This window comes from Lithobates pipiens, unplaced genomic scaffold (assembly GCF_037356315.1).
Source record: "Lithobates pipiens isolate NorthernLeopardFrog02 unplaced genomic scaffold, aLitPip1_a1.2 Scaffold_1, whole genome shotgun sequence".
Lineage (NCBI taxonomy): Eukaryota > Metazoa > Chordata > Amphibia > Anura > Ranidae > Lithobates > Lithobates pipiens.
In genome coordinates, this window is record NW_027507685.1 from 176,409,013 (window position 1) to 176,481,101 (window position 72,089).

Here is a 72,089-nt window from a genome sequence, read left to right on the forward strand (position 1 = left end):
TAAACCCTTATGGTTTTTCACCTTAATGCATTCCTTTTGTGCTGCAGCTGTCCCCCAGACCCCTCCCCCCCTTTTCCTTACCTGACCAGATCGTTCCAGGGACAGGGACAAGCTCCAGCCGCTGTCTGCTGTCTCGGGTCCTCATTGAATAGATTGATAGAAGCAGGAGACATTGGCTTCTGCTGCTGTCAATCAAATCCATGAGAGCAGGAGGCGGGGTCGAGTCCTGCTGTCTATGTCAATGGACGCAACAGCAGAACTTGGGAGCGTGCCCACATGAGTGTCCCCATGGAAAGCGACTCTCTGTGGGGGCACTGGAGAAGAGAAGGAGCCAGAAGCACCATGGGGGGACCCCAGAAAAGGATCATCAGGGTCACTCTATGCAAAACCCTTGCACAGAAGTGGTAAGTATGACATGTTTGTTACAAAGCTTTAAAATCACTTTAAAAGGGGCAAATCTTAAATATGTTAAAGAGGTGAAGTTTACAAGATTTGGATAGTGATTGGATTTGGGGCTGAAAGGAGAGATCAGAGATTAGAATTTCACCTAGCACCCTGGCGTCAACGTAGAAAGTATTTCAGAGTCTGTATGGGGATCCCCTAGATGCAGGAAAAGCATTAACATGGAAAAAATACTGGCAGTAAGGTGACACATTGTGGAGCCACGCAGGACCCCCTCATCTGGCATGTGATATGTCATGCAGGTCCTGCATGGCTCTGAAATTTTGCACCTTAAAATTATGACGTAATTAGTTGAATAAATTCTTGGACATTAGCTAAAAGATCTGTTGATTGCTGCCAATACATACTATTGCTTATGATTTGCCCAACCTCTAGCCGGTAGTTTCTACCGCACCGACCTAATGTTTTGCCATCTCTAGGAACGTATGCAATGGGAATATTATCAGTATTCTTTCAAATTTTTCAGCCAGATTTTCTTTAGTTGCAATTAAAAACCACTTACTAAATAAGGCTGAGAGTATATACAGTATGTTTAAAGCACATTTATCATGATAAAAACGGGAGGGGGGGCATTTCTGACCACCTTCTAAAAATGTTCATTGCTTGACTGGTCTCAATCCTTTTTTAGTTACTGTCCACATAACTAGGCTGTGCTCACAGACATGAAGATCGACATATGGAAGCTACCTTTGCAGATTACTCACAAACCTGGAACACGACTGTATAACCTGAGATCTGACTTTTCAGACCTCATTGGCTGCATACTTGTTTCAGGTCAGTAACTCCCTAGGTAGTAAAATGAGAATGAGGATGACATTGTGGGGTCTACATCTTTAAATCAAGTCAGAAGTGACTGCTCTTACACACTCAGAGGTTCTTATTTGCAGGAGCCTACACCGATAATAACAACGATAGTTACTATATGGTAATATTGTAGTGATAGTGTGCTTGGGTTTGGGTGTTTCTTTTGGAAGCAGATCAGTCATTCACAGTAAAAGTACGTTACACCTCATTATTCCACCCTGAATAGTTTAATTATAGGTTTTCAGTTATAAAAATAATTCTTGTCAAGCTGCAGAGAATGATTAGTATAGAAAGCTACATCAGTTACGATAGAGGACTGTACTGTCTACTCGCCTGTCATCTCAAGTAAGTAAAACTAAAGTTTATTTTCCTCTGCTCACTTTCCTCTATCTTTGTTTGTTTTCTATGAGTCTTGACTCTTTTGCATTGTATAGTTACATACTGATGCTTTTCTTGCTTTCTCTCTCTCTCTCTCTCTCTCTCTATTTCTCTTTCTTTCTTTTTCTTTCTTTTTCTTTATTTCTTTTTCTTTCTTTCTGTAGTGCCGGCTCCAGAACAGCACGCGCTATGTGTTTTTCTCTATTTAGAATTCCTAAAGCCATAATTGGGTTTTAGGGTTTATTATACTAAATTATGGTTTCAGTACCAGTCTAGCTAGATTGCACTGGGTTCTGCTTGGCCACAGGTGTCGCTGTCACCAATGGCAAGTGTGAGAACACAGTCTAGCTGGGCGTATTAAGTGCCATTCTTTCTCGGAGCCAGTCCAGTGGGGGCGTGTCATCTTGCTGTGCATTCTGGGAGAGTGTATTTAAGGTACTGAGATCACGTGCTTCTGGGTTCCGGTCCAGAAGAGCTTTTTGTCTATTTGGTCCTGGTCTTCCTGACCAGCCCCCATGGCCCTCATGGCCTGGGGTGCGGATCCATCCAATTTCAAGTCTTGGGGCTGGCTAGCCCAAGGCAAAGTAACTGGGAGGAGGATTCAAAGGTGGCCCGGTGTCGTCTCATCTATGGAGAGGCCCAGCAACTGGAGAAGCAACCAGGGGAGGACTCTTCAGTAGAAGGCCACGCATAAGGCTGGCTTCTTAGAAGGAGCCTGGAGGCTCAGTTGAAGAACACCAAGTGAATCTACACTCATATGGTATCTCCAGACTGGCTGCAAGATATTGGTACCGTATGAAGGCTCTCTAAATTTATTTACATCCTTCAGTTACATCCAAGTCTGTGGCAGAGACTTTTATTCACAAGTGTTCTACATCCAAGTCTGTGGCAGAGACTTTGCTTTATTTAAACACTCTATCGGTTGCTAGGCCTAGTGAGAGGAGGTCTATCCGGTGGCTGTAAGAATACAGTTGTGAACGGTAATTCTCTGGATTTCTATAGTGAGAGACTTCCTGTCTATTGCAGTTCCAAAAGTACCTGAACGTCCTACTTAATCCTTTAGCCTTCTTTGAGAGACTGTTTTGTCTACTTGTTTTTGTCAAATAAATAAATAATAATATAAGATAAATAATATCCCAAAAAGTGTATCCAGTGTCAGTTTTCTGCAATTCTTTGGGCCATCTACCTCGGAAAACCCCTAGATGCACACAAGGCCAAAAAGGTAACGGTAAGCCCAATAAAATCAGCAGCTCCTTTGGGGGTCAGTGCTACCTTAAAAATGGGGTAATAAATAGCAAAATAAAAAGTTTAAAGATTAACCCCTCAATTAAAGATTCTTCCAATTTACCACTGAATGCCAAACATTGCATAGAATTGTACAATCATTTTGTGATTCATAGCGTTTATTTTTTTTACTAGTTATACGCGAAATCAACAAAACTCCTATATTTGGGTCTGTAGGGAAAAACCATTGTTAAAAAATATAAATTCCCAGCCAAAGCTACATTGTCACTATTGCTTCCCCTAAAAATTGTGGTGGTTTTGTAACACCACAAAGAGCTTTAAGGCCTTGTCCAAACTTGAACTTTAAAGGATTTGTGTATTAACTCCCTTATTACCAATTTTATTTTTGAATTAGTCAAGGAAGGGTGTTTTCATACCTACTACATGACGATAGCTTGTTTAGCAGCTCTCTTTGAAGCCAAACAAGACCCTCCTTAAATTATATGCAATTTGAAATCTGAATTTGAAAAATTAGATCACATTGAAACTCCAAAAGCCTGGGTCAAATGTGAGTGTAATCATTTAAAATATAAAGGGTAAGCACCCCACATAACAAGAATGCTTTTGCAATAACTTTGTATTAGCATATCAGCACAATTATACAATAGATACAAATACCCAAGTATATCACACCAATCATAATACAGAAAACACATTTGCTCCATTATTAATGCCAATCTATGACCAAAAAGAATACAGGCATGCCTCACTTTTGAGTACACAATGGGTTTTATTTACTAAAGCTGGAAAGTACAAAATCAGGCTCATTTTTGCATAGAAACCAATGAGCTTCTAACCCCAGCTTGTTCAATTAAGCTTTGGTAATAAAACCTGGAAGATCATTGGTTTCTATGCAGGAGTGAGCCGGATTTTGTACTTTCCAGCTTTAGTATATAATCCCCATTGTGTACTTAAAGTGGGGTATGCCTGTACATGTCTTTACATAGGTAAAGTGAATACCACTTAGTCATATAGTAGCTAATATTCAGAAATACTTTCAGAAAGTAAATATCCAGAATAGAAAAATTAGAAAAAAAGCAGAGCTAGACTCTGGTGAAAAGAGAGAGGATGAACCCAACATTTCAGGGGTGCAGAAACACCCTTTCTCAGAAACCTCCTAGTACATCCCCAAAACGTTAGTTTCTTCCTCCTTCTTTCCTTCTCACTATTCTGGGCACTGAATTCCTGTATGTATTTATGAACATTTGTTATATGACTATGTTTTGCTCAATTTACCTATATACATGCATATATTCTTTTTGGTTATAGATTGGACGTAAAGAAGAGTTTCAGTAAGTTTTTTTTTTTTTATTATTAAGAAGCAGCAACTACAAATGTTGTAGTTCCTGACTTTTATTATACAGACAAATACCAGCCCAGAGATCCAGCACTGTCATCACCTGGGCTGGTTCTTCATCAGTCTTCCGGTCCCCGGGGCTCCCATTTGGCTTGTGGGAAGCCTACTGTGACTTGTTGGTGTTTCACAGCCAGCTTCCCACTGTGCATGCATGAGAGATGCTGCACTTTTTAAATGGTCCCTCAGTCTCCTGGGACATGTGACCTGTCCCAGAAGGTTGTGGTTGAAGGAGGCAAAGGGGACAGGGGCACAAAGGGGGAACAGGTACCTGTCAGAAATAAGTACCCACTCCCAGGAAAAAAAAATCCAATACATGCAAAGGGGGAGAGGAGGACCAGCGGAACTTCACTTCTCAACAATGGAGCAAATACCTTTGCTGTACAAAGCTTGATGTGATATGACATGCTTGGATATTAAGCTTTAGGCTTTCTTTGGTCGCCAGTGAACATAGAAGCCATTCCTGACCCAGATATATGTTACTATTTCCTCTTTATTTTTAGAATATGAACTTGCATTAGCAATACATCAAATTATATAAAAAAGGCATTGGCATAACAGTAATCATGTTAACAGATAAATATGATGCGATTACAATCCTGTAGTAACTAAATTAACTATAGAAACAAACACTGAATAATTTATTGCTGCAGTAGGCTAGCGTACAAATTACAAATATACATGGAATTCACAAATATACATGAAATTCCTATAAACCGTAGGACACGGGCTTCAACCTGTCTAGAAGATGTATTGAAAAAATGTTTTCAAGTAGTCTTTCTTACAGTTTGATACATAAATTGGGTGTTTACAACCTTACATATACTGGGTCAAATCCACAAGCAGGTTTTGCTCTACTGATCATATACAAATCAGAAAAAGTGCAGCATTTGCTTAATGCTGAATAGAAATGTATTTCGAAAGGTAGCAATACTTTGGTATATACAAGATCAAGGGTTTTGGGCATCCCTGCCCATTCACAAGTTTGTGTGCGTATGTATGTGAATATGGTCCTATGTTTATATTTATTTTTATTACCTATTAAACCACACAGACAGCATGGAGCAGCATATAATTACAGAATCTTCTTTTATAGCTGTATATTTACTGGATCAACACCCTCTGGCTAACTATGGTAACATTTATGACAATGTTTTTCCTACTTGTTACTACTAATGAACCATGTGTACACTCCAAATTTCAAAATACTTTTTTTTTTAGAACATCTCTGGATATTACTCATCATGAGTATATTCAAATACAAATTCTATTTTTAAAGTATTTATACACTTCAGTGGACAGAATTCACTACAGTAGCTTTTGTTGCTTGCCTCTTTTCACAATAAAGATGTCCTCACCTGGACCTCATCTGCTTATTCTGCATATTGGATCAACTATTGCAGAAGCCTGATATTGTCTTTCTGGCTGGAGGTTTTTTTTTTTATTATTTAACACTTAGAAACGTAAATTTTAAGCAGTACTTTTGTCTTCTAAACTAATATAGTTCAACTTTTTTATTGTGCTTTTGCAGAAAACTGAAAATCCTATATCTTGCAACTGGAGTCCATTAGATATATAAATGTGTGTGATTTAGCTTGGCAGTAACCCAGCAAGGCTGAAATATCGGTTTTGGGTTGATTTAGCCTTTCAAATTCATTCAACAGTAAAGATTTAGGGGTCAATTCACTAAGAGGTAAATATTGCATGAATTTATGAGTTAAATTAACTCATGCGGTATTTATCTCAAAAGTAGTCAATTCACTAAAAAACATGTGTTAGTTACCAAATGTGATAAATAAATTTTTTGAGATATTTAGCATTTAAATTTTGTGTTATTTTAGGAGTTATTTTTTCACTTTTTTTGTTGCAGGCTAACACTGCACCAGAAGGCACTAAGCAATATTGTGAAATTATGAAAACATTCTAGGGTGATTTCATTTACAAAAACAATCTCCCTCTAATGACATTTTACAATATATTTTCATTCCTGAGCTCAGAGGAGAATTTTCTCACACTGATAAATTGTATACTTTTAATTTCCTGGCCAGTGCAGAGTTCTTCTAATTGTTAATTTGTACATTTCTAAAATACCGCCAGCAAACACCAGGTGAAAAATAACCACTGTGTGTGTTTTGTAGTCAATTGACTTTAATAAATTAATCTCATGTTTTTTTTTTCCCGTATTTATCTCACTATTTTAACAAATGCAAGATATTTACCTCACATTCAATATTTTACTTTGATGAATTTACTGTGTTATTATCTTATGCGACAATTCTGAAAAATTTGTCATGTGACAATTCATATCGCAAGCGGTAATCTTTAGTAAATTGACCCCTCGGAGTGAAAAAAATATGCACATGTACAGAGGCAAATGTGTCCAATGGTGATCTAATACTGATTCACATTTTTGGTCCTAATAGCCCTAGTACTAAATAAATCTTTTTACACAAATTCCTAAATACTGCTTTCATGAAATACAGGTGGTCCCTGAGTTACAAACACCTGCCTTACATACAACTCATATTTGCAAACGGAGGGAGAAAACAGGAAATGAGAAGAAAACTACCCCTAGGAAGGGAAATTCACTCCTGTAAGAGTTATCATGGGAAAATGTGTTCTGAAAGCTTTATTACCAATCCTTGTTTCCACAACAACCCAAAATGGTCAAAATTCATTTGTCACAGGGGCATAAAGTGAGGTGAAATCTTCTGATTAGGGGCAGAGCCAGCAAAACAAATATTACAGGGGTGTTAACCCATCCCCATGCTATCCAAAAAACATAAAAAATATTTTTTTGGCTGGAGTTACACTTAAAAATTATATAACTGTTTCAACTTACAAATTCAACTTAAGAGCAATCTATAGAACCTATCTTGTTTGTAACCCGGGGACTGCCTATATTCCTATTAAAAAGTTAACCATAAGCATGTCAACAATGCTGACAATTTGTAGCCACGTCTAACCATCATTTCATTATCTTAGCCAAAAAGAGAGTCAGCTAGACATAAGTAAATGAAAAAAAAGACTTTATCAATCAACGTGTTTAAGTTATTTTCTAACCCTCATAATCCCCGATTCTAGTACACTGACATCCTAAAAAACAGCCAAGCATTTTTAATCACTCTTTAGACTTATAATCCTTATTCACAAGTTAACTACTCCTTGATTTTTGGAGCTTAAGTTTCTCTGAAATACTTGTATTGCAAACAATATTAATCCAAATACTTGGGATCACATTGACTTGGTATATTTTTTTGCATGTGTCTGTTGGCTGTGACCTTTACCTTTTTTTAATTCTTCAGTTGAAAAAGTACAATACATTTCTATAAACAATAACAATAGTATATGTAATCCAAATTCATCAAAAAAATTAAATAAAAGGAGGAATTACTAGTTTGTTTCACAAACTAGTAATGTCTGTTGTAGTATGATAATATGCAAACATACCTGGTGTTAGCAAGAAAATGAGAAATATACAAAGCCCCTTCATTCTAAATCCAGGTCTTCTCTTCATTGTGTATTTTATCCAACTTGTTGTCTTTAGGACAACAGTACTCTGTATTTGATTAAACAAAATAACTTCTTTATATATCCTTTGATAGCACATAACCCCTTGATAAACAATGTTAGATGTGTCACTAGACAAACATTTCTGTGTTGGACAACCCTTTACATATCACATTTAGTAAATTGATCTTCTACTCCGTTGACAGGTGACTAGTGAGATATTTCAGCTATTATCAACCATATATAGATTGAAATAATTAAACCTAAACGTGACTCATTTCCTTAAACTCGTGGAATTTGCCAAGATAATCTGCTGTTCCATTACTATAATATAAAATATTTAATTTAATTAATTGTATTATGATTACTAATAATATAATTATCCTCCAGTCTTCCTGACATCCAAATAATAAACTTCAACTATTTCTATTTTTTTTTTTTTTTAATATATGCATTTGCATGTGCCCTATGTCTGCTTACTTAGCTAAAGCATTTTCTTTGTCAAGATAATATTCTGTTTCATTTTTATATTTATCATTATCCTTCAGTTTTACATGACATCTGCTTAATACACTTTAATAATTATTTTTCATTTTTTTAGGATATATACATTTGTCTGCTTACTTGCATAGCTAAAATATTTGGTTTTTAGAAAAATAAATAGCAAAGATCGGTAAACTAATAAAGCACATTTTTGTTTATTTTGGAAAACTCTAAAAATACAGAATTTGTTGTAAATTGTGAAATTCTCATCTAGGAAGTTTCTCACCTGCCCAAAGAGATAATATTTCTGTTCAGGGAATCTTGTAATTACTCCCCAGGCAGACACCATAGTCAGGCTGTTTACTACACTGTCAAACAGAACAGGAAGGAAAGACACAGAAATATTACAAATGAGAACAGAACCAGCTTTTAAAATATTACAAAAGTTGTAACCCTTAACCTTGCATTCCAATACAAAAATATATAAATAAATAAATAAATAAAAAACTTTGGATTAAGTTGGACTTTATTTTTATTTTATTTTTCACTTTTTGGTAGATACTGGGGAATTAAACCTCCTGCTGTGTCTCTTTTTTTTTTTTTTCAAATACATTTTTATTGAAGTTTTCAAAAATACAATTATATAAACCGTTAGACATTCAATCATAAATCTGTTTAATATTCGTTACATTCAGGAGGATCTGTTAATAAACTGTACGCTTTCATACAACTAGCGTTAATATAGAGAACTATGGTCTAGTAGCAAATGTTAACCATAAGCAGAAAATAACTGGGGTAAAGGAGAGAAGGGAGAGTGAGAAGGGTGTGGGAGAGGAGGAGTAGGGGTAGAGGAAAGGAGGAGTGGCGTGGGGGAGAGAGCATCTTTATAATGAAAATCCTATTGGGACTTCAAGTAATACGAGTCTTAAGCCGCGTACACACGGGCGGATTGTATGGCCTACTTAGTCCGTCATACAATCCGACGGACAGTCCGTCATACTTTCGAATGAGCGGACTTGACCACACACGGATGCACAAACAGTCCGTCGAAAGCTTGCGCGATGACGTTTACAGCACGTACGACGGGACTAGAAATAGGATGTCCAATACACAGCAATGCAACCTTCCGCCGTGTAACTCCTTTCTGAGCATGCGCCATTCTTAGTCCGTCGAACTAGCCTACTCACGAGCGAATTGTCCACTGAAAAGTATGACGGACAGTATTACGGAAATTCCGAAATACTTAGTACGCCAGACTGCACGCTGAAAAAGTCAGCTGAAGCCCACACACGAGCGGACTGTCCGCTGAAATGTGTTTAGACGGACTAAGTAGGCCAGACAGTCCGCCCGTGTGTACGCGGCTTTAGTGTTATCAGAAGGTTATTATTCTAGTTGTTTTGCATATCATTGTTTCCGTGGAAGCCAAAGAATTTGAATTTTGGAGTATGACGGTTTTCCACATGACTATGGATTCATACGTGTAGTGTGTGTGTGTGCCAGGGTGATTATCTCTGGCAGGGTTGGAATGTTTGACGACTTCCAGCATCTGGTGATGAGTAGTCTAGTTTCTAGGAGTATGTGTGTGAGTACAAGTCTATAGGGTGTTGGCATATGCTCTGAAATCATGTTTAGAACAGCCATTTGGGGGGTGAGGGTAATGTGATATTGAAAGACATCTTGTATTAGAGTTTCTACTTTTTTCCAAAGGTTAGTTAGGGTTGGGCATGTCCATAAAATGTGGAACAGGGTACCTGTGTGGTTACAATTTCTCCAGCAAAGTAGTAATGTGTTTGACTGGAATATGGCCAATCGATGTGGTGTTAGGTACCATCTTAGTGTTATCTTGCTCATTAATTCCCATAAGGATGTACAGCTTGTGGCTTTATATATTGATTTTAAGGCTTTTTCCCATTGCTGATCTGAAAAGGGTAACTGTAGATCTTCTTCCCAATTGGTGTATTGTTTAGATGTGTGGAAAACCAGTTTTTTCCTGTAAGGTAGAGTATATTAGTAAAATACCTTTTGTGTCTGTGTTGTTCAAGAAAAATAAGTTCCATAGTCTGGTAGGCAATGCTCCCTCCAAGTGGGTGTGTGCAGCTAGACATTTTTGGATTGTATGGAAGTTGAAAAAATCTGTGGTAGGTGTGCCGTAAGTCTTTTGAACTTGAGTAAACAATTTGAGTATTATCTTGTCTCTGAGGTCAGACGTGGTAAATGCCTGATCTAATATCCACTTGGGTAAGGTTAGGTTCGGTAATACTAGCTGAAGGGTGTATAGAGGTATCTGTAGTAGACGTTTGGTTGTAAGCATTGGCCGTTTGGTATTATGGAGTATTTTCCATGCCTTAAATGAGGCTTGGATGGTCGGGGAGCATAGGTGTAGGTGTGGTATGTTGGAGGTAGTCCAAAACAACCAGTTTTTAAGGTTGTCACTCGGCATGAGCTTGATGTTCGAGTCGAACATACGTTCGACTCGAACATCGGCTGTTTGGCTGTTTGGCAAATACCGAACGTTATGGGCCGTTCGCGCCAAATTCGTGTGGCGCTCACGGCCCACAATGCACTGCGCTATCGCAGTGCATTGCTGGCTCATGATTGGCCAAACATGCACTGTGACCCTGCATGCTTGGCCAATCACAGCACCGGGAGCGAGGAGAGCCATAATTGGCCACAGGCAGGATGCCTGTGGCCAATCATAGCTCAAGCTGTGTAGTACACGCCCCACACCATATAAGGCCACCAGCGCAGCGGTCTTGTGTAGTGTGTTGGCGCCTGTAGGAGTTAGTGGGTGTTCTCTGTGTACCATCAACACAGTATACACCATTCGTTATCAGCCGGTTTATCATTCTTGCTCTTCTGTAATTGAGCTTTTAGCAATCTGCAGGAGTTTGTGGGTGTTGTCTGCGTGCCCTGACCGCAGTATACACCATTATATCCACCTATATAGCTAGCTATATTGCTCTTCTGTAATAGAGCATTCAGTCAGTTGTAGGAGATTGTGCGTGTTGTCTGCGTGCCCTGACCGCACTATACACCATTATATCCACCTATATAGCTAGCTATATTGCTCTTCTGTAATAGAGCTTTCAGTCAGTTGTAGGAGAGTGTGTGTGTTGTCTGTGTGCCCTGACCGCACTATACAACATTATATCCACCTATATAGCTAGCTATATTGCTCTTCTGTAAAAGAGCTTTCAGTCAGTTGTAGGAGATTGTGCGTGTTGTCTGCGTGCGCCCTGACCGCAGTATACACCATTATATCCACCTATATAAGTAGCTATATTGCTCTTCTGTAATAGAGCTTTCAGTCAGTTGTAGGAGATTGTGCGTGTTGTCTGCGTGCCCTGACCGCAGTATACACCATTATATCCACCTATATAGCTAGCTATATTGCTCTTCTGTAATAGTGCTTTCAGTCAGTTGTAGGAGATTGTGCGTGTTGTCTGCATGTCCTGACTGCACTATACACCATTATATCCACCTATATAGCTAGCTATATTGCTCTTCTGTAATAGAGCTTTCAGTCAGCTGTAGGAGATTGTGGGTGTTGTCTGTGTGCCCTGACCGCAGTATACACCATTATCCACCTATATAGCTCTTCTCTAATTGAGCCATCTGCAAGAGTTAGTTGATGTTGTGTACCTCCAGCACAGCACAGTATACACCAGTATCTACCCTTTAATTCCTGTTCTATAATAAAGGTATCTGCAGGAGTTAGTGGGTGTTGTGTGCCTCCAGCACAATATACACTACCCAATTGCTGGTTTTCCCATCTCCCTTCAGGCCATTACCATGTCTGGAAAGCCAACAAGGAGAGGCAGACAGGCACGAGCAGATAAAAGAGGGCAAGCAGGTTCTGTGTCTAGAGACAACAGTGCTGGTCGTGGACGCGGTGCATCGTCATCATCAGCACGTGGCCATAGGACACGCTTGTCCTTATTTTCGGAGCTGGATGTGTTGAGCCACATCATGCCAAAGACTTGGCAGAGTGGATGACCAAGCCCTTTTCATCCTCCTCATCCTCTCTCACCCATGCTCAGGGTACTAGCAAAGTAGCTGCCAACGCATCATCTTCCCTCATCTCAATGTCATCATCAGTGACTCCTTCCCTAGACCAACCACGTCCTCCTGAGGAGTCCCCTGAACTCTTTGAGCACAGTGTTGGGTACATGCTCCAGGAGGATGCCCAGTGTTTTGTAGGCTCTGATGATGATACTCAGCTAGAGGAAGGCAGTAGCGTGAGCGCAGAGAGAGGGGATGCTCAAGAAGGACAGCAGTCTGGCAGTCATGTTCCACAAGCTGCAGCATACTGCCAGGTTTGCTCCAGCGATGAAGAGGGAGGGGATGATGAGGGAACTGACTTCACGTGGGTGCCTGGTAGGAGAGAGGAGGAGGAGGCACATGTCCAACGAGGCAGGATGCCCTTCGGGGGCCAGCTTAGGGGCAGCACACCGACTGAATCACACCGCAGAATTCCGCCTGTGCAGGGCGATACCTCAGCACGTTATTCTAAAAGTTCTTTGGTGTGGGCCTTTTTTGAGATGAGTGCATCAGATTGCACCACTGCTATTTGCAACATATCTCTCAAGCGTATCTCGCGTGGCCAAAACATCAGCCGCTTGGGCACCACATGCTTGACCAGACATATGTTGACCTGCCATGCAGCTCGTTGGCAAGCGTACCTCAAAGACCCACACCAAAGAACAAAGTGGACCTCTCCTTGCTCCTCATCAACTGGGATCTCCAACCCCACTAGACCTTCAGTCCTCTCTGAAACCTGCTCTGAGAGGAATGAAGGTGTAGAATTAGGTGTGTCACAGCCAAGTGCTTCCGGGCACTCTGCTAGCAGTACACCCACGTCCAATTATAGCAGGCAAATTTCCCTGCCCCAGCTGCTGGACTGTCGAAAGAAGTTCACTCCCAGCCATCCACATGCCCAGCGGTTGAATGCTAGCTTGGCTAAATTGCTAGCACTTCAACTGCTGACTTTTCAGTTGGTAGACTCGGCCCCCTTCCGTGAGTTTGTACAATGTGCGCTTCCTCAGTGGCAGGTCCCCAAACGCCACTTTTTCTCACGGAAGGCGATTCCGGCTCTCTACCGGCATGTGGAAGGCAATGTCCTTGCCTTGCTGGACAGGGTGGTCAGCGGTAAGGTGCATATTACTGCTGACCCATGGTCCAGAAGGCATGGACAGGGACATTACCTGTCTTTCACGGCCCATTGGGTCACTCTTTCGGCAGCTAGGAAGGATGTAGGACAAGGTGCAGTAGTGTTGGAGGTTGTTCTGCCACCACGCCTCCAAAATGCTACTACTGGTTGTGACACACCTCTCTCCTCCACCCCTTCCTCTTCTTCTTCCTCCATGGCCTCTTCCAGTGCTCTGTGCTCAGAACCAGCGGTGCACCATAGGCGTTCAAGGGGCTACGCAAGTACGCAGGCAAAACGATGCCATGCCATGCTTGCGCTGGTTTGTTTGGGGGACAAGAGCCACACTGGGGCAGATATTTTGTCAGCTCTGCAGGGGCAGGCCGAGAGGTGGTTGACGCCATGCCAGCTTAAGCCAGGAATGGTGGTTTGCGACAATGGCACCAACCTCCTCTCCGCCCTCCGACAGGGACAACTGACCCATGTGCCCTGTGTGGCTCACGTCCTTAACCTGGTGGTGCAGCGGTTCTTGGGCAGGTACCCAGGCTTACAGGATGTCCTGAAGCAGGCCAGGAAAGTCTGTGTGCATTTCCGCTGATCATTTAATGCCTGTGCTCGGCTGGCTGAGCTCCAAAAGGAGTTGAACCTGCCCAAGAACCGCCTTATATGTGACATGCCCACCAGGTGGAACTCAACGTTGGCCATGCTGCAGCGACTACACATGCAGCAGAGGGCCATCATTGAGTACCTGTGCGACTATGGCACCAGGACAGGGTCAGGGGAGCTCGGTTTTTTCTCACCACGCCAGTGGGGCATGATCAGGGATGCATGCACTGTCCTGTCACCGTTTGAGGAGGCCACAAGGATGGTGAGCAGTGACAGTGCATGCATCAGTGACACTGAACCTCTTGTCCACCTGTTGGAGAATACGCTGAGTGGAATAATGGACAGGGCACTTGAGGTGGAACAGAGGCAGGAAGAGGAGGACTTCCTTGCCTCTCAAGGCCCCCTTTGTCCAGACAGTGTTCCTGCTGTCCCACCGATCACACAGGAAGAGGACGAGGAGGAGGAGGAGGATGATTGTGTCAGCATGGAGGTGGAGGCTGGCACTCAGCATCAGCAGCAGCAGCAGTCTTGTAGGGATGATTTACAGTCCCAAGAAACCCATGGACTTGTACGTGGCTGGGAGGAGGTAGCTGCGGATCATGTTGTCCTTAGTGACCCAGAGGACGCCGGACCGAATGCCTCAGCTAATCTATGCTGCATGGCCTCCCTGATCCTGCAAAGCCTGCGGAAGGATCCTTGTATTCTTCGGATCAAGGAGAGGGACCATTACTGGCTGGCCACTCTCCTTAATCCACGGTACAAGGGTAAAATTGCCGACCTTATCTTGCCATCGCAGAGAGAGCAGAGGATGAGACATCTCCGGGAGGCCTTGCAGAAAGGTCTGTGCAACGCGTTCCCAGAGACTGGGAGGTTAGAAACTCCTGGTCCTGGACAACGTGTTGCTGAGGCATCGGTCAGAAGGAGCGGTGGAGAAGGTGGCCGTCTGACCTATGCGTTCAGACAATTTTTTAGTCCGCAGCCCAAGGTATGATCGGTTCCAGCAACCATCGCCAGCGTCTGATTTACATGGTGCAGGAATACCTGCACCACAACTAGAGTATATGGGAGAGGTTGCAGTGTCGTGGCACCAGCACCAGTGCCTAAGGCCCAATTTTTCAGCCCCTGTTTAACAGGGGCATTTACTTACAATTGTTGATGCAATGCTTTGCAGCAGGGCTCATTCCTTCACCACAACTAGAGTATATGGGAGAGGTTGCAGTGTCGTGGCACCAGCACCAGTGCCAGCAGCCCAATTTTTCTGCCCCTGTTTAACAGGGGCGTTTAATTACAATTTTTGATGCAATGCTTTGCAGCAGGGCTCATTCCTATACTACAACTAGAGTATATGGGAAAGGTTGCAGTGTCGTGGCACCAGCACCAGTGCCAGCAGCCCAATTTTTCAGCCCCTGTTTAACAGGGGCATGTAATTACAATTCTTGATATAATATTTCACAGCGGGGCACGTTCCTGTTCCCACAGTAATTGTGAGGATTTATAGTGTTGTGGCACCTGCACCAGCACCACAACCACCAAAGGCCCAATTTTTCTACCACTGTTCAACAATGACATGTAATTACAATTCTTGATATAATCGTTCACAGCAGGGCACTCCAGCGCCCACCAAGAGTCACTTTGAGGGCTTACAATGTTGTGGCAACACCAACACCTTGTTCCGCCATTTCTGGAGAGCATATAGGGCAGGCCCCTACTTTCAAACATCCAACTTAAAAACGTCTCCTACTTGCAAACGGAAGGAGACAACAGGAAGTGAGATAAAAAAAGACGGATGGCAAAACAAATTATACAGGGGTGATAACCCTTCTCCATGTTTTCCAAAAAGCTTAAAAATAGATTTTTTGACTGGAGCTACACTTTAAAAATGTACCAGTTCAAAATTACACACAGATTCTACTTAACACAACAAATCTACACAGTCCCTGTCTTGTTTGCACCGCCTGTATACGGCTATTCTGAGTATATAGGGCCTGGGGTCTTTCCTTTTTTTAATATGGGTACGGGGTTCCCCTTAATATCCGTATAAGACCCAAAGGGACTAGTAATGGGCAGGTGAGGCTACCCATGCCATTTTTCTCAATGATTTTCATCCATATTGCCGGAACCAGATATTACATTAAAAACGCAAGCAGTTTGAAATGACTTTTTTTCCGTTAAATGTCATTTTGTGCAGGGACTGTTCTAAACACGGGAAACACGTGGCACTTCACAAGCATACTATAGACACCCCCCAGGCACGATATTTAAAGGAATATTTCACTTTTTTTCACTTTAATCGTCATTAAAATCAGTGCCCCTGCCAAAACGGTCATTTTTAAAAACATTTTAGGCATTGACCCATGTCCCCTGGGGCAGGAGCCAGGTCCCCAAACCCTTTTTAGGACAGTATCTTGCATATTAGCCATTAAAATTAGCACTTTTTATTTTGAACTTTCGAGTCCCATAGACTTCAATGGGGTTCTAACGTTCGTACGAATTTGCGGTCCGTTCGAAAGTTCTGGTGCGAACCGAACCGGGGGGTGTTTGGCTCATCCCTAATCTTCACCCAAAGGGATGGTCCAGGTGAGAAGCTTGATTAGATCATTAGTATAGCCAGGCTTAAGGAGAGATGAAAGCTTGCAACAAACAAAGGAGACAAATCATTGCACAGAGCTCACTGATATAGAGCAGTAAAGATCTAAATTGTATCCACTCACATGATCGTTGTAACAAGTAGTGCTTATCAAACAACAGGAGATGGTCAGAAACCACCGTAGTTCATGCAGTACAAATTCTGCTTGTGCTTAGATGTGTCTATGACAGACTCCGCCTCCCTACATGTTACGTCACTGTCACATGACTTTATCAAAGAACCCTTGTTGGCACTGCAGTAGTTGGAAGAGCAACAGTAGTAGTTGGTGTAGTTCTTGAACGAGCTGGCAGTATTGTAGTAGTAGGAGGTTTAGTATTGGTTGGCACTGCAGTAGTAGTAGGAGCAACAGTAGTAGTTGGTGCTGTAGTAGTAGTAAAAGTTGGCATGGTTGTTGGGGCTTCAGTAGTACTTGTTGGGGACAAAGTAGTAGTTTGCTGGGTGGTAGTTGGCAGCATTGTTGTAGTAGGAGGTTCAGTACTGGTTGACACTGCAGTAGTAGGAGCAACAGTTGTCATTGGTGTTTCAGTGGTAGTAGGACCTGCAGAGGTAGTAACTGGTGCTGCAGTAGAGGTAGTAGTAGTAGCATCAGTAGTTGACAAGATTGTAATAGTAGGAGGTTCTAAAACCGGCCTCCACCCTCCCCTTGTCGCCGGCCCAACACACACCTGAAAAAAAAATACCGGCCTCCACCCTCCCCTTGTCGCTGGCCCAACACACACCTGAAAAAAAATATCAGCCTCCACCTTCACCTTGTCGCCGGCCCAACACACACCTGAAAAAAAATATAGGCCTCCACCCTCCCCTTGTCGCCAGCAAAAACACACACCTGAAAAAAAAATACTGGCCTCCACCCTCCCCTTGTCACCGGCCCAACAAACACCTGAAAAAAAAAATACCGGCCTCCACCCTCTCCCTGTCACCGGCCCAACAAACACCTGAAAAAAAATACTGGCCTCCACCCTCTCCTTGTTGCCGGCCCAACACACACCTGAAAAAAAAATAGCGGCCTCCACCCTCTCCTTGTAACCAAAAACTGGCCACTGCCCACACCTATAACTGGCCTTCACAGTGAGGAGCCCATGGAGGGCATATAAAGTAGGTGCCGCCGACATTGTGTTTCCAGCGCGACAGTATCACACTGGTTCCCCGCGACAGGCTTCTCTAACCAGCGCGATACCGTTGCGCTGGCTGCAATAGGAAAATGTCATTTTCCTATAGCAGCCAGAGCGAGGCGACAATGTCGCCTCACTCATGAAGCCTGCATGCCTTCTTGGGGCATGCCAGGCCCTTAGGTCTGGCAGGGATTTAAGGGGAATCCCCTTCGCTGAAAAAAACGGCATGGGGTCCCCCCAAAATCCATACCAGACCCCTATCCGAGCACGCAGCGCTGCCCATCAGGAAAAGGGGTGGGGGCGAGCGAGCGTCCCCTCCCTCCTGAGCCATACCAGGCTGCGTGCCCTCGCGCCCCCTCCATCCCAAAGCACCTTTTTTTTTTTTTTTTTTTTTTCTTTCTTTTTTTTTTTTTTTTTTTGCCACATCAGCGAATCGTCAAGGAGACTAGAATCAACTTTACGTTCATCGCTGTCTCTTATTTATTTTCACATCATTGTAGCAGGTTTCTTTACTCCCACTTTTTTTTTTTTTTGTAAGTTGGGATAAATCTCTTTTATAACTTTATTTCTTTATCGTTTAAAATATAACATATATTACGTCACCCCTCCTATTTTCTAATAATCTACCCTCTACCCAACTCGCCCCTCCCCCTCCCGCCCCGTGATGTCAGTAGTATTCCTCTTCTAAGCATCCTCCTCTAAATCCTATCTTTTTGGTCTTAGCTGTACTGCGTAGCTCCAGTTCTGTTTAAACTTTTTCCATCCTTTCCATTTTTTTGCAAATGCTATTCTTTCATCTTCATCATTCATGCCTATACTTTCACAATTAAATATTCCCTCCACCGCGTCTACCCATTCCCATATCGTTGGGCATTCAACCTCATACCATTTCCTGGGAATCAGTTTTTTTGCGGCATTTAGAAGATGTGGAATAATTGTATCCTGATATTGTTTAACTCCCCCCTCAGTCCCATGAAAAAGCACTAGCCAGGGGTCCAGTTTTATAGTTGTTTGGGTTATTTCCTTTATCCTTTGAAGGATCTCCTCCCAATATGTCTTAATTTTTGCGCAACCCCACCATATGTGTGTCATTGTTCCTATGGCTTTACACCCCCGCCAGCACTCCGCCGTTCTTCCTTGTTGGTATTTCACCATTTTATCTGGTGTGTTGTACCACCGCGAGATGAGTTTGTAATTCATCTCGGCGGTCTTGTTGTCTATTGCCGAGCTATGTGTTATTTTCAGTATTTTATTTATCATCTCTTGATTTATTTGTGACCCTAATTCGTGCTCCCATTTTTTTATGTAAGGCGGTATCTCCCTCTGGCTGGCCAATATCAACAGTTTGTATAGCCTTGATATTATACCTTTACTCTGAACTGCCTTACAGAGTTTCTCTAACCCCGTAAATTCATTTTCCACTCTAAGTGGCTGGGGCAATCTTTGTATAAAATGAGCCAGTTGGAGATATCGCCATCTATCATTCACCATAAATCCGGTGCGTACTAATTCTTCAAGTGAAATTAATTTCCCGTTTCTGATTATGTCATTTAATAGTGCCCCTTCTTTTTTTATCCAGTTCCCCGCTATCTCTCTTTTACCTGGGGGAAAATACTCATTCTCCCTTAAAACTATCATCGGTGAGTTATAGTGTCCATTTAATCTTTTATATGCCCCATCCCACGTCTTAAGTGCCATCCGTGTCAACTCATTTGTAGCTATATCCAGTGCCCTATATTTTGGGGGACTCCACACTATCTCCCCGAGTCGTGCCTTGCTATATATACATTCAAGATTCACCCACCTTTTTTCATACCTTTTCCCCCTTACCCATTCGACTATTCTAGACAATAAGATTGCTTGGTAATAGTGGTACAAATCCGGAACTGCCAGCCCCCCTTTCCTTTTCTCCTGTTTTAATACCCTGTGGGAGATCCTAGGTTTTTTATTATTCCATATATATTTGCTCATTAGCGAATTTAATCTTAAAAAATAACTGGAGGGTATATTGATTGGCAACATCTGAAATTTATATAATATTTTGGGGAGGATGAACATTTTAAATACATTTATTCGGCCAAGCCAGGAAATGGATCCATTAGCTACCTTCCTAAGTTCCGCTTTAATTTCATTTAATAATGGGATGTAATTCAAGTGGAACATCTTATCCAGCGTTCGTGCTAGTTTTATTCCTAAGTATTTCAGTTCTTTTGCCCACTTAAATCTACATTTTCCCTGAATTATTTGTTCTTCCTGTTTGCTAACGTTTATATTAAGGATTTCCGATTTTGTTTGATTTATCTTAAAATTTGATATTTTACCATATTCGTCAAGGGCCTCTATAACTTTTATTAATGAACTTTGGGGGTTGCTGATGTAAAATAGCACATCATCTGCATATGCAGCAAGTTTGTGCTCCTCCTGTCCCGCCATAATTCCCGTTATTTCTGGGTTATTTCTGATCGTCGAGAGTAGAGGTTCCAATGAGAGCACGAAAAGAAGGGGCGAGAGCGGACAGCCCTGTCTAGTTCCATTTTCCATCTCAAAGGGAGGGGAGGGCAACCCATTGATGTTTACAGTCGCAGTGGGATGTTGATACAAGGTTTTAATCCACTTGACCATCCTTGGGCCAATACCCATTTTTCCTATTGTCTGAAACATAAATCCCCAGTCCACCCTATCAAAAGCTTTTTGGGCATCTGTTGACAATAGTAAAGCCGGGGGTTCCGTCTTCTCCCTTTGAGATAGCAATAATAAGGTTCTAACCCCATTATCTTTTCCCTCGCGGCCGGGCACAAACCCCACCTGGTCAGGGTGTACCAGGAAGTTCATTACTGTCTTCATTCTATTTGCTAGTACCTTTGCAAATAGTTTAGTATCTACATTTAAGAGTGAGATTGGTCTATAACTGGCACACTTGGTCTTGTCTTTCCCTTCCTTTAATATGACAGTAATAGAAGCAAACAATGCCTCTCTACTTATATCATATTTTTCTCCAATTCCATTCATATACCGACAAAGTTCCGGTACCAGAATTTCCTTGAACCTTTTATAATAGTAGATTGTTAATCCGTCAGGTCCTGGGCTCTTCCCTAATGCTGACTCTGCCAGTGCGTTATTTATTTCAGAAACCGTTATGGGGCTTTCTAACTTCTCTTGATCTATTTCCCCTATCTGGGGGAGTCTCGCGTTATTAAGGTATCTGTCTATTTTGTTTATATCCCCCCCTTTTTCGGGCTTCTTATTTTTTATAGCGTATAATCTCGCATAGTATTTTTTGAATGTTTCTCCGACCTCCTTTGACGTATGCACCAAGTCCCCATGCTCTGTTTGAATTTTCTCTATATAGTTAATAGCTTTTTTCTTTTGGAGTCTATTAGCCAGGTATTTTGTGGGTTTGTTCCCGTCTTGGTAACTTATTTTCCTTAGTTGATTAAAGTATTTTTTTGTTTCTTGTTCTCTTAGCCCTTGTAGTTCTTCCCTTTTAGTTAGTAATTTTTGGTATACCTTCTTATCCGCGATCCCGAGTTTGTGTTGTTGTTCTATCTTGCGAATTTCCTCACTTAGTTTATTGGTTCTTTCAGCCCGTTCTTTTTTTTCTGTGTGCCTCTAGCGATCAGGATCCCACGGATATAAGCCTTGTGGGCATCCCAGAGGACTTGCCCCGAGATGCCCTCGGTATCGTTTATAGAAAAATACTTTACTAATTCTCTTCCTACTACTTCACCACCTTCTTTATCTCGGATTAATTCGTCATTTAACCGCCACCTGGTGGCTGGTTTACTATACCCAGGGATCTGTATCTTCATTTTTATTGGAGCGTGGTCTGATTGTGTTATTATTTCTATGCTTGTTTCCAAAACTGTTTCAAGGACTCGATGTTCCACCAGGATATAATCAATCCTGGAGTACGTCCCATGCACAGGAGAAAAGAACGTATAATCCACTTTTTTAGGATGTTGTGCTCTCCAAACATCAACTAGTTGATTCTTATTCAAATCTTGAATAATCTTTTTCAATTGGACCTTGCTCCCTCCCCGTGCATGGGACGTACTGTCCATTTCAGGGTTCAAACAGAAATTCAGGTCTCCCATCAACACCACATATCCACATTTGAATTCCTGTAATTTAGCTAAAGTTCTTCTCAAATATGTTATGGGGTTCTTATTTGGGGAGTAAATATTGGCCAATGTATAGGTTGTATTGCCCAGTTTTCCTTTCAAAAATAGATATCTTCCTTCTGGGTCTGTTTCTCTTCCCTCAACTAAAAAACTGGTATTTTTCCCGAACCCTATTGCAACTCCCCTCGCTCTGTTAGTAATCGTATCCCCATAATACCAGCTTGGATAGTCTTTAGAATGCAGCCTGATCTTAGACGTATGTGGAATGTGTGTCTCTTGCAAAAAGATCACATCCGCCTGATAGTGTGTCAGTTCCGCCAAAATTTTGTGCCTCTTTTTTGCAGTGTTGAGCCCCTTAACGTTGTAAGACATAAAATTTAAATCCTTTTTTTTGTTATCCATATCTTATCTTTTTGACTGGATTACTTTCTTTTTCCTGGAGGATTTTACTACTGACATGTCCCCTTACCCCCCTCATCCCCCTTAATCCCGCCCCACCACCCAATGTTCCGTGCTTGTCACATATATCCTTCCAGCATTCCACTGAGATCCTGTGCGGAGGAGGTATAATAGGAGGGGGGGAGAGCGGGGGTGAAGAGCGAGAGACAGAAGGTCCTCGTCGGCATTGCCTGTTCGCTTGGCCAGCTGGTGGACGGGTGCCGGAGAGGTCTCGAACGATGTTTTTAGCAATCAATACTTCAGTTCAGCGGGTCTGCCAAAGCCTCTCACCCTCCGGCTGTCCCGCACTTTCACTTCCGCACGCCCTCTCCGGCAGCCTCCTCAGAGCCCCTCCCCCTTGCAGAACGTCCCTACGTCATCCCCCCCGGCTGTTCGCCCGTTTTGGTCATCCCAAAGCACCTTGTCCCCATGTTGATGAGGACAAGGGCCTCTTCCCGACAACCCTGGCCGTTGGTTGTCGGGGTCTGCGTGCGAGGGGCTTATCGGAATCCGGGAGCCCCCTTTAATAAGGGGGCCCCCGGATCCCAGCCCCCCACCCTATGTGAATGAGTATGGGGTACAATGTACCCCTACCCATTCACCTGTGAATTTTTTTTACAAAAAAAACACACACAAGGGTTAAAATAGTTTATTGCACAGCCTTGGGGGTCTTCCGTCTTCGGGGGTCTTCTCGCCGGACTCCTCCGCTATCTTCTGCTAGCTCTTTTGCTAGCGAAGGAGCCTGGCTTTCTTCTTCGTCGCCGCCCTCTTCTTCCGACTTCGGGGGTCTTGTCCCCCTCTTCGGTTCTTCTTGCCGGGCCACCGCTTCTTCTTCCAGCTCTTTTACTAGCGGTGGCCCGGTCTTCTGTCGCCGCCATCTCCGCCGCCGCCGCCTTCCATTCTTCTTCTTCTTCTCCTTCTTCTCCTGGAGATGTTGACTGGACGCTCTCTCCGGCCGCAATGCCAGGGATGCGGTGCGTGGCGACTTATATAGGGACAAGGGGCGGGGTCATCGGTTGATGTCACATGGTGACCCCTCCCCCTTACGATGTCACAGTCCCGGAGGATGATGGGACTGTCACCATGTGACATCAACCCATGTGACATCAACCGATGACCCCACCCCTTGTCCCTATATAAGTTGCCGCGCACCGCGTCCCTGGCATTGCGGGCGGAGAGAGCGTCGAGTCAACATCTCCAAGAGAAGAAGAAGAAGAAGAAGAAGAACGGAAGGCAGCGGCAGTGGAAGACCGGGCCACCGCTAGTAAAAGAGCTGGAAGAAGAAGCGGTGGCCCGGCAAGAAAAACCGAAGAGGGGAACAAGACCACCGAAGTCGGAAGAAGAGGGTGGCAACGAAGAAGAAAGCCGGGCTCCTCCGCTAGCAAAAGAGCTAGCAGAATATAGCGGAGTCCGGCAAGAAGACCCCCGAAGACGGAAGACCCCCGGAGCTGTGCAATAAACTATTTTAACCCTTGTGTGTGTGTTTTTTGTACATTTTTTTCACAGGTGAATGGGTAGGGGTACATTGTACCCCATACTCATTCAAATAGGGTGGGGGGCCAGGATCCGATAAGCCCCCAGCCAGCAGACCCCGACAGCCAGGCTGCGTGCTCAGATAGGGGTCTGGTATGGATTTTGGGGGGGACCCCACGCCGTTTTTTTCGGCAAAGGGGATTCCCCTTAAAATCCCTGCCAGACCTAAGGCCCTGGTATGCCTCCCAAGGGGGAACCCATGCCGTTTTTTTTTACATTTGGCGTGGAGTTCTCCCTTAGGATTCATACCAAACAGTGCCTGGTATTGGCAGGAATCCAATTCGGATCCCCGCACCAGTGTCAACCCGGCCAGCGATGCTTGTCGCTTATCGGGAAAGGAAAAGAAACATTTTTCCTTTCCCAATGCGAGCCAGCTCAGCGCTAGCTCCCACGACGGAGCTTGTAGGGTGTCAATCTCGTCGCTAGAAGCAGCGAGATTGACACAATATCGGCGGCACCTACTGTACATATAAAACAAAGACAATTCCATAGCTCAACTCACCAACCAGTCTGCTAACCAACCAAATTAACCGTCTAACAGTCTGTTAAAAGCAGGGGTTTAGTTAACACACATTTGCAAACGCATGTGAAAGCTGCAAGTCCTTGTCACAGCACCCTGCGTTGCTTGCAGTCCTAACACTACACATTTATAAGTGTGTCCACAGTGGAAGCACATGCATGGAATGGATAGATGTGGGACAGGTGAGCCTGGAGACTGCCCAAGCCCCCTTAAAGGAACAGGAGCACACTGGACACCCAGCAAGAGCACAATGGCAGCAAAGGTGCCCAGTGTGTCCCTGGAACCTATATACAAACAGTAACAAAAAACTGGCCCCTGCCCACACCTATAACTGCCCTACACAGTGAGGAGCCCATGGAGGGCATACACATATAAAACAAAGAAAATTCCATAGCTCAACTCACCAACAAGTCTGCTGACCAACCAAATTAACCTGTCTAAACATCTGTTAAAAGCAGGGGTTTAGTTAGCATACATTTGCAAACGCATGTGAAAGCTGCAAGACCTCGTCATTGCACCCTGTGTTGCTTGCAGTCCTAAAATTACAAATGTAAGTGTCTCCACAGCGGAAGCACATGCATGGAATGGATAGATGTGGGACAGGTGAGTCTGGAGACTGCCAACCTTCTTTTGTTGCTGGCCCAACACACACCTGAAAAAAATACCAGCCTCCACCCTCCCCTTCTCGCCGACCCAACACACACCTGAAAAAAAAATACCTGCTTCCACCCTCCCCTTGTCGCCAGCCCAACACACACCTGAAAAAAAATACTGGCCTCCACCCTCCACTTGTCGCCGACCCAACAAACACCTGAAAGAAAAATAACGGCCTCCACCCTCCCCTTGTCGCCGGCCCAACACACCTGAAAGAATAATACCGGCCTCCACCCTCCCCTGTTGCTGGCCCAACATACACCTGAAAAAATAATACCTGCCTCCACACTCCCCTTGTCACCAGCAAAATACACACTTGAAAAAAAAATACCGGCCTCTCCCTTCCCCTTGTTCCAGCCCAACACACACCTGGAAAAAACAATACCGGCCCCCACCCTCCCCTTGTCGCCAGCAAAATACACACTTGAAAAAAAAATACCGGCCTCCACCCTCCCCTTGTTGCCGGACCAACACACACCTGGAAAAAAATACCGGCCTCCACCCTCCACTTGTCGCCGGCCCAACAAACACCTGAAAGAAAAATAATGGCCTCCACCCTCCCCTTGTCACCGGCCCAACACACCTGAAAAAATAATATCGGCCTCCACCCTCCCCTGTCACCGGCCCAACAAACACCTGAAAAAAAATACCGGCCTCCACCCTCCCCTTGTCGCTGGCCCAACACACACCTGAAAAAAAATACCGGCCTCCACCCTCCACTTGTCGCCGGCCCAACACACACCTGAAAAAAAATACCAGCCTCCACCCTCCCCTTGTCGCTGGCCCAACACACACCTGAAAAAAAAAAATACCGGTCTCCACCCTACCCTTGTCGTCGACCCAACACACACCTGAAAAAAAATACCGGCCTCCACCCTCCCCTTGTCGCCGGCCCAACACACACCTGAAAAAAAATACCGGCCTCCACCCTCCCCTTGTCGTTGGCCCAACACACACTAAAAAAAATACCGGCCTCCACCCTCCCCTTGTTGCCAGCCCAACACCTACCTGAAAAAAAATACCGGCCTCCAACCTCTCCTTGGTTGCCGGACCAATACACCTGAAAAAAATACTTGCCTCCACCCTCCCCTTGTCACCGGCCCAACACGCCTGAAAAAATAATACCGGCCTCCACCCTCCCCTGTTGCCGGCCCAACACACACCTGAAAAATAATACCTGCCTCCACTCTCCCCTTGTCGCCAGCAAAATACACACTGGAAAAAAAAATACTGGCCTCCACCCTCCCCTTTTTCCGGCCCAACACACACCTGGAAAAAAAAATACCAGCCCTCACTTTCCCCTTGTCGCCAGCAAAATACACACTTGAAAAAAAAATACCAGCCTCCACCCTCCCCTTGTTGCCGGTCCAACACACACCTGAAAAAAAATACCGGCCTCCACCCTCCACTTGTCGCCGGCCCAACAAACACCTGAAAGAAAAAGAATGGCCTCCACCCTCCCCTTGTCGCCGGCCCAACACACCTGAAAAAATAATACCGGCCTCCACCCTCCCCTGTCACCGGCCCAACACACACCTGAAAAAAAATACCTGCTTCCACCCTCCCCTTTTCGCCGGCCCAACACACACCTGAAAAGAAATACCGACCTCCACCCTCCCCTTGTTGCCGGCCCAACACACACCTGAAAAAAATACCGGCCTCCACCCTCCCCTTGTTGCTGGCCCAACACGCACCTGGAAAAAAAAATACCGGTCTCCACCCTCCCCTTGTCGTCGACCCAACACACACCTGAAAAAAAATACCGGCCTCCACCCTCCCCTTGTCGCTGGCCCAACACACACCTGAAAAAAAATACCGGCCTCCACCCTCCCCTTGTCGTTGGCCCAAAGCACACTAAAAAAATACCGGCCTCCACCCTCCCCTTGTTGCCGGCCCAACACATACCTGAAAAAAAAATACCGGCCTCCACCCTCCCCTTGGTTGCCGGACCAACACACCTGAAAAAAAATACTGGCCTCCACCCTCCCCTTGTCGCCGGCCCAGCACACACCTGAAAAAAAAATACCAGCCTCCACCCTCCCCTTGTCACTGGTCCAACACACACCTGAAGAAAAATACCACCCTCCACCCTCCCCTTGTTGCTGGCCCAACACACACCTGAAAAAAAAATACCGAACTCCACCCTCATCTTGTAACAAAAAACTGGCCACTGCCAACACCTATAACTGGCCTTAACAGTGAGTAGCCCATGGAGGGCATATACATATAGGGATTAGCTGAACACCCTCCCGGTTCTGTTCGCACCAGAACTTTTAAACGGACTGAAAATTTGTGTGAACTTTAGAACCCCATAGAAGTCTATGGGACTCGAACTTTCGAAATAAAAAGTGCTAATTTTAATGGCTAATAAGCAAGATATTGTCCTAAAAAGGGTTTGGGGATCTGCCCCAGGGGACATGGGTCAATGCCATCAATGGCAATTTTTTTTTTTTAACTACTGTTTTTTCGGGAGCACTGATTTTAATGACGATTAAAGTGAAAAAAAAGTGAAATATTCCTTCAAATATTGTGCCTGGGGGGCGTCTATAGTATGCCTGTGAAGTGGCACGTGTTTCCCATGTTTAGAACAGTCCCTGCATAAAATTACATTTAACGGAAAAAAAGTCATTAAAAACTGCTTGTCTGGTTCCGACAATACGGATGAAAATGATTGAGAAAAAAATGGCATGGGTAGCCCCCCTGCCCATTACCAGCCTCTTTGGGTCTTGTACTGGTATTAAGTGGAAGACTGTACCTAAATTAAAAAAAGGAAAGGCGTGGGGCCCCCAGGCCCTATATACTCAGAACAGCAGTATACAGGCGGTCCAAACAAGACAGGGACTGTGTAGGTTTGTTGTGTTAAGTAGAATCTGTTTGTAATTTTGAACTGGTACATTTTTAAAGTGCAGCTTCAGTCCAACAATCAATTTTTAAGCTTTTTGGAAAATAGAGAAGGGTTATCATCCCTGTATAATTTTTTGGGCTGTCCGTCTTTTTTCATCTCACTTCCTGTTGTGTCCTTCTGTTTGCAAGTAAGAGACGTTTGTAAGTTGGGTGTTTGAAAGTAGGGGCCTGCCCTCTATGCTCTGCAGAAATGTGGGCCTAAGGTGTTGGTGTTGCCACAACACTGTAAGCCCGCAAAGTGACTCTTGGTGGCCGCTTGAGCACCCTGCTGTGAATGATTATATCAAGAATTGTATTTACATGCCATTGTTGAACAGTGGTAAAAAAAAATGGGCCTTTGGTGGTTGTGGTGGATGGTGCTGGTGCCACAACACTATAAGTCCTCATAGTTACTCTCGGTGGGCGCAGGAATGGGCCCTGCTGTGAAATATTAAATCAAGAATTGTAATTACATGCCCCTGTTAAACAGGGGCTGAAATATTGGGCCTTAGGCACTGTTTGCTGGTGCCACAACACTGCAATCTCTCCCAGATACTCTAGTTGGAGTGCAGGAATGAGCCCTGCTGCAAAGCATTGCATCAAAAATTGTATTACATTCCCCTGTTAAACAGGGGCTGACAAATTGGGCCTTAGCCACTGGTGCTGATGCCACGACACTGCAACCTCTCCCAGATACTCTAGTTGGAGTGCAGGAATGAGCCCTGCTGCAAAGCATTGCATCAAAAATTGTATTACGTGCCCCTGTTAAACAGGGGCTGAAAAATTGGGCTGCTGGCACTGGCGCTGATGCCATGACACTGCAACCTCTCCCAGATACTCTAGTTGGAGTGCAGGAATGAGCCCTGCTGCAAAGCATTGCATCAAAAATTGTATTACATGCCCCTGTTAAACAATTAAAAATTGGGCTGGTGGCATCACCCAGAACCAAAAATGTTCTTCTAAGCTATCAGCAGGATCATTGAGGAGGAAGAGTATAGTCAGTCAACATAACAGGACAGTGACATCAGCATAGGCAGTCTTGAAGGAATGTGACATTTAAAAAAAAATATTCGGTTACAACAGCTTCAGGTGCTTGGTAGCTGGTGGAGATCCAAGACTGATTCATCTTCATGAAGGTCAGTCGATCAACCGAGTCGGTGGACAGGCACACCCTGTGATCGGTTACAAAGCCTCCAGCAGCATTGAAAGAATGCTGGATACAGGCCAGTAGCTCAATTGCATACTGTGCAAGCTCTGGCCAGTGATCCATCCTCAAGACCCAGTAAGCCAGAGGATTTTCAGTGGGAAAGGTGTCCAAGTCTGACCTTTCCCCTAGGTATTCCTGCATCATGTAAATCAGACGCTGGCGATGGTTGCTGGAACCGATCATACCTTGGGACTGCGGACTAAAAAATTGTCTGAACGCATCGGTCAGACGGCCACCTTCTCCACCGCTCTTTCTGTGACTGACCGAAGCCTCATCAAAATGTTGTCCAGGACCAAGAGTTTGTAACCTCCCAGCCTCTGGGAACGCGCTGCACAGACCTTTCTGCAAGGCATCCAGGAGATGTCTCATCCTCTGCTCCCTCTGCGATGGCAAGATAAGGTCCACAACCTTACCCTTGTACTGTGGATCAAGGAGAGTGGCCAGCCAGTTATGGTCCCTCTCCTTGATCCGAAGAATACGGGGATCCTTCCGCAGGCTTTGCAGGATGAGGAAGGCCATGCAGTGTAGGTTAGCTGAGGCATTCGGTTCGGATTCCTCTGGGTCACTAAGGACAACATGATCCGCAGCCACCTCCTCCCAGCCATGTACAAGTCCACGGTCTTCTTGGGTCTGTAAATCATCCCTAAAAGACTAGTGCTGCTGATGCTGAGTGCCAGGCTCCACCTCCATGCTGACACAATCCTCCTCCTCCTCTTCCTGTGTGATGGGTGGGACAGCAGGAACGCTGTCTAAATAAAGGGGGCCTTGAGAGGCAAGGAAGTCCTCCTCTTCCTGCCTCTGTTCAGCCTCAAGCGTTCTGTCCATTATTCCATGCAGTGTATGCTCCAACAGGTGGACAAGAAGTACAGTGTCACTGATGCATGCACTGTCACTGCTCACCATTCTCGTGGCCTCCTCAAATGGTGACAGGACAGGGCATGCATCCCTGATCGTGCCTCACTGGCGTGGTGAAAAAAAACAAGCTCCCCTGACCCTGTCCTGGTGCCGTAGTCACACAGGTACTCATTGATGACCCTCTGCTGCTTGTGCAGCTGCTGTAGCATGGCCAACGTTGAGTTCCACCTGGTGGGCATGTCACATATAAGGCGGTTCTTCGGCAGGTTCAACTCCTTTTGGAGCTCAGCCAGCCGAGCACTGGCATTATATGATCGGCGGAAATGCACACAGACTTTCCTGGCCTGCCTCAGGACATCCTGTAAGCCTGGGTACCTGCCCAAGAACTGCTGCACCACCAGGTTAAGGACGTGAGCCACACAGGGCACATTGGTCAGCGGAGAGGAGGTTGGTGCCATTGTCGCAAACCACCAATCACCTATCGGCTTGCCCCTGCAGAGCTGACAAAATATCTGCCCCAGTGTGGCTCCTGTCCCCAAAACAAACCAGCGCAAACACGGTCTGCGTACTTGCATAGCCCCTTGAACGTCTACGGAGCACCGCTGGTTCCGAGGACAAAGCACTGGAAGAGGCCATGGAGGAAGAAGAGGAAGGGGTGGAGGGGAAATGTGTGACACAACCAGTAATAGCATTTTGGAGGCGTGGTGGCGGAACAACCTCCAACACTACTGCACCTTGCCCTGCATCTTTCCCTGCTCCCAGAAGAGTGACCCAATGGGCCGTGAAAGATAGGCAACGTCCCTGTCCATGCCTGCTGGTCCATGAGTCAGCAGTAATATGCACCTTATCACTGACCGCCTTGTCCAGCGAGGCATGGACATTGCCTTCCACATGCCGGTAGAGAGACGGAATTGCCTTCCATGAGAAAAAGTGGTGTTTGGGAACCTGCCACCGAGGAACCGCACATTGCACAAACTCACAGAAGGGAGCCGAGTCTACCAACTGAAAAGGCAGCAGTTGAAGTGCTATAAATTTAGCCAAACTAGTATTCAATCGCTGGGCAGGTGGATGGCTGGGATTGAACCTCTTTTGACGGTCCAGCAGCTGGGGTGGGAAAATTTGCCTGCTATAATCTGCCCGCTGCAAGTTCTTGGCGGTGACATACCTAATTCTACACCTTCATTCCTCTCAGTGCAGGTTTCAGAGAGGAATGAAGGTCTAGTGGGGTTGGAGATCCCAGCTGATGAGGAGCAAGGAGAGCTTTGTTCTTTGTTGTGAGTCTTTAAGGTACACTTGCCAATGAGCTACATGGCAGGTAAACATATGTCTGGTCAAGCATATGGTGCCCAAGCGGCTGATTTTTTGGCCACGCGAGATACACTTGAGACATATGTTGCAAATAGCAGCGGTGTGATCTGATGCACTTGTCTCAAAAAAGGCCCACACCAAAGAACTTTTGGAATAATGCACAGAGGCAGCACCCTGCACAGGTGGAGCTCTGTGGTGTGATTCAGTCGGTGTGCTGCCCCAAAGCTTCCCCCCAGAGGGCATCCTGCCTCATTGGAGATGTGCCTCCTCCTCCTCCTCTCTCCTATCAGGCACCCACATGGAGTCAGTGACCACCAGTGAGCATTTGACTTTGGCCAGTTGTGGATTTCTATTCAGCAGATAGTCAAACAAAAGGAAGTTAATATTTCCTACTGCACAGGTACCATATATTTTATTTTACTTATTTGAAAGTGGAACTCGAGTCAAAACTTTTTTTCTAGTCTTGAAAGGAATGGGTATTGTCACCAGTAGGGAGAGTCACTTTCACCGTTGAGGGAGATTCTAAAGCAAATGTAGAATTAAAAATTAGCACCTCTTACTAGTAAAGGAATCATGTTGCTATGTTCATTGAACTATAATACTTTCCATGTAGTCACTGTAAAGGGAATGTATATTGGTTTTATCCATATTTTGCCTCTATATTTATTATGGTCTTTCTTAAGGTGGGTGACCCTTATAGTGGCCATTTAAAGTTCAATTCCAGTTATGACCCCTTTGATCTCCGAGTTAGTGCCCTGTTGAGACCCTGATCTCATTCCACTCCTATTTGTGGCTCTAAAATACAATTAAAGTTTGTTAAACCTCTACACTGTTTTGGTGATTCCAGGTGCTTCAAAGTAGAGTTCAGGATTTGTCATACAGGAAATAGTGTGGGCATGGGGTATTCAGGGAAGTCCCTTCCATTACTTTCCATTACTTTCCACCATGTAATTGAGGGATTTCTACACTTCATCCTATAAACAATGCTCTCGGTCGCTGTCAGATCTGTATAAAAACTTTACTCATATGTAGACTGATGACCTCCTGGGGGAAACCCAAGCTTTAAACTATTTTTATTCTTTCTTACAGTACCATGTTGGGCATTTATCTTGTTTGGTTTACTGGCTGCCAGAATGCTGCTGGGATTACTTCTCATGGTAAGTATTTAATTGACTACCTTTGGGAAAATTAGGTTTGATTAAGAATGTAGAGAAAAGTTCAACCTCATAGAAATATATAATTTTGTATTTGAGGGTTTCTTTGCTGTCCAAACAGCAGTCTGGAGACAGAAGAGCAACACCACTGTATTCCTTTACACTAAAACAGGAAGTCATGTCTCCTTATGACTGTGCTGTCTGGTTGAGGTTTATAAATGAGAAATGCAATCAAAGAAGAACACAGTGCTGTAAAGAGCTAGGAGGGTGCTGCTCACCCCAAGTAGATACAAGTAGAACTAGTTCCCCCACAAACGGGGTTTTTAGGCAGCAAGAGACAGTAATAGAAGCCAATAGAAGTAGTATAAAAGATGTTTTAATATTAATTGGTAAAAACAAACATGAGCTTCACCTGAACACTTGAATAACAGACAAAATCATGTATATAAAGTACATATAATGTCACATGGAAGTAAAATAACAGACACAGCTATGTTACACTGTATGGGTAGATAACAGTGAGAGCATAAAACTAACGCGTTTCAACCCCAAAGGGGGTCTTCTTCAGAGATGATGGTCTGTTAAAAGAAAAACAAGATTACACTGAATAAATGAATCCGGTGTTATACATGTTGGGGATATCCAATATTAATTTAAAATGGTTTACCCGATAATGTACTTCCAGGTAGGTAAGGTGGATTATAGTGCTTCGAATAAAATTCCCCCATAGGGCAATGTCTCAATTTCCTTTACACATCTGGAGTGGTACCTGGCCCGTATGTGTTGCCAAGATGCCAGAGGGAAGAGGAGGCAGCGTCACAAACCCACTGGCGTGACTCGCGGGAGGTCACACTATTACCTTACCCCCCAGAGAAGGAAACTCAGTGGGGGTAGGTGCGAGTGAGGGTACACCGGAGATATGGTGAGTCACACCTGCAGCAAAATCCCAACAACAGGCAAAAAATTAATTAGTTAAAAGTGAGGATTGTTTAACATTGGAAATATGGAGTGCACATATGATATGAGGTTGATAATATCATATCCTCATTATGCATACCAAAAGTTGTATGCATATATATATATATATATATATATATATATATGTGCACCCCCAATTATCCAAATATCCATATTGCGTGTTTACTAAAGCCAGGATAGAGAAAGAAAAGGGGGAAGGGGGGTCATGCCTGGGAGTCCAAGGAGCCTAGGAAAAAGGGGAACAAAGAAAAAGATAACCGGAAATGAGTGAGTGTGTAGAAGAGTGCTGCTGTGTGAGCCATAACACATAAGAGAAAGGGGATGGGGAAAAAAAGAGAAAAAACAAAAGAGAAGAGGAAAGAGGGAAATGAAAAAATGATGAGCAGTGGAAATAGTGAAAACGGTGTGAGTATGAGCACTCAAGCGGAGAAAGAAAGAATGCGCTAAGGAGTGGTAAAAAAGTGAAGAAAAATATAAGAATCATCCAACAAAAAGGATCACATGTGAAGGTGTGCAAAAACAAGATGCGCTGAAATGGGTGACAGTAGTGGGGGACGTGATGAGTAAAAGTATCGAGTGCATGATGGTATATGCATACAAGAAAAGTGTATATGTGTGGTACGTGAGAAAATACCGAACAGATATATTAGCCTCATTAGAACGGCCAGGCAAGTGGTGAGATTATTACCTGGATTGTAAGACCTAATGGGAGACTGTTCCAGAAGGTAAAGATGAGGGACGGCGACTTAGACGTTAGTCCACAAAGGGTAACTGGCGCAGTCCCTACAACGTATTGTCTGAAGTCCGATCTGTAAATTAATTAGATCAGTCCACATACTAAACAGCCAGTAAAAAGGCTTATTTTGGTGCAGTACGTCACCAAATATAGGTCAAATACAAAGGAAAAATAAATGCTCACCAAACAACAGGTACAGGTTTCTTTCCTCCTGGATGAATGTGCACCTCCTATGAAGGAAGGTTTGTATATAAAGCCTGGAGATTGGCTACAGGTGCATACGCCCACCAATCGACCGGCGTATCCCGAACGCATTGGCTGCCTAATTAGGATCAGCCTCGTGTGGCCGCCCCGGCGTCCTGGAAGGCCGGAGAGCGGCCCCGAAATGACGTCGCTTCCGTCGCAAACACTTGGCGTCACAGCGTCACGCACGTCCGCTCGAACGAACGGACACGCGCAAAGTATATGTCACGCACGTCCCCCCGAACGAGCGGACGTGCGTGAGGTGTGCGCCCGGAAGTGTCCGAGGATGCCGCCGGCAAGGGAATATGTGTCCACCATCCCTCAGCAAGGGGGGGGGGGAATCAATGGAGAGGCCTGTCCGTAAAGTACAGACAGAAACCACTCCTACCCTTGCCGGGGAGTCAGAACAGGGGACAGACCCAATTGCCCTCTCCCTACCCCTGGACTGTAAATAGGCAAAGGACCATTATAGATTTCGAGGGAAGAGAGACATGTTCTCAACGGAAGGAAAGATTATTATTTTGTAAAATTAAAATTAAGCGATGTCAAGAGCTAAGACTGGCCATGTACCTCCTGAGCACCCACCAAGGATCTTCGGGACTAATAAGGGGATGGGGAGTGTGGGAGTGAGGAGCATAAAGGAAGGGAAGGAGAGGGGAACCAAAAAAAAAAAAAATTTAATTAAAAATTGTTTTTATGAAGGGAAGGGGGAGAAGATCCAAAGGTGGGGGAAAAAGGGAAGGTAGATGGCAGGTCGGGGCATAGCATCACAAAAAGCCAAGTAGAATTCACCAATCAAGTTGTATAGTTATATAATACTCTACAGAGTTTAATAGCGTCTATTATCATGTAAATGTAGGTCTCTATCAAGAGCCTGAACAAAGCAAATATGCAAACTATAATAAAATATATATCTATTATAACACATGACAATTAGACACATGATTATTCTGGGTAATCACTAATGAAAGGATACATTGCATATACAAAACAATCCGAAATGGTCTATTGGCGGATACGAAAAAAGAGCTTGAGATGTGATAATGAAAGGAAAAGAGAGGAAAGGCCCGGGTAGGGGAGAGGAGAGGACCCCACTGCCGGGCACGGGAAGCTTTATTGTGTCCTTCCAGAGGAAAATCCTTTAAGGAAGGGAGCAAAGGAGGTCGATTCGTTCAGACCCGGGGCAGAGGTGGCATCCAAATTATGTATCCACCTCTGTTCCCGTTGCAATAAGATCTTGTTCCAATCCCCACCCCGGGCCGGTATGTGTATGCGATCTAGGGCCACAAATGTGAATTTCGGCATTCTGTAATTGTGTACTGTTACAACATGTCGACCAACTGGCAAATAGTAATTGCCGATTTCCATACTGTACACATGTTTGGATATACGACGGTGGAATTCCTGTTTAGTTTTGCCCACATAGTAATCCCCACATTCGCATTCCATAAGATATACTATTCCACGTGTTTGGCAGTTTACAAAATGAATGGGTCGAAAAATGCCACCGTTTGGTAGGCAAAAGGTCTTGTCCCGTCTAATATACTTACAGCATGAGCAGTGATTGCAAGGAAAAGAGCCAAAAACTGAACAGTGTTTGGATCTCTTTGCCTCAATCATATACTCACTTTGCACTAGTCTATCGTGCAGTGATGAGGCCCTCTTGAAGGAAATGGAGGGACGTGTGGTGACAAAACGTCCAATTTTGGGATCATCACTTAGGATGGGCCAATATTTCTGAATAATATTGTAAATGATGTTGTGTTGTTTGGTAAAGCGCATTGTGATCCTGGGTAAATTACCCATGGGGTCATCACGCGTCTTTTTGAAAAACAGGAGATCCTTGCGGGGTAGGGTTACCACCTTATTAAACGCCCTGCGTAGACAAGAGCGGCTGTACCCGCGTGCTAGGAATCTAATCTGAAGTTTGTAGGCTTCTTCTCTGAAGAGGCTATCATTCGAGCAGTTCCTGCGAAGACGCAGGTACTGCCCATATGGTATGGACTGTTTTAAAGCAATGGGATGGAAGCTGTCGGCATGTAGTACCGTATTGCCCGCTGTGCTCTTCCGCTCTTCCGGTACAGTGATGTGTAAATAGAGTTTTCTGGGGTGCGGCCTATGATGACATCCAAGAACGAAATGCTCTGAGTGTCATAAGTCATGGTAAATTTTAAATTGTACTTCTTTATATTAATACAAGATTCAAATTCCAACAGAGCCGTCTCTGATCCCTCCCAGATGATGAGGACATCATCGATGTACCGGCGCCACATGGCAATGTGACGCGTGTACCCGATAAGGCCCCCATCACCCAGGAGGGATTTTTCCCACTCCCCCAGGTACAGGTTAGCGTAAGCCGGGGCACAACAAGTACCCATGGCCACGCCCTGCACCTGGAGGTAGTGGGAATTGTTAAATAGAAAAAAATTGTGATGTAAAATGTAATTCAAACCATTCACGATGAATTCATTCACCTCACATGCATATTTCCCGCTGGTTTGAAGTAAGTTCCGTATGGCTTCAACCCCACAATTGTGTGGGATGGAGCCATAGAGAGCCTCCACATCGATGGCCACCAAAATAGACTTGTCAGTTAGGGTATAGTTCTCGATTGTCTGTAACAGGTGTGTCGTATCCTTCACATACGAAGGCATACACGTGACAAATGGTTGTAAGTATGAGTCAATGAGCGTGATCAATCTTTCGTCCTATGTACTATCTTCGGTCGAAAGTGATGTCCTGGCACGCGGCCTGACATTTTGCCCACAGGCAAACCTGGACCCCTTTGGGGCTATCACTGATATCCAACTGTTTGCACGCAGGCTCCTATTAAAAAGCCTGCATGCAAAAAATACCACTGACACTGACATTACCGACTGGTCAAGGTTTAGTATGAGGGAATTCAAGGCCCTAAGGGACTTAACACTTCTATATGAAGAAAATAACACAGTGGACCTTATAGACCAAATAGACTTGGAAGCGCTACTTGAAACTGCAGATGAACCCACATGCAGAATTCAGCATAATTTCATAATTTAGGTGAATGAATTCATTTACCCAAGATCCACAAATGTCAATCACGACCACCCGGTCGGCCGATTGTCTCGGGGAGAGGTGGAATAGCTGAAAATCTCAGCAAAGTCATTGACTCATACTTACAACCATTTGTCACGTGTATGCCTTCGTATGTGAAGGATACGACACACCTGTTACAGACAATCGAGAACTATACCCTAACTGACAAGTCTATTTTGGTGGCCATCGATGTGGAGGCTCTCTATGGCTCCATCCCACACAATTGTGGGGTTGAAGCCATACGGAACTTACTTCAAACCAGCGGGAAACATGCATGTGAGGTGAATGAATTCATCGTGAATGGTTTGAATTACATTTTACATCACAATTTTTTTCTATTTAACAATTCCCACTACCTCCAGGTGCAGGGCGTGGCCATGGGTACTTGTTGTGCCCCGGCTTACGCTAACCTGTACCTGGGGGAGTGGGAAAAATCCCTCCTGGGTGATGGGGGCCTTATCGGGTACACGCGTCACATTGCCATGTGGTGCCGGTACATCGATGATGTCCTCATCATCTGGGAGGGATCAGAGACGGCTCTGTTGGAATTTGAATCTTGTATTAATATAAAGAAGTACAATTTAAAATTTACCATGACTTATGACACTCAGAGCATTTCGTTCTTGGATGTCATCATAGGCCGCACCCCAGAAAACTCTATTTACACATCACTGTACCGGAAGAGCACAGCGGGCAATACGGTACTACATGCCGACAGCTTCCATCCCATTGCTTTAAAACAGTCCATACCATATGGGCAGTACCTGCGTCTTCGCAGGAACTGCTCGAATGATAGCCTCTTCAGAGAAGAAGCCTAAAAACTTCAGATTAGATTCCTACATAATTTGGATGCCACCTCTGCCCCGGGTCTGAACGAATCGACCTCCTTTGCTCCCTTCCTTAAAGGATTTTCCTCTGGAAGGACACAATAAAGCTTCCCGTGCCCGGCAGTGGGGTCCTCTCCTCTCCCCTACCCGGGCCTTTCCTCTCTTTTCCTTTCATTATCACATCTCAAGCTCTTTTTTCGTATCCGCTAATATAGACCATTTCGGATTGTTTTGTATATGCAATGTATCCTTTCATTAGTGATTACCCAGAATAATCATGTGTCTAATTGTCATGTGTTATAATAGATATATATTTTATTATAGTTTGCATATTTGCTTTGTTCAGGCTCTTGATAGAGACCTACATTTACATGATAATAGACGCTATTAAACTCTGTAGAGTATTATATAACTATACAACTTGATTGGTGAATTCTACTTGGCTTTTTGTGAGGCTATGCCCCGACCTGCCATCTACCTTCCCTTTTTCCCCCACCTTTGGATCTTCTCCCCCTTCCCTTCATAAAAACAATTTTTAATTTAATTTTTTTTTATTTATTTTTTTATTTTGGTTCCCCTCTCCTTCCCTTCCTTTATGCTCCTCACTCCCACACTCCCCATCCCCTTATTAGTCCCGAAGATCCTTGGTGGGTGCTCAGGAGGTACATGGCCAGTCTTAGCTCTTGACATCGCTTAATTTTTATTTTACAAAATAATAATCTTTCCTTCCGTTGAGAACATGTCTCTCTTCCCTCGAAATCTATAATGGTCCTTTGCCTATTTACAGTCCAGGGGTAGGGAGAGGGCAATTGGGTCTGCCCCCTGTTCTGACTCCCCGGCAAGGGTAGGAGTGGTTTCTGTCTGTACTTTACGGACAGGCCTCTCCATTGATTCCCCTTCCCCCCTTGCTGAGGGATGGTGGACACATATTCCCTTGCCGGCGGCATCCTCGGACACTTCCGGGCGCACACCTCACGCACGTCCGCTCGTTCGGGCGGACGTGCGTGACATATACTTCGCGCGCGTCCGTTCGTTCGAGCGGACGTGCGTGACGCCACATGTTTGCGACGGAAGCGACGTCATTTCGGGGCCGGTCTCCGGCCTTCCAGGACGCCGGGGCGGCCACACGAGGCTGATCCTAATTAGGCAGCCAATGCGTTCGGGATACGCCGGTCGATTGGTGGGCGTATGCACCTGTAGCCAATCTCCAGGCTTTATATACAAACCTTCCTTCATAGGAGGTGCACATTCATCCAGGAGGAAAGAAACCTGTACCTGTTGTTTGGTGAGCATTTATTTTTCCTTTGTATTTGACCTATATTTGGTGACGTACTGCACCAAAATAAGCCTTTTTACTGGCTGTTTAGTATGTGGACTGATCTAATTAATTTACAGATCGGACTTCAGACAATACGTTGTAGGGACTGCGCCAGTTACCCTTTGTGGACTAACGTCTAAGTCGCCGTCCCTCATCTTTACCTTCTGGAACAGTCTCCCATTAGGTCTTACAATCCAGGTAATAATCTCACCACTTGCCTGGCCGTTCTAATGAGGCTAATATATCTGTTCGGTATTTTCTCACATACCACACATATACACTTTTCTTGTATGCATATACCATCATGCACTCGATACTTTTACTCATCACGTCCCCCACTACTGTCACCCATTTCAGCGCATCTTGTTTTTGCACACCTTCACATGTGATCCTTTTTGTTGGATGATTCTTATATTTTTCTTCACTTTTTTACCACTACTTAGCGCATTCTTTCTTTCTCCGCTTGAGTGCTCACACTCACACCGTTTTCACTATTTCCACTGCTCATCATTTTTTCATTTCCCTCTTTCCTCTTCTCTTTTGTTTTTTCTCTTTTTTTCCCCATCCCCTTTCTCTTATGTGTAATGGCTCACACAGCAGCACTCTTCTACACACTCACTCATTTCCGGTTATCTTTTTCTTTGTTCCCCTTTTTCCTAGGCTCCTTGGACTCTCAGGCATGACCCCCCTTCCCCCTTTTCTTTCTCTATCCTGGCTTTAGTAAACACGCGATATGGATATTTGGATAATTGGGGGTGCACATATATATATATATATATGCATACAACTTTTGGTATGCATAATGAGGATATGATATTATCAACCTCATATCATATGTGCACTCCATGTTTCCAATGTTAAACAATCCTTGCTTTTAACTAATTAATTTTTTGCCTGTTGTTGGGATTTTGCTGCAGGTGTGACTCACCATATCTCCGGTGTACCCTCACTCGCACCTACCCCCACTGAGTTTCCTTCTCTGGGGGGTAAGGTAATAGTGTGACCTCCCGCGAGTCACGCCAGTGGGTTTGTGACGCTGCCTCCTCTTCCCTCTGGCATCTTGGCAACACATACGGACCAGGTACCACTCCAGATGTGTAAAGGAAATTGAGACATTGCCCTATGGGGGAATTTTATTCGAAGCACTATAATCCACCTTACCTACCTGGAAGTACATTATCGGGTAAACCATTTTAAATTAATATTGGATATCCCCAACATGTATAACACCGGATTCATTTATTCAGTGTAATCTTGTTTTTCTTTTAACAGACCATCATCTCTGAAGAAGACCCCCTTTGGGGTTGAAACGCGTTAGTTTTATGCTCTCACTGTTATCTACCCATACAGTGTAACATAGCTGTGTCTGTTATTTTACTTCCATGTGACATTATATGTACTTTATATACATGATTTTGTCTGTTATTCAAGTGTTCAGGTGAAGCTCATGTTTGTTTTTACCAATTAATATTAAAACATCTTTTATACTACTTCTATTGGCTTCTATTACTGTCTCTTGCTGCCTAAAAACCCCGTTTGTGGGGGAACTAGTTCTACTTATAAATGAGAAATGTGGCTGGATAGAATTACAAATCCTTTTGTCATATTCATATATTCTATATGTAATTCATCTGTGTAATTAGTAGCTTGTGCTTGGAGGTCAGATTTAAAGCAAACCTGTGCTTGACCCAATGCCCCAACTAGGTCTTCCTTTTAGACTGCATACACACCATCCATTCCTATGAGTATACTATATTAATAGTGGCCTTAAGCAGACTAATGCACTAAAGTACTTTACTTGCAATGCCTATTTGTCTTTAAGAAATCTACCCCTTTGTTATTTGTTAGCAGCTTTCTTTGTTTTCAGCTTAAGCTGCCTCTCTATCTGTAGTGGAAGAAACACAAAAGTGTAGGGCAGTGATTCTCAGCCAGGGTTCCTCCAGAGGTTGCTAGGGGTTCCTTCAGCATTGGGCCATTTCTGCCTCTCAGATAAGTTCCCACCGACACCATTGATCTTTTTAGCTATCTGTAAGGAGGTAATTCTTCTCAATAACCACTTGTAAAGATCAGTCTTCCCACTGACCATCACACTAATGTATCATGAGTTGTATATTTCAAATTTTTAGCAGGGGTTCTCCGAGACTGAAGAACTATTTCAAGGGTTCCCCTGTGTTGAAAAGGTTGAAAAAGGCTGGTGTAGGGCCTTATATATAAACTAAATGTAAACTCATACTTTTGAAATTACTACAAGCAAATTTGTTATGCGTGTGGAATATTTAGAGGGTAGTCCAGTCAAAACTATTTTAGCAGCTGGTAGATGCTGAAGAATTAAACCACTTGACAAATTCTGATGTCTCTCGGGGACATTATGAGGAGTTCCCGGTATGCCTGTTGGCATGTATTTTTTTCCTTGCTTGCTTATTTACTTTATATTATGGTGAATGCACCAGGGGGTAATAAAGATGTAAATATAGGTGGGAACACACAAATATCCCAGGTAGATAGGTACAAAGTATATAATTAGGAAGGAAGGTAGGCCTCACTGTTGAATCATCTAGACATATAAAAATATAAAGATTCACTCAACCCACAAGACTTTACTTAAAGTGTTTATTAACCAAAAAAAAATGGATCCTGTTCCCTTAACCACTTAAGTACCGCCGCATACACATATACTGTGACAGGGCAGCCCTTAATCACAAAATCACGTACCTGTACTTGATTTCTTTCTAGGGCTCTGGCTGTGATTGGACACAGCGGGAGCCAATCAACGGGTTCGGCTGCCGCGATGGCTGCCGGATCCACTGGAGTGGCAGAACGGCGGCCTGCCTATGTAAACAAGGTAGGCCGCCATTTTGTGAGGGAGGAAAATAGAGATCTCGTGTTTTTGCTAAGCAGAAACATGGATCTCTGTTTTGCTCCAGTCACAGAAACCCCCCCCCCCCCCAGGTAAAAAGTACTCCCTAGGAGCACATTTGACCCTTTGATCGCCACTGATGTTAACTCCTTTCCTGCCAGTGGCATTTATACAGTGACAGTGCATTTTTTTCACCGATCACTGTATTGGTGTCACTGGTGCCCAAAAAGTGTCACTCAGTGTCAGATTTGTCTGCCGCAAATGTTGCAGTCCCTCAAAAAATCGCTGATCGACGCCATTACTAGTAAAAGCAATTAAAAAATCTCTATAAATCTATCCCATAGTTTGTAGACGCTATCTTTTAACTAACTTTTGCACAAACCAATCAATATATGCTTATTGGGATTTTTTTTTACCAAAAACATATAGCAGAACACATATTGGCCTAAATTGATGAAGAAATTAGATTTTTTTTTACATTTTCTTGGATATGTATTATAGCAGAAAGTAAAAAATTTAATTTTTTTCAAAAATATCGGCCTTTTTTTCTGTATAGCGCAAAAAATAAAAAACGCAGAGGCGATCAAATACCACCAAATGAAAGCTCTACTTGTGGAAAAAAAGGACATCGACAATGGGTACAGCATCACACGAGCGCACAATTGCCAGTTAAAGCAACACAGTGCAGTATCGCACAAAATGGCCTGCTCAGGAAGGGGGCTGAATTGGTTAAAGCATGTTATACAGCACAGTGCTTGTGCTGTGTAATTTGGCCCTCTCTATTTCAAAAACATTATTTTTGAAGTCTTGGGTTTGACTATACCCATTAAACACCCCTGTTGATTTATTTTTCCTTTTGATGTTAATCAGCCGCGCAACATAGCTTTTCGCTCATTTCTAAGTCTTTACATATTATTCTTTATATGTATTTTCTGTATCTATATTTGTTTTTTATTCAAATATTTATGCTTATTCTTTAATTTTTGTATATATATTTTTTGCATTTTTATTTTTATTTATTTTTATTTTTATATTTATTTTTATATTTTTATTTTTATATTTTTATTTTTATTTTTATTTATATTAACTTTTATTTGTATTTTATTTTATTATTATTTTATTAAATTTTTATTTACATTTGTAATTATTATTAATTATTATTCATATTTATTTTTATTTTATTAATTTATTATTATTTTCAATTTTATTAATATTTACTTCTGTTATTCCCATTATTATTTTTAGCTCATTATCTTCATATATAATTATTTATATAATTTTCTTTGTTTGTACTATCATTTTTTTTCATCTATTCTATTTCTAATATACATCTTCTTTCCTCATCCCCTATTTTGTTCCATACATTTTTTTAGCATAAAAATATTTTTTTTCACTTTATATTAAATTTTATTACTATTTAATTGCCCAGCATTTATATTTCTTTTTTTCATCCTTCTTTTGTTTCCTTCATTTCTTTTTCTCTTTTTTTCTCTTTTTCTCATTTTTTCTTTTGGTTTCTCTCTTCTCTTTCCTCCTCTCTTTGTGAGGGTGAAGGTTGCCTGGTCGTGACATCTGCATTGTTGCAAGTTTTAGTGTAATATATACAGGCCGTCCTATTCCTATTTAAAATGCGGAAGTGTGAAGTCCAAGCCTCTGTTTCACATTGAGGCTTGGACTTTGGAACGCCAGACTGGAAGTGAAGAGCGCCACGCCTCGTTCTCAAAGCAAGGCTCGACTAACAATGACTGATTGGCCATAGGCGCGCCGAGAATGAGGCTTGGATATCGCCAATAACCACAGAGTATCGGACGCTTGTACTCACTGAAAAACCTTTTTTATACTTTTTTTTAAGTTAAGAAACTATAATACAGGGAATTAGAATGCATGGAAGAATATTTAAAAGTGTAATTCAATGTTTAAACACACCATCTACACGAGATATACACTTCCGGTTTACAACCGGAAGTGATGTCAGACGGAAGTGTTTATGGCGTTCCAAATGACTTGGGGGGTCACCATTCCTTTATAAGTGATTCTGGGAGAGGGGGTCCACACCCCAGATGATGACTCCGTAGTCGAAACGCGTTGGGTGGACTCTTCTGCAGACATCGCTGATCTTTCTGTTCATATACATGCTGTTTTGATACCTTCTAAATTTTAGTTTTTTTATGCCCATTTATTCAAGTATTTTTTCGAGACAATATTGCACTATATTGGGTTTTTGTTTTTATGGTTTTATGTACGAGACTATTACCTCATCTCTCGTCGGATATTAATGAATTTTTCGCCTGTGGATGTGGCGGTGCAAGCTGAGTTTGTGGATTATCTAGATCTACTGGGTTGAATTCCAGATATAAGCCTACATGACTTGGGGGGCATACGCCTAGCTAAGTCCAAGTCTTCCGGTAAGCCTCCCCTATTTTCACGGTGGTGGTGGTGATGCATGTATGAAGAGTACACTTTGAAAGTTTTTCTTCCTGCAAAGTTTTCTCTTCTGCAAATTCAATTTTGGATCTCACAATTTGTGACTAATTCATTATTGGCACATTTCTTTGTGATTTGTTCATGAAGGATTACTATTCATTTATTTTTCCACTTATATTCACTTTTTAATATGTTCACGTAACTGCTTAAATGTGATTTTTATGTTTCATGTTTATCTACCACTAGGGAATTTGTTTCTCATTATCTGAGACTTATATGGTGACACATATAATTCTATTTCTTCCCTTGTCATAACTCTACACATATATTTTCCTTTTTCAGGGTCAGTTTATGTGCCTCCGTCATCCGCTGCTATCTGCAGCTCTTCTGTCTCTCCTGTGTCCTCTCTCCCCCCTCCCTGCCTTTCAGCTCTCACTAGCACTGTGCTGCTCTCCTCCCCACTGCTACAGAACTATGTTATCTTTATACATACCCTCTATTAGATAACAACCTGTGTCCTAGTGCCTGTGCTTTATAAAAAAAAAAGCAGATTTCTACCTGTTATTACAGCGCCTCCCAGCACTCACGCAACTCCCGTCTCTCTCCTTCTCTCCTCCCGGCCTCCCTGGCTGACTTCAGTGGGTGTTCTCGGCCCCTCCCACTGGAGCTGTCAGATGAGGAGAGGAAAGAGTCACGTGAGACTGGGAGGTGATTTTTTTTTTATAAAGCACAGGCACTAGGACACAGGTTGTTATCTAACAAAGGGGATGGTAAAAAGATCAGATAGTGGCTTAACAACAACCACTTTAGGTATCCATTTTAATAGGAAGACTATTTAAACCATAAACCTTAGAAATGCAGCACGATTTGATGATGTCATTTACTATTTACTTATTTTGGTACCAAAGTTAAAAATCTATACTTTATTTTTATACAGCTTCGGGTTGTGCTCATTATGTGATATACAAAGTATATCCCAAGCTACTCTACACACTATGGACAGTGGAGACCTTCAAATTAACTAACAGACCCAGAAGGGGGAGTAATACAACGGGAAAGAATTTGCTTTCCAAGACCAGAAGTCCAAAGAGATGAACTTGAGATCTGTGGACCAAACCAGTGTGCCTAGACCACAGAGCACCCACCAATAATGCAGTTATGTTTCTTACAAGATATTTATTCTTCAATGCATAAACCTCTCCATTGCAGACACAACCTTGTCTAGAGTACTGACATCCTATGGATTGGTAAAGCTGAAATTTTCACCCCGATTCAATGTCTTCTGCAGGTTCTGAACTTTCTTGCAATAATGATGCTCTAAGATAGAACAGGGCTACTTATGTCGCGTACACACGATGGGACTTTCCAGCAGACTTGGTCCGGCGGATTGGAATCCATCAGACAATTTGATCATGTGTGGGCTCCGTCTGACTTTTTCGTCCCAAAAATCCAACGGACCTAGAAATAAAATATGTTTTAAATCACCCCGCCGGAAGTCCACCGGACCCAGTTCCTATCGGGAAGCCTGTTCGTCTGTATGCTGGTCCGATGGACCAAATATGACACAAGGGCAGCTACAGCTCCTGCCCGCGAGAATGTTTCCAGTGTGATCCTATTCCTGGTTCTTGGCTGCAGAACACTGTACATCTCGCGCTCGCTCCTATTGCAGCGAGCACGAGAGATAGGTGACAATCTCCCCTAGGTCTGGTATGGATTTTAAGGAGCACCCCCTACGGCAAAAAAATGGAGTGTGGGTCCCCCCAAAGTCCATACCAGACCCTTATCCGAGTATGCAGCCCGGTCAGTCAGGAAAGGGGGTGGGGACGAGCGATCACCCCCCCTCATGAACCATAAAAGCCTGCATGCCCTCAACTTGGGGGGTGGGTGCTTTGGAAAAGGGGGGTGCCCTGTGGCCCCCCACCCCAAAGCGCCTTGTCCCCATGTAGATTAGGACAAGGACCTCTTCACGACAACCCTGGCCTTTGGTTCTCGGGTCTGCAGGTGGGAGGCTTATCGGAATCTGGGAGCCCCCTTTAATAAGGGGGCCCCCAGATCCCTCCCCCACCCTATGTGAATAAGTATGGGGTACATAGTACACCTACCCATTCACCTGGGTGAAATAGTATCAATAAAAAAACCACTACACAGGTTTTTAAAGTAGTTGGTGGCCCAGCTTTCTCCTTCATCATCACCGTTGACGTTGTCGTCTTCTTCTTCTTCCGTTCTTCAAATGTTGACACAACGCTCTCTCCCGCTTTAATGCCATGGATACGGTGTGCAATGACTTATATAGGCATAAGAAACTGGGTCACTGGGTGCCCTGTATGATGTCACAGTCCCAGGGCATGCTGGGACTGCAACGGGGCTCGCATGGTTTCAATCTCGCCGATGAAAGCTGCGAGATTGACTTCCTTTTCTTGTCCCGTCGTACCTGAAGTCACGTTCAAAATCAACGGACTTTAGTCGGTGTGTGGGCAAAGGAAAGTCCGTTCGTGTGTGCGCAAGTTCGCTCGTTCGGAACGTCTGTTGGACCTAGTCTGCTGGAAAGTCTGATCGTGTGTACGTGGCATAAGTCTACTACTTTGCCTCCAGCTGATCTGTTACAAAGAAAGGGCAGCTACTGGGATGATTTACTAAAACAGGAGAGTGTAAAATCTGGTGCAGCTGTTAGTGGTAGTCAATCAGCTTCTTTTTCAACTTCTTCAGTTAGGCTTTGACAAAAAAAAAAAAAACGGAAGCTGATTGGTTTTTATGCAGAGCTGCACCAGATTTAGCACTCTCCAGTTTTAGTAAATCAAGCCCTGTCTGCATGAAGATTTGTCCAATCTGAAAAGAATCATACTGTTCATAAATTAGAATTGGCTTGAATCCTAAAAGTGTATTTTTATCTGTAAATCAGACAGACCTACAGTAAATAGTAATATAATATAGAAGTGACTATAAAAATTGGTTCATTAATAATTCTTGTGATTCCATACCCTTCATTATTAACAGCTGAGGGAAATCCAGAGAAAATGAATACGTGCTGGGAACTTTACAGTTCTGATGCTGCGTACACCCCGGAATTTCCGACAACAAATGTTCGATGTGAGCTTGTTGTCAGAAATTCTGACCATGTGTATGCTCCATAGAACATTAACTGTTGGAGTTTCTGACAACAAATGTTTGAGAGCTGGTTCTCAAATTTTCCGACAACAAAACTTGCTGTCGGAAATTCCGGGCGTGTGTACACAATTCCGATGTAAAAAAGTCCACACGTGCGTGGAATCAAGCAGTAGAGCTGCACTGGCTATTGAACTTCATTTTTCTCGGCTCGTCGTACGCGTTGCAAGTCACTGTGTTCTTGCCGATTGGAAATCTGACAACACTGTGTGTATGCAAGACAAATTTGAGCCAATACCCATCGAAAAAAAAAACTCCACGGTTTTGTTGTCAGAATGATCGATCGTCTGTACGCGGCATAAATGCACGAAGCTTAGGGGAATGATTATGGAATGATACATTTTCTAAAGTCTACATACATATTTTTCTGGAGTTCAACAAGTGTATGTGAATTTGAATGTATTAGATGTTTGGACAAGTTTACGTTTAAAAGCTATTATTTGAAATACAGTCCAGTGTAATGCACTTACCCAGAACAAGCATGTAGCAAGTGAAGTTGTAACTTCTGGTTTGCATACTAGTTTGAGGTCTGTGACTTTGGAAAAGGGATCAATGGATCAGTGGCTTATAGCATAACCATGCAGTCAAATGCATTGCAATTTAATTATAATTAAATATGTTTACCTTTAAATGTGTTTATATTTATTAGACTTATTAGAAGGGGCCAATTTATAAAGAAGTTTATATAGCGGACCTACCACAGTAGGTCCAATGTATTGCAAATAAATTATGCTGACTTATTTATATGCTAATGTGTTTGTATTTATTAAACTAAGGGGTCTACTTATAAAGCAGTTGTATATCCCAACTACCGTCACTACTTTTTTATACTCTGCACATGTATAAAGCTTTGCTGTGTGTTTGTTGGATGCAAGGACTCTGAAGCAAGTGAAGCCTCACTCATTATGATAAATGAAAAAAGTGACACGTTATACCACCTATCAGCGTATGTTCTCCAAATAAATACATGCATTTATTTAGAAAATGTATTTATTTCATTTATAAATAAAACATAAAATTCTTATGCACTGTGAAATATTTGCAGCGATGTTCTGCAGTTTGTGGAGTGGAAATACCACAACGCCTTTTAAATAAGCCCCCCGAATGTATAATGTAAATAGCTAAATTCCTAACAAAAGGATTTTATTTTCTCAACATGATTAGTATATTTATATACATCTGTCTATTGCTTTATATAAAAAAAAAGGACATTGGTAAATTCTGTGTTTTGTGGTTTGTAATAAAGATGCCAAATGAATCTTTCTGTTGTTGAATGCACAGTCTATTAATGTGCTCAAATGTTGGCACCAAAGTTCATCTGGTCAATTCTGTTCTAATTTGATAATGTTTGAAAACTGAACCCCATACATAGGCATGCATAGGGGGTGTGCCAGGTGTGCCTGGGCACACCCGAATCACTCTGTGTGGTGCGGATTCTCCCTTCTGCACTTGCCCCCCCCCCATTGCATGCAAGCCACCGCAGTGCTGCTGGCTTCCCTCCACTCCTCTCCCCCCAGCTGCTGCGGGGGATGTTTCAGGATGGAGAGTGTGTCTTTCAGGATGGAGTCCTTTACGATCCCCTTCCTTTTTTAAATGGTTACAGTGAACATACTCACTCAGGCCACGTACACACGCAGGGACTGTTCGCTCAACTTTGTCCGTCAAACAGTTTCAGCGGACAGTCCGCTCAAAATTAGCATGGACGGACTTGCCCACACACGACGAACGAACAGTCCGCTGAAACCGTGCGCGATGACGTGAACGGCACGTACGACGGGACTAGAAAGCGACGTCCTATACACTGCAATGCAAACTTCGGCGTGTAAATCCTTTCTGAGCATGCGCGGAACTTAGTTTGACGAACAAGCCTACACACGAGGGGACTGTTCGCTGAAACAAAGTTTCAGCGGACAGTTTTTCGGAATTTCCGAAAAACTTTGTTCAGCAGACTGTCCGCTGAAACTGTCCGCTGAAAGCCCACACACGAGCGGACTGTCCGCCGAAACACTGTTCAGCGGACAAAGTTGAGCGAACAGTCCCCGCGTGTGTACGCGGCCTCACTGTGTTCAATCATAACTGAAGCATAGGAAACTGTGTTTTCTAAGCTTCAGTTTGTGAATGAACAGGAAGCCTCTCAGCACAAAGCACTTCCCATTCATTCACTGCCCAGTGCAGCTGAGGCTGATAAGAAAGGCACGTGGGTTTGAGCTTTGAGGTGCACGCCCTAATGCAATAGAATATGCACACATTTGACCCCATTTTAATATATATATTTTTATATGTAGCTAGCAATCCCAGCTGTAATGCTGCGTACACATGACCGGACTTTCCGTCAGAATAAACTCTGATGGTTTTTCCAATAGAGTTCCATTGAAACGGACTTGCCTACACATGATCACACCAAAGTCTGTTCGTTTAGAATGCAATGATGTACGATGGGACTAGAAAAGGAAGTTCAATAGCCAGTAGCCAATCGCTGCCCTTGTGTCGTATTTGGTCCGTTGGACCAGCATACAGATGAACAGTTTTCCCAATAGAAATTGTTTCCGTCAGAAAGATTTAAAACATGTTCTATTTCTAGGTCCATCAGAATTTTTGAAAAAAAAAGTCACCTGAAGCGCACACACGATCGGAATATCCGATGAAATGATTCCGTCTGACCTTTTCTGCTGGAAAGTCCGGTCGTGTGTACGCGGCATAATACTCTGCACATCTTGACTGTAGAGTGCATGATTACCTTGAGTGAGGGAGTGTCAGTACTACAGTATAAGCCATTCAGGCTTTACATTGCATAGTACTGTCCATCTGAAACGTAGTGCTTCTTGAGAGTAGGACAGAACAGATTGCTGACCTTTCCTTGTCTAATCACAGGCTATGACCAATCCTAGACCAGGCTGTATTGCTCAATTGCAGTGTAGCAATCAGAAGAGGCTCAACAAGCAAAATACAGTGGAACCTTGGATTACATAATCCATTCCAGGAGAATGCTTGTAATCCAAAGCATATATAGTGATAATTTGTCCTTATAAACCAAAAAAAAAACACTGTGCTATCCAAATATGAAAAAAGCAGCTAACACACTAAAATGGATATTTTAGCAAAAAATTAGCAAATGTTATGAAAAACTGTAGCGCTAAACCATTATATTAAAAAGAAATTGTGAACAATTAAACATCTATATGTGTAACCACATAGATCTTATTCAAATCTGTAGTGAATAGATGAAGATATAAACACCAAATCTTTGTGCTCATATGTACAGTAGGTGCCGCCGATATTGTGTTTCCAGCGCGATACTGTCACGCTGGTTCCCGGCGACAGGCTTCTCCAATAGCTGATGAGCCCATGCTTGAGGTTCTTCTGTAAGTAAGGCTACTACCAACCCGACCTGTGTATCCTCTGAGGAGAAGGTCCTAGGCTGCAAGGTAAAGTATAGCCGACAGGCATTCCTGAAAGCCTGGAATTTGTGGCAAACCCCTGAAAAGCATTCCAGCATAGGAACCCGTGGTTCAGGAGCTGGAGTAGAGATGGGCTGCTCCATAGCCATAACAGATGGTTCCGCAGGGCTCAGGGATTGGCCATTGCAGGGCTCAGGGTCTGAGGGATTGGTCATTGCAGTCAGCCGAACTTCCAGTTGAAAGTACCCCTCTTGTATGAATGTCAGGGCCTTAGACACAGAGGCCACTTGTTGGCACAGGGCCTTGAAGGCGGAAGCACTCCCCTCAGTCTCAGACATGGCTGGATTATTCTGTCATGAGGGCTGCATACCTGATATGAGACCGAAGTAGTGGGGAGGCCTCCCTTGCACCTCGTGAACTTAAAGCCTCTAGAGATATAGACAGAGACTTGGTGGGGACACTGAGTGGCAGGGGTGCAGAGCACCGTGCAAGCCTTAGTCTGGGATCTGAGCCGAGGTCAAGTCCAGTTGGGCAACAAAGCATAAAAGGGTTAATCAGAAGAAGAATTGTCGAGATCCAAGCCAGGGTCGGTTCCAACCTGGCAGCTGAGTACAAAAGGAGCAAAGAAGAATGGTTAAGGTACAAATCCGAACTCAATGGCAAGCAGCAATTAAGAGTGTCAAACAGGTATCCAGGTCACAACAGGTTTAGACAGGTCACACACTAGCACAGGAACAAGGGGGGGGGGGGTGAAGATAATCCAGCAATTTAGCAGTGTCTGGGCTGGGCTGGGCTTATATGCTTATATAGGGAAGTTTGAAGTCATTTCCTGTACACCTCCCGGGCATGTCCCGCCTTTTTCCATCAGGGTGATGTTACTTCCTGTGCGCCTCCTGGGTATTTTCCCATCTTTTTCCATCAGGTCGAGGTCACTTCCTGTGTGTGTCATGAGTTGCAAGGGAGGCCTCCCCACTACTACTCAGCAAAACAAGAGTAAAAAACATACAAATAGACACAGGGACATTTGAACTTAAACTATTTTCTTTATTTTGGTTATTTGGACATTATTGTTTTGTGATTCTTACCAAGTTGATGGAATTTATATGTTTGATCACATTTTTATGTACACTTATGCTTATTATTCAGTGTTTTGATCTACTTTCCATTAGAGTGAATCTGATGGTTATATAACTTTATTTTGAACTGTATTCACTTTATATTAAGGTATTAACCCATAGAGAGCGCGGTTCATCATACACATACATGCACTTACTAGCTTATCACAACTTTGGAACGGGCAGCTCCATTAAATAAAATTCGATTACATTTTTTTTACACAATTTTTTTACACAATTTTTTTACACTGCCTTATCCAACTAAGCAGGTAGGGAATAATACTAATTGTTCCCCTCCTTAACACTGATGATGTTATCAGTGGCAAAGGGCAGGTCGGGCAGCTTGCACAGCTTTCAGTTTTGCCAGCAAGAATACGGATAACAGCGTAGAAGATGGGAGAGCCGAGGGAGGTGAGGGGTGAGCTCTTTCCCTCCTTTCTGTACACAGACATTAATGGAATAAAACTTTGATGATATGACTGTAAAGGACTTGTTTAATTTCCTCTCCTCTCCAGACTGCTCTGTCCAAAGAGTGGGGGCAGTAGTTTAACCATGCATAGTCCTGCACAAATCCCCCCTACTCCAGGGGATGGGGGGGGATTAGTGCTAACAGGGGGTATTTACAATGTACAGACTACTTAACTGCTTTACAAACTACCTTTTAGTTCTGTTTTACAGTGCAGAAACGTTAATGAAATCATGCATTTTCCGGCATCACATAAAAATACGCTGCCTTTTGCAGATGTGTGTGTGGAACCCCCCAATGCATCCACCAATTGCATGTACATATTCTCCCATTACAACCCATGGTACTGCAGAAGCGATCTTAAAATCATGCCAGCACCTTTTTTGCATATTTCATGAGCAAAGAGCAGCCTATAAAAAAAAAAAAAAAACAACACATGGGAACATGCAAAAAACACTCAGACACATCTACTTTTCTAAACGAGCCCTCAGACCTGGTCGTTAAGTGAGGAGTACTTGTACTTCTTCCTTCCATCACCTTTTTTATTTTTGTTAAAAAAAAATTCTTTTTAAAATTTTTATTATTTTTTCATTTTGTTTTTTTCTCATACGCAAACATGGGAAGATGTGCAATGCAAACTGGATAAAATATTGGCCGCTGGGAAGAATGCTGTAAGAGAGATCCAGTGTAAGGAGCTGTCTGGTATACACAAGTACAAGGAGTAATCAGTGCAGCAGAATGAATCTCAAATTGTGGTCCTCAGGGACACTAAAGGGTATATTTATAAATAAGTGGGTGTTATTTTCACCAAACATTCACTGCTTGGTAGAGATGAGCTGAATTTACCTGGATTGGGTTCAAGACAGGTTGGAAGACCATGACTAGTGCTTGGCTGCCAAATTCAAACCCAGTTGAACTTGAAGCCAATGGAAGACATAATTTTACAATGACAATGCTAATAGGCAGAGGATTGTCAAAAAAATGGCACAGGGGGCTGGTCACTGCCCTGGGAGACATGTGCCAAAACTTTTTTTTTTAATTCTCTTTGGCAGAGAGCAACAAATTTAATATTGTGTCAACACTTCAAACTCCCTTTAAATAAAATGTCTCGCCAATACCCTTAATCTGCCTGTGAAGTGATGCATGACAGCAAAACTAAAATTTACCAAAAAAAAAAAGCACTTTAAATTAAGGGCATATGACAGGTTCAGCCACCTTACTTCTGTTTGTAGTTAAACGGCTAGGGATTCCCTTCATTTATACCAGACCTTTATCATAGATGAGGGTCTAATATAGATGCAATATGGTACTCCCACACAAAAAAAAAAAATCTTCCTGTCTGCTGCTGGAATTAATGAGAGACAGGATTAGTGCGTCATCACCATTCAGGAGAAGCCTTGCGTTTTTGTCAATGAGTACAAGACTTCCTCTGATTGGCTAAGGTTGAAAGGCAGGACGATGATATCCCAATTTCCACCTCAGCTAATCAAAGGAAGTCTTCTGTTCACTGATCAGAATTCATGGCTTTTCCTGAAGGGAGGAGAAGTGCTCAGCACTATTCTCTTTAATTTTGGCAGCATACAGGAAGCCACCCATATTGCTGCCAGAAAATAGCACCACTTATTGTGTGTAGCTAATGCTACCACAGTGCATTACCGCACGCACATCTTTTAATGGCCCAAGCAAACTATTAAAGTGATTTAAAACATTGAATTCTACTTTATAGAAGCAAAATATGAGCAGAAATGTAAATTGTAGGTCCTTGTGTACCGACAGTGTGTTGCTGATGACTGTGGCATTCCTTAAGGAAGTGGGAGACAAAAAGTGTTTGTTCTTCAATGTTGATGCATTTTCTGTAGCAGTACTGCCCAAATTATTTTTTTCCACTTAAATGTAGTGTTATTCCATGCAATTATCTTTTACAGCCCATCTTTTATTTAACTTTAATTTTATGTTGGATTCAGTTATGTTACACATTGACTTCACCCATTTAAGTCAATAAATATCAAATTTTTAACATCATTTTGCCAATTCTTTATTTTTAAGCATAACATGTTAAGCTATGATTTAGATTTACTGCGCAGTGATGTAAATAAATAGATTTTTCACTTCCAGTGAAAAAAAATAATAATACAAATTAATCCATTTTGGTATAAAACATAATTGTAAAAAAAATGGTACAGAACATCAAAATGCATTCCACAGTTTTGAATACTTTGTGTAGATTGTCACATAAGCAGAGGCCAGCACTGCTGGATGGCATAGTACATTTTAGAACATATTAATGGAGGAGTGGAAGATAACATTTTAAAGAAGGGACAGCAAACTGTACAGGAGGTATTAGCTATTTTATCTACCAAGATATAGTAACTTTGTTTAGCCAGTTTTCTAATCCCGACATCTCTCTCAACATCATTGCCAAGATCTGACCTCACTTTTCTTTGCTACAGTTAAAGCAAAACAGCTTAATCAAGGACTACCCAGCATGTGAATTGAGAGTGAAAGGGCAGCACACAGATAGGTCAGCACTATGCATTTCCATGGTATTAGCCTGCTTTACAGTATGTGCAGAGAAGGAAAGTCTGATTGGCTTAGAGTGCTGTGTTTTTCTCTTCGACTCTAGATCTTGCTTTATTGGAAACCACAAGAGGCTAAGATACGGAACTATTTAAGCATAAATTTAATGGCATTTTAATAAACACATAACTGATTTAAAATGAGGTATTTATATCTGTTTACATTGGCAGGTCAGTTCAAGGTGTGGAATGGGTTCTTTTAGAATGAATCACCGACCAGCCTCTTCCATCATTAGAGCACACTGATAGAGCAGTCTCTAAATGTTAGTGTCCAGCTCTGCTGCTCAGTGATTTGACTTTCCTTTCATTGAATATGAATATGAAGGTAAATCTATTCAATGGGTTCAATGGGGACACAGACAGCAATAACAACTTGACAGAGGTTCTAGCCTTTTACCAATCTGAAAAAAAGATTTAAAAAAAAGTGCATGTCTGATGCTCTCTTCCACGATGCAAGACCATTAACAAGCTGATTGGTTTGAGTGTTTGATATATTAGAAGAAGTGTAATTAGATTATATTGTTACAGAGAACAATTCTGTCAAGGTAAGCGCCAAGATGACCCTTGGTCTAACCAGCAATTTAATCAGTTCAGCTGAAAGAAAAAAAAGATTGGCTCCTTGGCACTGGATGTGAGTAACATTGCTAGGTTTGGTTGTTGATTGGAAAAATAAGCCATAGTTGATTTTTAACCAATCATTAAAACCAAAAATTATGCAAAATTGTCTTTGAAACCCACGCTGAAGTTTATAATCCATAATTTCCTCTTACTCCATCAAAGTTTGGGGGGTTGGAAGCTGTAGGGCCAGCTGGTGGTTGAAGTGATGGTTGATGTGGTGGTTGAATGGATGGATGATGATGAATGGATAGATTATGCCGTGGTTGATGCGGTGAATGCCGTGGTGTTTCACGTGATGGATGATGCGATGGTTGATGGTGATGCGATGGTTGATGGTGATGCGATGGTTGATGGTGATGCGGTGGTCGATGTGGTAGTTCATGTGGTTGATTATGCACTGGATGCCTTGGTGGCTGAATTGCTGGCTGTCTTGTTGGTTGAACTAGTGTTTCACGTGGTACTACATTAGCCCGTGGCATATTGTATGCTGTAGTGTGAGGATGGTATAATGGATAGTTTGCTGCATTAGCAGCAGGTAGATAACCTGTAGTAACTCCCACGGTGCTGGGGGCCACAGCAACAGGTGCAGCCACGGCAACAGGTGCAGCAGCAGCTCCAAAGCCCAGAAATCCTAAAGAGTTTAGCAATGCCAGAACCTGAAAAACAAAGGACAACTATTAACATTTTGTTTAAAGTTATATAACATAATGTACACGTGTTTCCATAGTATCTCAGATTTATTTTATAATCTAGGCAACAAGGTTACTTGCAAGTATGTGCCACCTCAAAGTCTATACAGTCAATAATATTAATGTTTTCATAGTAATACAATCACTAAAGGATCTAGTGGCTTAACATGAGATAATAGAAATTGTGGGATCTCAAGGTTGGCCATGAGTATTGAATCAGAAGAATCAGTGGTTTATTATGTTTTTGATTTTTTTTAACTATTTCCAAGCAAATCTAACAGATCGTCACAGAATCATGCACTTCAGAAATTCAGGCTGTCCTGAAACATCAGTTGTCTGTTCTTTCATAAACTGGAAAATGCTATATGTGATAAATCCACAGCGGCAGAACATAGTTAAAGTAGTATTACCCCAAAAATTACCCTCCTAAGAAGTTCATTGAAAATTGCTATTTGTCGAAATGTCTCCTGAAAATTTAAAGTGCATTTCCTAGTATGCAAGTAACTTGAGGCACTCCACCAAAACCCTAATAGTCATATGTCTACAGTGTGAGATCTAAGGCACTGCTGCCTCTGACTGCTAGTCTTAGGAGATTTGAAGTAAGATCTGGTGATGCCACTACTGTGCTGCTCACTTATGTCCTCACCGGAGGCTCTGACATAGGAAGCAAGCCCTGCCTCTACCAAGATGGCTGCTTCCACACAGAGACACGGCATGGTAAGTTGGTAAAGGGGAGAGATCAGCTGCAAGGAGACCACAGGCAATACTGGTAAATAGTCCTTTTGCTCATTACCTATATTTTTTTGACCACAGATTCCAGAATTCAGTCCCTCTTTGATAAATCAACTTTGAATCAAATTAAAGGCAATATCCTATTTGCTGGTAAGCCAATTTAAAAAGGGCCTGCTAGGAATGGGTCAGAATTCATACCAAGTTGTTTATCCAAAAATCTAGAGCTAGTAAAATATGGGTAGTGTCAGCGTCTTTTAATAAAATGAAGTTATGGAATTTTCAATACATCTGAATTTCACACGTTTAAAAAATACTATAATGATTTGTTGCCAAGTCTTTTACACAGTATATTTTTTTAAAACACTGTTCTTTTTTTTTAAGAAAAACTTCCCAATTTTTGTTTTAAAGATAAACCTTTTAAATAGAGTAAACAATTCCCAGAGAATTATGGGTTTTCTAAAGAGAAATTATAGCAGACGTAGCAATATTTCTGACAATCTGCCTCACCCTGAAATGTCAGACAGAACCATACAGACATAAAAAGAGGGAAAGAAGGAAAGGGAATATAGCATTTTAAATAGATACATATGCCAATTCAATAATAAATGTCTAATTAGGTTGCAACTTACCCCAAATATACCCAAGACAAGTAGAATTGCCGCGACAGCGGTACCTAAAGCAATGAAAAGGTTGCTGTAGTATGGAAGTCCTCCACCACCAGCTCCTGCAGCTGAAACATAAGAATGAGAAGAATAAGTTGCCTCTTGCACCTTATAAACACTAGGGATGAGCTTGGGCATGATTGAATCCTAGTCCAAACCCACTTGAGTGATCCCACCAGGAAGCTGTCACTGTATTGGGCCATTCATAAGTGGCAGAGGCATTTTCCACAGCCCCTCCCAGCCATCACATGTGTCTCTTGTATATGTGTGGCTGTAGGGTGGAGAATGCCTCTGCGGCTTCTTATCGGCACAGTAAAGATAACATCTCCCTGGAAGGACCACTTAGGTGATTTTGGACTAGGATCTGGACATGGTTGCGCTCATCTCAAATAAATACCCTGTTTAAATGAAGGTGGCATTTCAAGGCTATTTGTGTGATGGCAAATGTTTGATAAAGAATCAGCATAAAAGACCTTACATTTATTCTTTACCTCACTCCTTTTATAAACATATGTAAATCAGGTAATCAGAGGGGAAAATTGGATTTTATGGTAGAGAATGTGAAATTCTTTTTTTCTATATGAACTCATATTTGCCTACCTAGTGTGAATTCTGAACTTTGGGGAAAACTGATGGATGTAACATAGTATACAGACCTTTTAATTGAGCTAGAAGACTTAATTTAGCACCCTATTCCTACACACAGACTTTTTGGCTTTTACTATTATAGCTCTTCTGAGTTGTGTCCTCAAAGGGACAGTATGAGCTAATGTTCTAACACCAATTCCTGAGTTGGTGTTAAAACATCCACTTACCTAAATGGCTACCAGAAAAACAGAAACCTTTGAAACTTCCTCTGAAACTGTAGTATCTGACCCATCAGTAATCTTTTGGTGTTGTATAGTGAGCTAGAAACTGACAGGTCTTGAGCATTTTTAGTGAGTACATATCTAATTTAACATGAGGGTTAAAAATAATTACATATCAAAAGTACTATATTTTCTTTATTACAGCACGGTGGCTCAAGTCAGTTAGAGCCTTAGTGCAATAAACTTTGTCTGATCACATGTGATTACAGTTTGCCTTACTGCCCTGTACTTCATATTGATTTTGATTATGACTTGGGCTATCCATGGATTTATTCCTGCCTCCTGCCTCCTGCCTACCTTGACCTGCTTGTCTACTGATTTTTATTGCCCATAGCCTGCTCTGACCTCCAGCCTGTCTGACTCTGATTTCACCTCACCATCTTGCACTATGCCTGGTTTTGCTTGGCACTTTTGCTTATCATCTATGCTTTTTCAAGTGTTACTCTTCCCTGTATTACTATACCATCAGTGCAGTCCTGGAACAATGAGGTGGCACCTCAGTGAGAGTTCTTTTGACCCCTGCTGGTACATTGAGGGTCCACTGTGCCCCATGACATGCATAGTAAATGATCACTCACTGGAGAGTATAAATGCTATTAGATCTAACTATTGCCTAAGAATTGTTGAGGTAGGTTAGGTTAAATAATTATTGAGAAACATGAGTCAGGAAACCAAAACCAAAACCTATAGAAATGTTTAAGCCACCATTGCTGATTTCCTTTTGAATGTAATGCATTTTTAAGAGAGAACTGGTCATTTTTAAAGCCTAAAGCCCCGTACACACGAGCGGACTTTTCAACATCCAAAGTCTGACGGAATGATTCCGGCAGACTATTTGATCGTGTGTGGGCTGCAACGGACTTTTGATTCGCAAAAGTCTGACAGACTTTAGAAATGGAACATGCTTCAAATTTTTCCGCCAGAACTCTGCCGGACCCAGTTCCTACCGAAAAATTCGCTCGTGTGTATGCTATTCCAACGGACTAAAACCAACGCTAGGGCAGCTATTGGCTACTGGCTATGAACTTCCTTATTCGAGTCCAGTCGTACGTCATCACGTTCGAATCCGTCGGAGTTTGGTGTGATTGTGTGTGGCCAAGTCCGCTCATTCGAAAAGTCCGTCAGAACTCTGTCAGAACTCCGGCAGAACTCCTTCGAAAGTCTGTCGGACATAAGTCTGGTCGTGTGTACGCGGCATTATTGTGCCATTATTTTTTATTGTATAAGGAAGACAGGCTAAATAACAAGTAAAGTGTTCTTCTGTACTTTTTTTTTTAACCTGAGAGTACTGCAGCTCTAAGCAAAGACAGATATATGGATAGATAGATAGAAAGATAGATAGATAGATAGATAGATAGATAGATAGATAGATAGATAGATAGATAGATAGATAGATAGATAGATAGATAGATAGATAGATAGATAGATACAGTAGATAGATAGATAGATAGATAGATAGATAGATAGATAGATAGATAGATAGATAGATAGATAGATAGATAGATAGATAGATAGAGAGAGAGAGAGAGAGAGATAGATAGATAGATAGATAGATAGATAGATAGATAGATAGATAGATAGATAGATAGAGAGGTAGAGAGAGCAGTTTGACTAAGTGCTCACAAGATGGAACTATAATATGGAATTGGATTCACATGGGATGAAAAATGTTGACAGTTAAACTCTTGCCACAAAATTAAACAGTGTAAATGTACATGAATTCTGCTGCCCCTCAACCTTACTGAACAAAAACTGGAATAAGTGGGAATGCTGATTTTGAGCCAGATGTTCTTGTCCAATATCAGTACCTGATCTCAAAAGTTGTCTTTTAACTGCATGGGCAAGTCTAAATCTTGACTGGAGGCAGCTAAAAAAGTAAAGAAATATACCACAACAGCAATAGTCACCATTACTTAAAGTCAAACTCCAGCTTTGCTATCACTTTAAATAGTTAATTTGGGCCAAGTTGGGTAAAATTTAATTTCTTCATATATTTAAGCCAATATATATTCTACTACATATTTTTACTAAAAATAAAATCCCAATTCCCAAAATCCCAAGTGTATACTGATTGGTTTGTGCAAAGGTTATAGCATCTGCAAACTATGGTATATATACTGCTATTTTTTATTTATTTTTATATTAGTAATGGCGGTGATCGGTGACTTATAACGGGACTGCGATATTGCAGCAGAAAATATGACCCTAACTGACACTATTGACACTTTGTGGGAACCAGTGACACTAATAGAGTGATCAGTGCTAAAAATAAAAAAAAAAGCACTGTCACTGTACTAATGACACTGGCTGGGAAGGGGTTAACCATCTAGGCTGATCAAGGGGTTAAATGTGTGCCTAACCAGTTTTTTGTGTACACAGTATGGTGCTTTCACTAAAGGATGTGCTGGATTTTATTACCTGTTTTGCAGGGAAACAAAATCCAGCACATACCCGCTGACAGGTAGGGGCTCTGCATTGTTTCCATAGGCAGAGCTCCATCCTGTCTCTCTCCTCGACGATCAGCTGGTAGTGGCGGACATCCATTGGCCAGCACCTGCTGATTGGCTTCTGCAGTGACTAATCAAAGCAGAAGTGGTGTGCGGCCCCTACCTGAAAGTGCAGAATCACATATATATATGTCATCTTGTCTATATTTCCATCACACACATTCCCGGATTGCTAGGCTCATCTGTAGCAGATGCTGTAGCCACTATGAGCTGGACACTGGATATCACAGATCAATGCACATACTCGCCAGCACACCATGGATCTTCAATTGTAGTCCAAAGCTTTTATTGCAGAAAGATCACATGACAAAAGAACATGTGTAACGTTTTGGAGCCGCACAGGACCCCTTTGTCAGGCATGTAATGTCATTGCATGCCTGACAAAGAGGTCCTGTGTGGCTCCGAAACATTGCACTTGTTCTTTTGTGATGTGGTCTTTCTGCAATAAAAGCTTTGGACTGCATTTTAAGATCCATGGTGTGCTGGTGAGTATGTGCATTGATCTGTATATATATATATATATATATATATATATGTGATTCTGCACAGAATGGTTGCCCTGTAGCAGTAAATCTGCTATAGGGCAGTCGTTAAGTGGCTAAAAGTGATAACAAAGCTGGAGTTTGACTTTAAGGTAGCGTATGGTAAGGAAAGGCCAAAGGAATGCATCTTTCCCACATTAGTGTTGTGTCAATTTGCTGCACTATGACAGTCATAGCAGTTTTTTTGGACATAAAACGAGAGCTCATAGAGGAACCAAGAAAGTAAAATTAGTAATGGAGATAATTCTGGCACTAGGTGCCCCTAGCTGCAGTTACGGTAGCAGCAGAAGTAGTAGATTCACTAAAGGCTGTGGGAGCATTGACAGAATTGCGTGCGGTGTTAGCTTTAAACAAAGTACAATATGTAACAGTAGTGGGTGTAGGAGATATGATGGTAGAAATAGTGAAGAGTGGAGAGAGCAGGATCAAGGGGACAAGAGTACTATATATAGTAATAACCATTTGCACTACAGTAGTGTAGTAAGCAGGAGTAGTGAACTGCAATGGTCAAGGTAGCAGTTAAGCTGGAAGGTGGTGGAGTAATTTGGGCCGTGACAATTGTGCACTTTGCAGTAGTAGTTGGAGTTGCACTGCTCTCATGAACTTTAATGGTAGTTTTTGACAATAATGATGATGATGAAATGCAAATTAAGGTATGAAAATTGTGATTTTAAAAGTAAATGGTGAAACCGTTAAGAAGACACTGATTTTTTTCAATATAAAAAAATTGTCACCAGGTATAAAATTTAGGGACCCATATCTGTATCAGCCTGCAGTTTCCCCTGGTATGCCAAAATGCTTGGCTGTTTCTTATCATTTAAAGCTCTGGCACTTCCTGGAGTTTTCAAAACTTTAGTGAGCCATCCTGTCTCTAGATTCCTATCAGTCATGGCTCACTATAATGAAGGCCCAAACACTCAAGCTGCAACACTTAAAGGAAGTGTAGGGCCTCTATGCGATCATACGGTCTTTTTTTCAAGAAATAGGATTACTTTTTGCAGTTATTATAGAAGCAGCAATAGTGGTGGGTACGGCCATGGATGCTGATAAGGCAATAAAGCCAGTCCTCCTGTACTGGGCCTGGGCCCCATCAGTTCAAAAGGTGGGCCCAGGCATCTGCTGAGCAAGAGGGCTGTCTGTACAGTGTTATTGCAGACACCAATCCTCCTCTGCCTCCCCCTGCAGCACTGCCATCTTCTACTCCTCTTTCTTCCTCCGGCTGCACTGCAGGAAGAATGGTTCTAGCACAATCATTGCTTCCATCTGTCTAGGCCCCCTTTCCCCCGCAGCACTGCCGGCCTCCCTCCTTTCCCACCGGAAGCTGCTGCAGGCACACAGGAGGGAGAATGGGAAGGGGGCTGTAAATATGGCATTTTATGGTCCTTTCCTGAATGAACACAGGGTGTGATTGGTACCACTCACCACTGTGTCCATTCATCACTGAAGAATAGTAAACTGTATTTACTATGCTTCAGTTTGTGAATGAGCAGGAATCCTTAGAACTCTTCCTGTTCATTCATCTGTACAGCTGAGGTTGCAGAGAAAGGGACTGATGAATCTATGTAATCTATGTCACTTTTAACTGGGGGGGGGGTTAGCCCTGGGTACTGCAATAACATATGACAAAGCAATAATAGTACCTGCTGCAATAGTAACCAGTGAAGCAAAATTACATAGAGCAAGTAGTAGTTTAAAAAAACAAGTAGAAAAGCAGCCTGCACTAGCACTTGAAGCTATAGTGATAGTTTGTATAAGTGAGTAGTAAATAGTAGTTATTGCTACTCAAGTAGTTAGTTGTAACTGCAAATGTTCTAACACAATTCCCTGAATTAGCAATTTGAGCTATAAAAGATGTAGATTCTGATGTAAAAGATGGTAATTTATTAGTACCTGCGGCTGCTGCTGCTGCTGTAGTTGTTTGGACTGCAGTGGTAGTTGGTGTTGCTGTAGTTGTTGGGCTTGCAGTGGTAGTTGGTGTTGCTGTAGCTGTTGGGACTACAGTGGTAGTTGGTGTTGCTGTAGATGTTGGGACTACAGTGGTAGTTGGTGTTACTGTAGTTGTTGGGGCTGCAGTGGTAGTTGGTGTTGCTGTAGCTGTTGGGACTGCAGTGGTAGTTAGTGTTGCTGTAGTTGTTGGGACGGCAGTGGTAGTTGGTGTTGCTGTAGCTGTTGGGACTGCAGTGGTAGTTGGTGTTACTGTAGTTGTTGGGACTGCAGTGGTAGTTGGTGTTGCTGTAGCTGTTGGGACTGCAGTGGTAGTTGGTGTTACTGTAGCTGTTGAGACTACAGTGGTAGTTGGTGTTACTGTAGTTGTTGGGACTGCAGTGGTAGTTGGTGTTGCTGTAGCTGTTGAGACTACAGTGGTAGTTGGTGTTACTGTAGTTGTTGGGCTTGCAGTGGTAGTTGGTGTTGCTGTAGCTGTTGGGACTGCAGTGGTAGTTAGTGTTGCTGTAGTTGTTGGTACGGCAGTGGTAGTTGGTGTTGCTGTAGCTGTTGGGACTGCAGTGGTAGTTGGTGTTACTGTAGTTGTTGGGACTGCAGTGGTAGTTGGTGTCGCTGTAGCTGTTGGGACTACAGTGGTAGTTGGTGTTACTGTAGTTGTTGGGCCTGCAGTGGTAGTTGGTGTTGCTGTAGTTGTTGGGACGGCAGTGGTAGTTGGTGTTGCTGTAGCTGTTGGGACTACAGTGGTAGTTGGTGTTACTGTAGTTGTTGGGCCTGCAGTCGTAGTTGGTGTTGCTGTAGTTGTTGGGACAGCAGTGGTAGTTGGTGTTGCTGAAGTTGTTGGGAATGCAGTGGTAGTTGGTGTTGTTGTAGTTGGTGTTGCTGTAGTTGTTGGGACTGCAATGGTAGTTGGTGTTGCTGTAGTTGTTGGGACTGCAGTGGTAGTTGGTGTTGCTGTAGTTGTTGGGACGGCAGTGGTAGATGGTGTTGCTGTAGTTGTTTGGACGGCAGTGGTAGTTGGTGTTGCTGTAGTTGTTGGGACTGCAGTGGTAGTTGGTGTTGCTGTAGTTGTTGGGACTGCAGTGGTAGTTGGTGTTGTTGTAGTTGGTGTTGCTGTAGTTGTTGGGACTGCAATGGTAGTTGTTGTTGCTGTAGTTGTTGGGACTGCAGTGGTAGTTGGTGTTGCTGTACTTGTTGAGACGGCAGTGGTAGTTGGTGTTGCTGTAGTTGTTGGGACGGCAGCGGTAGTTGTTGTTGCTGTAGTTGTTGGGACGGCAGTGGTAGTTGGTGTTGCAGTAGTTGTTGGGACTGCAGTGGTTGTTGGTGTTGCTGTAGTTGTTGGGACGGCAATGGTAGTTGGTGTTGCTGTAGTTGTTGGGACTGCAGTGGTAGTTGGTGTTGCTGTAGTTGTTGGGACTGCAGTGGTAGTTGGTGTTGCTGTAGTTGTTGGGACTGCAGTGGTAGTTGGTGTTGCTGTAGTTGTTGGGACTGCAGTGGTAGTTGGTGTTGCTGTAGTTGTTGGGACGGCAGTGGTAGTTGGTGTTGCTGTAGTTGTTGGGACTGCAGTGGTAGTTGGTGTTGCTGTAGTTGTTGGGACTGCAGTGGTAGTTGGTGTTGCTGTAGTTGTTGGGACTGCAGTGGTAGTTGGTGTTGCTGTAGTTGTTGGGACAGCAGTGGTAGTTGGTGTTGCTGTAGTTGTTGGGACTGCAGTGGTGGTTGGTGTTGCTGTAGTTGTAGGGACGGCAGTGGTAGTTGGTGTTGCTGTAGTTGTTGGGACTGCAGTGGTAGTTGGTGTTGCTGTAGTTGTTGGGACTGCAGTGGTGGTTGGTGTTGCTGTAGTTGTTGGGACGGCAGTCGTAGTTGGTGCTGCTGTAGTTGTTGGGACTGCAGTGGTGGTTGATGTTGCTGTAGTTGTTGGGACTGCAGTGGTAGTTGGTGTTGCTGTAGTTGTTGGGATGGCAGTGGTAGTTGGTGTTGCTGTAGTTGTTGGGGCTGCAGTGGTAGTTGGTGTTGCTGTAGTTGTTGGTACTGCAGTGGTAGTTGGTGTTGCTGTAGTTGTTGGGACTGCAGTGGTAGTTGGAGTTGCTGTAGTGGTCGAGGCTGCAGTGGTAGTTGGTGCTGCAGTAGTAGTTGGTGCTGCTGTAGTTGTTGGGGCTGCAGTAGTAGTGGGTGCTACTGTAGTAACTGCAATGTATTCAAATTAATTAAAATAATTATAAAATGCAAAACCATAATCTTGTTTAAGAATTTAAGAATAATCCTCTGTGTATATGAGTTGAAAGGGTCAGGCCCACCAAGAATGAAATCCTAGTTATAGGTGTTTAATATGTTCTGGATCCTCAAACAAATATATATATAGTATATAGGGATTTCTATTATAGAGCGCTAGAGGCTTTTCATTTAGCAAATTAATTCTCACTTCAGGAATAAAGTGATCCTGTGTTCTCCTAAAAGCGGTTGTAAACCATGTGAAACCCCCCCCCCCCCCCCCCCCCCAAAAAAACCCTGAAAGACAAAGGCATAATAAGCTAGTATGCACCACATACTAGCTCATTATGAAATACTTACTTGCTGAGGGGGCTGACATGTTCCCCCTGTGTCACCTCCTGGGTTCGTGGGCCTCGGCTCTGTGAGTGGCCGGAGCCGCAATGATGTCACTCCCACACATGCGCGCGGGAACCCTCGGTTCCGGCAAGAAGCTCCGAAGTTTCCGATGCAATACATCTGATCTTCAGAGCGCATGCGCCGCTGATGTCAGCAGCTGCATGCAGGGTGAATATCTCCTAAAAGGTGCGTGTTTAGGGGATATTCGTTTTACCTACAGTTAAGCCTTATTATAGGCTTACCTGTAGGTAAAAATCACAAAACAGGCTTCTCTAATGCTTTAATCAGGTGCAAGCAAAAAAATATTTAAATTTTGCACATGGTTGGGTATTTAACGTGAGTGATAATGTACTATATTCTTTAAAGGGTCCATGTGTATTGATGTTGTATGCCCTTACTGCAGCCATACCATTACTTTAAAAAAATAACACTACATATTTATAAAGTACAACAGTGTGCTTTAAAAATGTGTACTAAGCCTGGTCACGTGACCCACCAAAGTCAAGTGACAGGCCCTTCCTCCAATCATGGAGTCTCTCTGCAGCACTATTTAAAAGAAGATGAATTGGGTGCCAGTGATTTCCATGCTCCCATATAAGTCCTCACACATCTGTATGTCTCACCACTGGGGATCAGTGCATTTTATATCTTACACTATATGAGACATGGAAAATAATAAGATATCAGAAAGTGTACAAAAAAAAGATGTGATTGTGCTTCAGCTTACGTACCTTGGGCTATCACCACCGCTGGAGGAAATATTGGATCTGTAAAGAGAAACATATGTTAGGTTTTGATTCTTAGCATTGCAGTTTGATTTAAAGTCCTTTTAGCCACATAGAAAAGGGTTACAGTTTGAATACCTGGACCCCTTTATGTTTTTTACAATATGTAATATAATTTTGGCATTAATATTCTTGGTTTATACAGTTGTGCCCCCACCCATCCACAGTTTGCGCCCATTAGGGGTGGATGGGTGGTCCGGAGGCATGTTTCATTAAATACGCCAACACTTTGGGAGTTCCAATTATGGCTCTTTAAGTGGCTCTACTTTATTATAAGCCTTGTTTTCGGATATGTCTTGTTAACCATACAGTGACATCTATATTCATTTTTCTTATTCATATTTTTGACTGTTTCTCATGTATAAGTCTACTGATTGATATGTACTTCTCATGAAAAACCTTAATAAAAACATTGAAAGAATAAAGGGTTACAGAATTTGGCAAGTAATTTCTACCAGTTTGATGTTTATTCCAAATTTCTTCTACTATCCTGCAATTTAAAGAATAAAAATGGATTGTTACACTATCACTTTGAATGTTTTTTGGTTTATGCTTGCATGATCAAACCTGACAGGGCTTACAGAGTTTATCTAATGCTGATAGTTAAATGCAGGTGACAAAAAGTGGATTCTAGTTCCCTATATATCGCGTTGTAAAGCTCTGCGCAAACTGTTGGCGCTATATAAAACCTGTATAATAATAATAATACTACTAATAATAATAATATACAGTATAGTTACATTATAAGACTTGTTGGTTTGCTGCATTTAGCCATAGACTTCTATTATATCCTGCTCTTTTACACCCCCCCCCCCAGCTTTCACGTGAACAAGGCCTAAGGGTGCAACTAAGGGATCATTCACAAGCGCAGCAGGCTCTGCTGCTCCTCTGAACAACACAATCTTTGAGAAGCCCAGTGATCTTTGACTTCTCCCGTGTTGTTCGGGTAGATCTCCACCTCTTTAACCATTTCAGCCCCGGAAGGTTTTACCCACTTCCTGACAAGGCCCTTTTTTGCGATACGGCACTGCGGAGATTTGCAGCACTACAGCACTGATCGCTGTATAATTGTCAATCGACCCATAAATGTGTCAAAAGTGTCCGATGTGTCCGCCATAATGCCGCAGTCTCGATAAAAATCGCAGATTGCCGCCATTACTGCTAAAAATAAATAAAAATTAAAAATGCCATAAATCTATCCCCTATTTTGTAGATGCTATAAACTTTGTGAAAGCCAATCAGTCTACACTTTTTGTGATTTTTATTACCAAAAATATGTAGAAGAATACATATCAGCCTAAACTGAGGAAAAAATTAGCTTTTTTTAAAAGAAAATTGGGGCTATTTATTATAACAAAAAGTACAAAATATTGTGTTTTTTTTTCAAAATTGTTGCTCTTTTTTTGTTTATAGCAAAAAAAAAAAACGCAGAGATGATCAAATACCACCAAAAGAAAGCTCTATTTGTGGGGAAAAAGGACATCAATTTTGTACAAAATTAGTACAATTTTGTACAAAATTCGGTACAATAAGCGTATATTGATTGGTTTGTGCAAAAGTTCTAGCATCTACAAAATAGGGGATTGATTTAAGGACTAATTGTGGGGGGAAGTGGATTCACTGGAGGAAAAGCGAGATTGTAAATCAGATTAGCTGAAACATGATCTCTCTCTTTTCCTTTGTATACATTGGCTCACTGCTGCTCCGTCTCTCCTGTAAATGATCGGTGGGCCGCAGTGGCCATTGCGGCCGCCGAACCCGCTGATTGGCTCCTGCTGTGTCCAATGACAGTGGGAGCGGCGCGTGCCCCCTAAACCGCATGTACAGGTACGTAATTTTGCACACCCGGGCCACCCTGCCGCAGTAAATGTATGCGGGGCGGTCCAGAAGCAGGTAAGGTTGCCTACCCCTGATCTAGAAAGTACAACAAACCATTAACGGAGCCTCTTCTCACCAAATCTCCATTTGGAACAAATGAAAGGATTTTTTAAATTCTTTTATTGGATATATTTTATAGCAGAAAGTAAATAATATATATTTTTTTCACAATTGTCAGTTTTTTTCTGTTTAAAGCTTAAAAAATAAAAACCGCAGAGGTGATCAAATACCACCAAATACATATTTGTGGGGAGAAAAAAAGGACATGTATTTTATTTGGGTACAGTGCCGCATGACCACGCAATTTTCAGTTAAAATGACGCAGTGCCGTATTGCAAAAAATGGTCATGAAGTGGAGTACTGTAAATCTTCCAGAGCTGAAATAGTTAAAGAACCCGTATTCTTGTATCCAATAAATATGTGAAGCCAATGGCTGACTGAGCCAGTAGTCTTGACCTATAACTAAACTTCACAATTTGATTGGACTTGCCCTTTAAAGAAAGCCTATAGCTATAAATGTAGATATTTAGATAGGGAAAATACCAGACACTATGGGTTCCATTGGAGACACTGTGGAGACACAAGCACCAGACTAAACATAAACATTCTGTCAGATTCTGAACATTGATGTTAGTTGGAAGATTATCACACCACTTGCATGGGACCTGCCACAGTGTAAAAAAAACCCCAGTCAAAAACATTCAAACCCCCTGTCAAAAATGTAAATAGACTATTTGCTGGTTGACGACACTGTGACATCAAGCGAGACTTACCGCATACAAGCGGAGAGAGTGCAAAAGTATCAGTGCACTAGTGGGTGCCGACAGTACAGTTACAATATAATAAAATAAAAGAGAGTTAATAGGGCCCTGCTTATAAGAGTTTAAAATCTAATAGGGTGGGGCAAGTGGTACAAAAGGTAATAACAGTAATGCAGGTTGGGCACTTACCCTGGGTGCTGTGGTGAGGGGGAGGGGCGCACCCCTGGTGCCACTTCTCACTGACAGTAATGTGACCTATCACATTACTTGAGACAGGAAGAGGAAGCTGCCTTCATTCTAGGAGAGCTTTAAGTACAAGGGGGGGGGGGGGGTCACAACTCACAACTGATGTAAGGGGGAACTGTAATGAGGGCACATTATGTAAGGGGGCACTGTGATAGGGCAGTTGATATATGGAGGCACTCTATGAGACACCTGAAGTAAAGGGGGACTCCGATGGGACACCTGATGTCATGGTGGACTTTGATGGGGATACCTGATGTAAAGAGGAACTCTGACTGGGACACCTGATGTAGAGAGGGCAACTTATGTAAAAGGCGACTCTGATGAGGACACCTTATGTAAAGGGGGCACTTGATGTAAAGGGGGACTCTAATGAGGACATCTTATGTAAAGGGGGGCACTTGATGTAAAGGGGGACTCTGATGAGGACACCTTATGTAAAGCAGGGCAATTGATGTAAAGGGGGACTCTGATGAGGGCACCTTATGTTAAGTGGGGCACTTGATGTAAAGGGGGACTCTAATGAGGACACCTTATGTTAAGTGGTCTTATTTTCTTTTACTTGAAATGTGGATGTGATTGGCCTACTTTAATGTTTTATTGGAGAGAGATTTGCAAATTTTAGCAACCAAACCTCTTTGAATTTTTAGGCAGACATTTGTGCATTGCAGGAATGTGTGGAGAATTGCATAAAGTACATTCCTGCAATACACAAACACATACAGCCATTTTACAGGTGTACATTGGCGATATTCTTTTTAATGATACAACACACCTTGCTTTTGTGCTCATTCACCTGCGGCAAAACGCACGATAACAAAGTACAATGCCTTTTAACGCAGTGTGATTTTAAAAAAGGGTTATTTTGTGCATTCTTCAGGCATAGGGCAGCCTATTGAAATAAATTGAATGCCCTGTAAGCACTGTGCAAAAACACGCACACTCCATCACATCTGTAAAGGTGAAAATGGAGGCTTTTTCTACACACACCGATATTAGCCCCGCCCCCTCCACACAGGGTTGGGGGGGGGATTTTGCCATCTTCATCCTGGGAGCTGGATGACTGCTGTGTGGTTGAGCTGATGGAGGAATAAAAAGTTCAGCTGTTAGATGGATGTGTGATAGGCTTCCCTGAAGAGATGAATTTTCACTGATCACCTAAATATAGCCAGAGTAGGAGATAGCCAGACAGATTGAGGTAGAGAGTTCTAGAAGATAGAAAATGCTCTAGAGAGGTTTTGAAAATGAGCATGGGAGTAAGAGACAAGAGAGCTAAAGACCAGGCGGTCTTGGCAGGAGCAGAGAGGACAGTTTGAGTGGTATTTGGAGACAACATTGGTGATGTAGCTGGGGCAGAGTTGTGAATGGCTTTGTATGTCGTCATTAGTGTTTTGAATTTAATTCATTGGCAATCTGAAGCCATCAGAGGGAGTGACAGAGAGGGGTGGCAGACATTGAGCAGTTGGTAAGGTAGATGAGCCTAGCAGCAGCATTCATGATAGACTAAAGGGTGTAGAGGTAGGCCTATGAGAAGGGAGTTGCAATAGTCAAGGCGAGGGATAACAAGGGAGTGAATGAGGAACTTGGTGGTCTCATTTATTAAAGGGGTAGTAAACCCTCATGG